Source organism: Arvicola amphibius, chromosome 4 (assembly GCF_903992535.2).
Source record: "Arvicola amphibius chromosome 4, mArvAmp1.2, whole genome shotgun sequence".
In the NCBI taxonomy this organism is placed as follows: domain Eukaryota; kingdom Metazoa; phylum Chordata; class Mammalia; order Rodentia; family Cricetidae; genus Arvicola; species Arvicola amphibius.
Genome location: NC_052050.1, coordinates 12,630,138 through 12,700,346, shown reverse-complemented (window position 1 = coordinate 12,700,346; position 70,209 = coordinate 12,630,138). Strand labels below are relative to the sequence as shown.

General features: G+C 50.4%; 1 protein-coding gene across 4 annotated transcripts; it reads left to right on the top strand.

Annotated features, from left to right (window-relative positions):
* The first annotated feature begins 12,329 nt into the window (after nt 1-12,329).
* Nucleotides 12,330-41,131, top strand: Axin2 (axin 2). 4 transcript variants are annotated; one of them, XM_038328067.1, is made up of 11 exons: nt 12,330-12,474; nt 15,063-16,008; nt 23,307-23,447; nt 30,995-31,097; nt 33,514-33,654; nt 33,796-34,295; nt 34,528-34,722; nt 34,993-35,223; nt 35,937-36,032; nt 37,267-37,434; nt 40,620-41,131. In XM_038328067.1, exons 2-11 carry the CDS (start codon nt 15,194-15,196, stop codon nt 40,744-40,746), a joined length of 2,517 nt encoding a protein of 838 aa, XP_038183995.1. In that variant the 5' UTR covers nt 12,330-12,474; nt 15,063-15,193; the 3' UTR covers nt 40,747-41,131. The 4 variants fall into 4 exon arrangements, with proteins under 4 accessions (XP_038183995.1, XP_038183996.1, XP_038183998.1 ...); XM_038328068.1 differs by lacking the exon at nt 12,330-12,474 and adding an exon at nt 12,767-13,116; XM_038328070.1 differs by lacking the exon at nt 12,330-12,474 and adding an exon at nt 13,374-13,466.
* Nucleotides 41,132-70,209: the final 29,078 nt, after the last annotated feature.

The window sequence follows — 70,209 nt, the reverse complement described above, 5'->3', positions numbered from 1 at the left end:
TGGAAAAAGTAATAAAACACCTCCTTACTTTTTTGGCCCTGGTCCTTAAATATAGCAGCACCGGGGCTAGGGTTGTAACTCATTTGGTAGAATGCTTGCCTAGCATGCCCAAAGCCCTGGGTCCCAGCCCTAGAATGACATCAACCGTGTGTTGTAGGATATTGTTTTAAGCTGTGTTGCTTTTGTTTATGCTGCATTTGTTTAACTCTGTGAAGCTGTGATTCTTTGCCTGTCTAAAAACACCTGATGGGCCTAATAAAGAGCTGAACAGCCAATAGCGAGGCAGGAGGAAGGACAGGCAGGGCTGGCAGGCAGAGAGGATAAATAGAGGGAGACCCAAGGAGCAATGAGAGAACAAGGGGAGGAGGATGTGAGGGCCCAGCCACCCACCCAGCCAGCTACACACCCAGACGCAGAGTAAGAAGGAAAGAAAAGGTATACAGGAACAGAGAAAGATAAAAACCCCTAAGACCAAACATAGATGGAATAATATAAGAAAAGCTGACAAGAAACAAGCCAAGCTAAGGCTGAGTATTCATAACTAAGAATAAGCCTCCGTGTGTGATTTATTTGGTAGGTAGGTCGTGGGCCCCTCAAAAAGCCAAAAGAGTAAAACATTGCACTACAACCTGTGAAGGCAGGAAGCTCAAGAAGTTCTAGGTCATCATTGTCCTAGGCTTATACATGAATTTGAGGTCAACCTGGGATATACTACCAGCTTCGTAGATTTGCGTCTATTACTCAGAGTAGAACCCTAAGGCTGCAGCAGGGTCTATGAAAGGGGACCTAAGACGGGCAGCGCTGAGCCCTAGACTTCGAGGCAGATGAGCTCTGGGTGGCAGAACTCATCCGTCCATCCACCCATCCAGGAAAGGACATTTGTGTGGTAGCTCTTCCAGTCCTGAATGCTTGCCCCGCCCAAGACGACATCAGTTCATTTTTCATTCCCTGACTTAGGGGAGGCAGTTGGGGAACCTTGAACTGCTCATGTCCCCTCTCCTAATCCTTCAGCTTTGGTCAGTGGCTGTTGTCAAACTTGTACAAGTACGGAGAGTAGCTGAGCAACCTACACAGGGTTCTTCGCTTTTCCCTCACATCTGGCCCACTCTCTTCCAGTACCTCAGCTTTGCCAAATGGGGCCTCTGCCTGGCACAAGGTGTGAGCAATCACTCCAGCTCCCTGTCACCAACCCATTCAGAGGGCACTCTGCTGGGTTTAGTATGCCACAGCCACCATCTTGACATTCCTAACGCTGAGCCAGGCAGCCCACGCTGTACAATCGGCACTGCATAGTGGACCATACCAGGCAGACTGCAGCTAGGCAGTATAGCCTGGGCTACAGCTCTGAAATGTTACTTGACAGTAATAGTGTCTACCTCGGGGAGTGGCTGAGTGGGCAAGAGAATGAGGTGACGGGGTGTGGCCAGCCCACAGGAAGCGCCTCCTCACTGGAGCTGTCCCAATTGGACTATTATCTGGAACCTCCGGAAGCCTGTCTCTGCCCTTGATCAGTGCACCTCTGTTCTTTCTTCCACCCCACCCCTCCCCCACTCCTCTTCCTTGATCCTCCTCCCTGGTGAGCTCTGAAGCAAGGATTCAAATATCTTGGTTGGGGGGGGGGGGGGATAGGGACCAGGCTGTCTGCTGGAAGCCCTTGAAGCTCTTATCAGAGACGAACTGTTAATGACTCTGTCTCCGGTTTATGGCAGCTCTTCCCACTCCTTTATGGCCTCTTTTACTGCTCCCTTGGTCCTGCAGGTTCAGACAGGGCCGCCGTTTGTGAGGGAAGATGGCGCCAAGGACAGAGCAAAGATGGCATCAAGGACAGAGGGTCTGTGCTGGTGGATGTGGGTTAGGAGCCTCAGACTCACTTCCCGCTGAGAACCAGATCTGGGGTTGCCTGTGGCTTCAGACAGGTCAGCCTAGAAGACGCTGGCTATACCGGCTCTACCCAATACCACACTTACGGGGCTGCATTTGATCACTGTGCCCAGGGCTCCAGGTAGCTTCCTAGGGTCTACTCTGATACGATGCATGTCTCTTATGACTGTTTTCAGTGCCAGCAACTGGGTGGGCACTATTCCTACTGTATAATCTCCATACCCTGGTCAGCTTGGAGGTGAGCCAGGTGTGCACGCAGGAAACGTAAGAAGGTTAAGGGTCATTTCATATAGGCAACCCTTTTTACAAAACAGTTATTGGTCCTTACTGGTATTTTATGGACTGAGAAATGAATGTTTAAGAGGCCATACAACTAGGCTTGGGTTTAACTCGGTTGGTGTGGTGATTGCTTAATTTGAACAAAGCCCTGAACTCCACCCTCTAGCACCAGTTAAACCATTTGTGATTGGAATCTCGGTGTAGTCTCAACCCCCAGGAGGTGGAAACAGGGGGGAGTCAGAAGTTCAAGGTCATTATTCCTGAGCAACTATTCCTAAATCAAGGCCGCCCTAGGGTACGTGGAGACCCTGTCTCGAATTATTATTATTAATAATAAAGCGGACATGCCACTTAATACAATGCAAACGGCATTGCCATGATTACCATTCTGTGGGGCTTGGGAGAGGGGGTGTGGGGAATGAGTACAAGAAAAAGATCTTCATCTTTAACACAGACACAACCTTGGTTCCGCCCTGGAATATTTTCCACCTGAGACTGGCTGCATCCAGAGTCCAGAATTTAGGCACACTGAGGACTAAAATGTCTAACCTGAGGGACCCTAATGAAGTGGCCGGTGGCCATAACACCTTTGCTCGCGGAAGACTGGCTGCGAACCACAGAAAGATAAAATGAAAGCCAAGATCTTCCCTGTTCTGCCTTAGGAAGACATTTGTTACCAGGAAGCTGAGAATTTACTGCTTTCAAAAATGAAAATCCTTCCAGGCAGTGGTAATGCCCGCTTTTAGTCCCAGCACTCTGGAAGCAGAGGCAAACGGATCTCTATGAGTTCGAGGCCAGCCTGGTCTACAGAGTGAGTTCCAGGACAACCAGGACTGTAGAGAAACCCTGTTTCTAAACACACACAGTTCCGGGGAGCATTGGTATCCATTTGGACACCAGTTTCATCACCTTAGGCTACCTATTTTTATCCCCACTTGAAGGAAAGGAGGCGATAAAATAAGCAGCCCTGCCCCCCCACACCCTGAGGGGGGAAACATGCAAGGAAGACCCCTAGTGGGAAATGGGACCTTGCCAGGATGACTCCCTTAGTTTGGGGTTTTTGTTTTGTTTTGTTTTCTAAAACAGCTAACCCTACCCTAGTGTTTCCAGGGCCCCAGCTGCGTCCTAGGCCTTTCAGAGCAGCACCCAATCTAATCCCAACAGCTATGTGCCCAAGCATTTTACGCCCGGGGAAACCAAGGCACAAAGGAAGGAAGGAATGATGGCTCTGCAGGGGGTGGGGGGATGGGGGCCTCGGCTCCCCCCCCCCCCGAGCATCCAAGTTTAACCTTTAAGCCCCTCTCCTGGGCATAGTGTTAAACTTTCAGATTAAGAAAGTACCTCCTGCCAAGTGTGGCGCTGCAATGTGCTGGCTGAGGCAAGAGGATCGGAGCCCCCTAACCTCTACAAGGAAAAGAAGGAAAGGAGGGAGGGGAGGGGAAGACCACCTTCTGGGTTCACATTCTCTAAACCTTCCTGAGCCAGTGTGGCGCCCTCTCTCTCTCTCTCTCTCTCTCTCTCTCTCTCTCTCTAATTCTGGAAAGGGCAGCACTTCTTCTGACCTGGGCTCTATGGTCTCTCCTTAGCGTCTCAAGACCATATTGGTGCCCTCCTTGATCACCTACACCCACACCGCCCCCCCCTACACCTCAAATTTGATCGCCTGGCTATTGGTACCCTCTTCCCCACTTTGACCCTCCCCCACGTGGCAGGCTGCAGAGGGTAGGGCTCTACCCTTCTACCACGTGCACGCCTGGCACCCATAACATCAGACTGCATCCGCTTTGCTCCCAGCCCCACAGGATCCTTGGGAAATGACCAGGCCTCTGCTTGGTAGAGCTACCATCTCAGGAATGTGCAGATCCTCCACCTGGGGTTTAAGGCCGACTTCTTCACACCTGCACGTCCAGAGGAGGGGATCCCCTAGGCATGGTTGGGGGAAGGGAGTAAGCAGGAAGCCTGTTTTTGTTAGGAAAGAAAAAAGCAAGACTCGAGGGGTAGGGAGGGTCAAGTCAGTGAAAGATGAGGCCAATTTGGGTGAAGCAGGTGCACGACCTACACCAAGTGGGTGGCCTCCAGCGCAAGCGGAAATGGACAAAAGACCTCCAACATCCCACCCAGTTCACACACACACACACCCCACCGGGTGGTGGGGCTTTACTGACGAGCGTCTTCCTCGGTCTTGACCTCTCGAAGCGATTCAGCAGCTGGGGGTGTCCCCAGGGTGCCCTCCTAGTATCCACCACCTGGACACGGGTCCGCCCCTCCCCCACCTCCTGGGCAGGCTGCCGTCTGACACTTGGGCCTCTCACCTCTCGGTTTCAGGAAAGGCCTTGCCAACTCTGATCCCACCCTGGACCAGACACGCCCATAGGGAGGAAACTTTCTCGCCACACCCCCGGACCCCCTGTGACTGTGTTTTCTGACTCACAGACCCTGATCTTCTGAGCTGTGAACTAAACGGAGGATTCTGGGTTTTACCAAGCTAGGCAGAGGTAGCGCACTGGGAAGTCAATTTCGAGGTGTGCAGCAAGAGTCTTCCCCGGGGACAGGAGGACCCCAGCTAAGCTTCGTTCCTACCTCACCTTCCTCCGAGGTCAGATTCCAGAACTCCTTTCCTGAAAAGCTGGGCACACTTGTTTATGCTACTTAATTTACCGCCCCCCCCCCCCGTCTCTTTAGTGCTGGGACGACTCGTTGAGCAGGGTTTTACAGTTTCAATAATTAGTCTATCTTTTTTTTAATGCCCTAAAGTTATCTGTGAAAGTATTTTTCCAAGGAAGTCCAGGAGGATGCTCAGTGCATACCTTTGTAAAGCTAATGTTTTTGCTGAGAAAACCAGTATCTCAACCCCAATGATCTTGGGACTGTTTCTCCGTTCAGAGGACACAATCTCAGGGAACTTTCTCCTCTAAAAAAAAAAAAAAAAATCATCAAGACTTCCGCGGGCCGCTCCCCGGTATTTGACTGGCATTCGGAAGCGCCTTCCCTAAGACCGTCATTCCAGGCGCTAGCCGCCCCCACCCTCCAGCCCTGGTTTTAACACTGCATTTAAATCAGAGCTACTCTCCTCGGCATCTTTTGTTCGGGTCTACCACCCCTCCAGTGAAATCGGTTTCCCTCCTTGTAATCTGTCAAGAGTAGCTGGCCAATATTATCCACCTTCTGAAACAGTAAATCCCTACCTCTTCATTTAGTGCGGCTGGGGAAGCAACGTGGGCAAAGGTGGCATTTGAGTGTGATCCCGCCCGCTCTGTAATCAGTGCAATCTCATAATGACTCGGTTTTCTTCTCATAATCTCTTTGGAGAGTTTTGATATATTTTTATAAAGGTCCAGAAGCCTTTGAAGAGCTTCAAACGTGCTCTAATTGTGGCCAGGTCACGCTGCCGCCACCCCCCCCCCTCGCTTCCCACCCCCAGTGTGCTCTTATCTAATGAAATACAAGGAGGGTTCACGCCCCCAGTGTGCCTTGCAACCTGGTTCTTAGCTTTTGCAAGAGGAGCTGACAGGGCAAAAGTGTTATCTGAGGGATCTGAGTTTGCTGCTCCCCTCCCTGAGGGATGGGTCTTAATCTGTGGCTTCAGAATCTGGGTTTGGCCTGCGCGCTCAGGGTTTCCTGTGACTTCGCAGGTAAACTAGGCCCTGGGCCCTCGGGGCCTTTGCAAGATTTAGCTGGGGACTGGCTTCCAGATCTCTCACCTGGTTGGTGTGAGGGCTGTTTCATAATCCCAGTGAAAACATTGCAGACAGAAGTTAGTTTTGAGCAAGACACAGTCGGGGGGGGGGGGGGGTGCGCATGCGCGTGCACGCCTGCGGGCTGCTGCTACTTTTAATCCCAGCATTCAGGAGGCAGCATTGGGTGAATTTCTGTGAGTTTTATACCAGGTCTGGTCTACACAGAGTTCTAAGCTAGTCAAGTCTACACAGTGAGACTGTCAAAAAAAAAAAAAAAAAAAAAAAAAAGAGCCAGACCAGGCAGTGATGGTACAAGCCTTTAGTCCCAGCCCTTGGGAAGCAGAGGCAGGTGGATCTCAGTGAGTTTGAGGCCAGCCTGGTCTACAAAGCAAATTCCAGGACAGTCAGGGCTGCAGAGAAACCCTGTCTTGGGAAGAAAAAAAAAAAAAAGCCATCACAACCTTTTAAAACCTAATCCCAGATGGGACACCCCAACACCTCTTCTCCATTCTTCTCATCAGAAGGCTGCGGATCAGTTCCACCTGGACGGGACCTGCACAGGGCTTGGATGCTAACTAAGTAGGGCTCCTAGAAACAACCTAGGGTGGATCCTAAGGAACAGCCACTAAAGGCTTGGCTTTGGCGGGCAAACACACACACACACACACACACACACACACCCAAGACTATTCCAGCACATAGGCCAACGTCAGTTCATCACCAGCTGCTAAGTATTTCCCATAATACTCTTGCCCACAATCTACCTCTGCCATTCCCTGAACCAATGCCAGGCACCGAACTAAGAATCCAAGTTCATAAAGCACGGTCGGTTCCTAACTTGAGAGGGGCCCCGACTCAAAAGGACAGAAAAATACAGGGCCCAAGTGCTGCAGGAGTTTAGAGGGCAGGAGCCTCTCCACGCCCATGGGAGCCAGCCCAGGACATGAGCAGAGAAGCTGGAGAGTAGAGAGTAGCGGGCACCCAGGGGATCCTGCAAAGGAGGGGAGGGGAGATATGAGCCGCCATGTGGGGTTGTTTGGGGTGAGGATGGGTAAAGAACAGAACGAAGCTGGAGATTGCGCAGAAAGGCCATCTGATGGGTCATGCTCAGGTCTAGCCCTCATGGAAAGTCTGTGGACGGTCAGGGGAGGATTGAAAACCAAAAACTGACCAGGGCGGCTTTGGGTTGTGGATGTGCTCTAGGATGACAGTGTGGAAGGGGGAGCCGGACCGTAGGCGTGGAGAGCGGGACCACAGGTGTGGAGAGCCGGACCGCAGGGCTGCCCACGCTGGAAATGTTGAGAGCTGTGGAGCGGCTGTGGGTTTGGGAAGAAGGGTGACGCCAGAGTTCTTAGGATGTAGGGTCAACAGCATTGGGAGAATGAACGGAGTGTTCCAAGGAGAAAGACGGGCCAAGACTTGGTCCAGGTTTGTAAAGTAGATAGCAGGAGGATGGTGAAGCCATTGCCTTCCAGAAAGATGCCTGTCCCCCACCCCCACCTCCGTGAGGGACACCTTGGTACAGTGGCTTTGGGTTTGGTGTTCTTTGTTGTGCTGCCAGATGGGTTATACAGTGTGAAGTACTGAACCCAGGTCTCCTGAGGGCTAGGCGAGCACTCCGCTAGCTAAGCTACACACAGATCCTAGCATGTTTTAAGCATGTTTAAATGGGAGGGACCTATGGCTGGCTTAGCGAAATGTGACTGCAAAAGAGGCTGGAGTTACAACTTTAGGAGACCCTGGGCTTCATACAGTTCAAGGAATTCCCTGGAGAAGAAGCCAGAGGACAGAGCATCCCCCACCCATGAAAGGAAGGTGAGGGATTCTCAGCTAAGGGAGGAGGAACCAAGGACAGAGCTGCTATCCTGTAGGCTCCATGGCTTCACAAGTAGGGTTTTTTCTTTTCTGTTTTTAAAAGACAGTCTCACTAGCTGGGACTGCTGTGTACACCGGGCTGGCCTTGAACTCACAGAGATGCCCCTGTCTCTGCTTCCTGAGGCCTGCGCCACCATACTCCAGCCAGATTTTTTTTTTTTTAAACCAGCTTGGAAATGGTATGCTTGTGAGAGAGACTGTAATGGGTCCCTGAAAGTTAGTCAGACTAGGGGTGGGGGCACAGCTGCAGCTCTGGCAGGTTATGTAACAAGGCAGAACACTTGGGGATCTGATGTAGAGAACTTTCTGCAACATGGAACAACATCTAGAAGGTTCTAGGGGAGGCTGGAATTCTGTAGAGCAGTCAACACTTCCATGATGACAAATCCTCCAGCACCCCAGCATGCCGCAACGCTCCCAGAGAATCAAGAAACAAGGAAGAAAGAAAGGAAATGGTTTCAAGCTCAGCTTCTTTTTCCATTCTCCAGGAAGTCAGTTTTTTGTTTTGTTTTTCACTTAGCAAATGGGGCCAGGTGTGGTGGCACATACCTTTAGCCCCAGTACTTGGGAGGCAGAGGCGGGCAGATCTAAGTTCAAGACCTGCCTAGTCTACAAAGAGTTTCAGGACAGCCAGGACTACACAGAGAAACCCTGTCTACGGGTCAGGGAAAGCAAACAAAGGCTAGAGGAGGGGCTCAGGTCACCTAGAGTTGGAGCTGCAGGCAGTTGCAATTCACCTTACATGGGCGGTAGGAACTGAACTTGCCTCTTCTGCAAGAGCACATGGGCTCTTAAGTGCCAAGCCATCTCTCCAGCCCTTTTCCTGCTTGGTTTTTGATACCGTTGACCTCTCCTGCTTACAAGTTCAGGCCAACTGAAAAAAAAAGCCAGACTCTAAAGCCATGATCAAAAAGCTGCTGAGAACACCCAGCAGTTTGTAGCTGATAGTGTACTGTGAAGGCCTTTCCTAATCAATTCGATTAGAATTGGGGAGTTTTAAAGTATCATCTTCCATGGTTTTCAACCTAACTAACGTACCAATGACAAACTTCTCCAGCTTTCTCAGAGCAACCTCTCACCTTCCCGTGTGGCTTCAAAGGCCTCGGTATCTGTATTTTATCTTCTGCATGAAGAGGTACTTACTTAGGAAGAGTGACAGGAAGTTGAGTCCAAGTACCGAGATGCCCATGGACATGACTGCTTCCATGAAAGACTGGGAGTTATCCGGGAGAGGCTGAAAGAGCTGAGCTCCCAGGGTCAAGGAGCTGAATGAACTGTGCTTTGGAGGGATTTCAGACTGTCTTTTGGGAAAATATCTCATTTTAGGGTTTCTATTGCTATGAAGAGACACCATGACTACGGCAGGCAACTCTTACCAAGGGAAACCTTTCTCCGGGCTGGCTTGCAGTTCCAGAGGTTTAGTCCATGATCTCCATGGCAGGAAGCATGGCAGTGTGCAGGCAGACATGGTGTCTAGATGAACAATAAATGACACCCAACAGTGGTCAGGTGACCTTCAGTCTCAGCAATAGTTAGCCACATCTCCCTCTTCTCCCTCTCAACAAAGGAACATTGCTTAGGGTGGCATTTTCCCCCAAGAAGGAAAAGCCAGAATTCCTTAATCTTAGAGAAATATCCTGGATCTCAGCAACTCTGGAGTCCCAGCTGGCGTGACTTCCCCTCCACAGTGTTTTTTATGGAAGTTGCCTGGGTCTGAGATCTGGCCCAATGCCTCCCATGGAGCCTTTAGCCTTGTGTTCTGGTATTCTAGGATGTCAGCCCATGACTGAATTCCAGAAAAGGACCCCTCTCTGCTTTATTAAACTTGTCTCCCCTTGGCAGAGGGTACTGTCTATCCTCCGTAGGGCTGCACTTTAAAGGCCGGAGGGCGAGTGAGCATGTGCAGAAACCCATCACCTTGCTTTCCAGTTTCCAGGCAACCATGCAGGATTACAACAAGTCACATGATAATGCTGCTCCCAGGGAGAAGAGGAAAATGGCAAACTGCTATCTTGAGAAAGGTTGGGAATAAACGAAGGCTTTCGCCTGCTCCTCCAGTTACATCAACAAGTAGTCGAAGACCCAATGCTAGAGAGGGCTTTGGCTTCTCAGCAATCCTCCAGCCTCCTGCTGGATGTAAAGTGTTCCCCTGAACATGAAGTTGGGGGAGGAAGGGGACTGGGCAGGGGTGAGCCGGCAGAGATGGGGGAGCGGTTGGCCTGAGGTGACCCTGACACCTGCTGTGGAAGCCCAGCTCCCACAGGGGTTGTTAAGAAGAAGATCCAAGCCACAAGGGACTCCCCAGGCTGCACTGGGTTAATGAAGGAGCAGGAGCACTCTCTGGTTTAAAGGCAGCGTGTGCTGATTGTGAAGAACTGAGGGGCAGTGAGGGGTCAATGGGGACAACCAGGAGGGGAAAGGAAAACCACCCAGGAAGGCCTAGTTTCCACTTCCTTTCTGAAAGTCTCCTCTTTTCTGAACCTTGTTTAGTTTGATTTGGGATGGCTTGACTTTTCTTATGTCCCCTCCCCCACCCCCAGAGATGTGTATGTGTGTGTGTGTGTGTGTGTGTGTGTGTGTGTGTGTGTGTGATATACATGAATACCCCTGGCTGTTTGCACTGTAGCTGCATCTATGGTAGTCAGGGCTTCTCTCTACCTTGCTGCTTCAGGAACAACACCTCTGTGGTTCAGGGCCCCCAGGAGGCACAGGTTTGCTGGGGTTGATTAAGGAGGTGTGTGTTCCTAGAGTTGGGTCTAGGGTTCCATAATACCATTTCAGGGCCAGCGGCCGAGGGCAGTCAGGAGCAATGGACCCTGCAGGATTCTGGAAGGCAGACAGACTTTCCAGCTACCCAGTTTCCCCATACCTAGAACTTAAGTTATCTCAGTGCCCAGATGCATCATGAGAACATGCTTTCTCTGGTCTTTCTGGGAAGGACCACATTTCACAGCCTACACTGTTGGCTCTCTACAGGTGAGCTCCTGGTTGCAGGGCAAGCTGGTGTATTGACCATGGACACAGAGGAGGGTCTCTCTCATTTCTAGGCTATTGACTTTGGAGGCTTGAGCCGTGGAGTTTCTCTTGTCCCTTGTCACAGCCCCAGTTTCTTCTCCAGTAGAACCTGGGTGGCACTTACTCGTTCCCTTTGGACAGTCATGTTTCTCACCTATTTCTAAGTTCCCAAAGCCGAGTGATTATCCTTCATTCATTTTTAAGTTAACAGGACAGACAAAATGAGTGGTTTGCGAGCAAAACCCCCGCACAGCAGGGTAGTGCCAGGGCCCTGGCTTTCACTTCTTTCCTCTTTTTGGATTACTTTTCTGTGGGTTTTGTTGTTGTTATTTTGTTAGCGCTGTTGTTTTGAGAGAGTCTTAAATAGCCCAGGCTGGCTTCAAATTTACTACGTTGGTCTTGGAATTCTCATTCTGTTGGTTCTATCTTTGAGGTGACAGCCAGTTGTCATCAACTCTGGTTTACTTGGTGTGGGGTGGGAGGGGCAGGGGTGGAACCCAGGGCTTCCAGAGTTGTGTGCATTCAAGGTAATAACTATACCAGGCTACATCCTCACCTCTTATTTCCCCCCATAGGATGAAAAGATCATTAGCTCACCCATGAGGAAATGTTTCCATGAGGAAACATTCTACAATAGATATGTAAATAAATGCTCTGGGCTTATGACACATTTTTAAGGGCTCTGCCTTATAAACATTTTGGGGAGAAGATGGGACGGAATCCAAAGGTGACAATGGGGTGAATTTTTATACTTTAACATTGCATGCGTGTGTGTGAGGCATTCCACGGCCGTTTAATATGTAACATATGGGATGGTGGCAACCTTTTTGGAAGAGCGTGGTGGGCACGAATTTGTTGAGAAGTCAATGTGTGTACAAGGAAGGCTCTGACTGCCATGCAAGGTTGCAAACTGGGGAACTGAGGGGTGTTCCCTGACTACAAAGCAGGTCTCCCCACTTTCACACAAACACGACTGCAAATCGTCCACAAACTGTTCCTATATTAACTTAGATACTAGAACACAAGAGGGCACGCGCGCGCGTGACACACACACACACACACACACACAAACGCACGCACACACGTGCCATGCCTTATGGGTCCCAGCCAGAGTATGCCCTAAGACACTTGGCCAGCGGATCCTAGGGCTACAGTTCCTTCCAGAAGGCCCTCCCAATCCAAATTTCCAGGGAAACTTGAATAAAGGTAGGAAAGTATTTGATGATGGGGGGTGGGCACGCTCTGCTTGCTTGCAGTTCTTGCGATGACCAGAGAGCTACAAGGAACTGGCATTCCGTAGCTGAGAGCTCCAGGGCAGGCAGGGGGAGGAGGCTTGAGCAAAGAGGCCGGAGAACTTGAAAGATGAAATCAGAACTCTGGCCGAGAGAGCCCCGGGGCCGCCGGGAGCCGGCGGGGGGCGGACAAGGACTGCGGAAGGGTTAACGCGGGAGCGGAGTGTGAGACGGGGGCCGGGGCGGGGCGGGGCAGAGCGGGCGCGCGCTGTCCCTTTAAGGCGGGCGGCGCGGGCCGGCCGAGCGCCGCTGTGATTGGCGCGGCGGGATCACTGGCTCCCTGAGCCCGGCCCGGGGGAGTCGGCTGGAGCCGGCTGTGCTTTGATAAGGTCCTGGCAACTGAATAACGGCCCAAGAACGGGGAAATTAAAAATAAGCCCCCGATCGCGATGGATTCCGGGGCCACCCGGAGGCCGAGGCGCCCGCCTCCCCAACGGAGAGCTCAGCTGTAAAAGGTGGGGTCGGAGGTTCTGTCCCGGAGCAGCTGCTTGCAAGAAAGCCTGGGGCGACTGGGGGCGGCTGGCAGCGGGGTACGGGGCCACGGAAGGGGGCAGGAGGGTGCAAGTCGTGGGTAGCAGAGAGGTGTGCGGACTGCATGGCCCCCAGAGGGGCGCAGGAGCGTGCTGGGCTGGCCCGGGTGCGGCTCGCGTACCTCCCTTCCAGGACCGTGCGCTCGGCTCGCGCCTTTGAAGTGCACAGTTAAATCCACAGCGCAGTTTTTGTTGGAAGCGCCCGGAGGACATTTGGTGCGCCTAGTGACTGCTGGAAACAGGACCTGGGTTGAAAGCCGGCCGGGCGGGGGCCGGAGGGGCCGAGGGGCGGCCGCGGCGGGGGCGGAGGCCCACTCGGATCTTTTGCATAAAAGGGGCAGCGGGGCGCACGCTCCCCTCCCCGGTGCGGAGCTAGCTCTCGCCTCGGGATCGTTGTTTTCTGCGCACCCCCTCCTCCGCCTCCGCGAGATTCCCCATGTTCCCCTTGCCCGGGCGGGTCCGGGGGGGGCCCGGGGCTGCCTCTGCGAGTCCAGCGGGGGACCCGGGCCGGGGCCCTGCCCGCGGCGCCTGCGAGGTCTCGACGAGGAGTGCGCCAGCGGATCAATGGTGAGTGCGGAGGCCGCGGCGGTCTGGCGGCCCGCGCGCTTTGATGTGCGGGGCGGCGCTTTGAAGTTGGCAGGCCGGCTATTTCGGGGCGCGCTCCGGGCCGGCGCGGAGGGGAAGCTGCGGGCTCGGCGCCCAGCGCTCCGGGGGGTTTGGCCGGGCGGCCCAGCGAACGATGCGTCGGAGTCCCCCTCCCCAACGCGGGGCCCGGGGTGTCGGGGGGGCCGGTCAGGGAGACTTCTCCAAGTGGCGTCGGGGTCTGAGGCGGAGACGGGCAGCTCGCCCTCGGGGGTCGAGTCGCCGTGGGTGTGGATGAGTCGGGGTGTGCGTACGCACGCGAGTGCCTTTGGAAGGTGGGATGAAAGGGTAGCGGCGCCCCCTCTTGCCCTCCCGCCCCCTCCCCGCCTCCTCCCACTTCTTTCCTCTCTCGTCTCCCCCCCTCCCAGCCGCGGGTCCGCGCTTAGGTGCCCCGAGCGCTGGTAGAGGCTCAGTCTGAGCGCTGGACCGGCCGGAGTCCGGGGCGCTCGCGCCCCCCGCGTTCCTCCTCGCCGCCCCTTTTGCGGAGAGGCCGAGACTCCGCGCGTCGCCATTTCTGGACTAGGCGGCTGCTTTCCGTGCCTTTTCTCCGGGAGCCTCTAAGAGGCTTGACGCCTGGGAGCGACCCCCTACCCGGGCTCTCTAGTCTCCGGCCTCGCTCCTGGTGACTGCGCATCGGGACACTGGAGGCGTTCGTTTGCAGTTGGGCCGGGGAGGGACGGGACCGGAGGGACTCAGAGGAGATGAGAGCCCGGCCTTGGCGGCCTTCATCTTCCAGGTAACGGCGTCTCAACACCTCCTCTGCGCCCGGGTGCCCGGCGCTACCCGCGGCCCCGCCACTTCGCGGGTTTGTGCTCAGCCTGGCTGCCGGACATCCAGGACTGGGGCGGGGTGCTTCCACCCAGGCCCGGGGTCTAGAGCAGCTGGCCCGGCGTTCCTCCGGGTTCCCCAGCCCGCCCCTGCCCTTCTTAGTTTGATCCTTCCCTGGCTAGAGAGAGCAGCTTGTTTATTGGTTAGATAAGACTTCTTTTCTTTTGGAGAAAGAATGGCTTGGGATCAGTGGAGTTTGGGATTCTTGGCACTGGCTGTAGTAGCGTGAGACGCCTTCTGATCCGGTTTTGTTGGGTTCGCGGCTCCAGGAGGTGGATTGGGGGAGCCGGGGGCGGCGGGTCTCGAGGTTTCTCTTTTCTCTTTCAAAGTTTGAAGATCAAAGCCTATTACATAGTGAACTGGTTTCTGCTTTGGGGAAGCGTAGAAGACAAGGGATGTAGACTGAGCCAGGTTCTTGGTGGAGAGTCTTGAGTTCAGGCAATATTTTCATCAGGAATATGGGGGTGCGTGTTGAATTCAGGAGTCCCTGAGCCCCTTTCCGCCGATGTTGGGCGGGCTTTTTTTTTCAGGCGAGGATCTTCTCTAAGAAGTGGGACGAGGGAGTGCAGAGGGAGGAGGTGGTGGGGGGAATGGGAACCAGATGCCGGGGAAGGGCACTTTGAGAGCTTGAGTTATCTATGCAGAGCAGAGTGGGGAAGTTTACAGAAATTGGTTTCACCTGCACTCAGCCGGGTTGTGGGAGTGGGTCCAGCTGGGCTACCCTGAGTGTCCCTGGGACCCGCGGTTGTGAGGAAGGTTGTGTTTTACACCTCCCGCGTCCCTCTGCTTTTTCCTCACCTTCCCCCTCTCATTCTTCACCCCTCCCCGGAAAAAAGTGTGTGGGGAGCTCAGATTTCGCCTTTGAAAAAGCTGCGTCGGATACTTGAGATGAGCACTTCGCGGATAGCTGGGTTGCTTGATTTGAATTTGAGGAGTTGAAAAGCCTGTTTACTTTCTTGCTTTGATGTTGGGTAGATCTGGTTTTGATTAGATCAATACCCTTTTCTCTCTCCCACCTCCCCCTCCCTTCCTTTTCTTTCCAGAGAGGAGGCTCAGATGAGCCCCTGCTGACTTGAGAGAGACCAAGCCGATTGCTGAGAGGAACTGGAAGAAGAAAGAGGAGGAGAAAAAAAACAAAACAAAACCTAAACTCAGTGAGACGCTTTCCCTCACCATGAGTAGTGCTGTGTTAGTGACTCTCCTTCCAGATCCCAGCAGCAGCTTCCGTGAGGATGCTCCGCGGCCCCCGGTTCCGGGAGAAGAAGGGGAGACCCCACCGTGCCAGCCCAGTGTGGGCAAGGGCCAGTCCACCAAACCTATGCCTGTCTCCTCTAATGCTAGGCGGAATGAGGATGGGCTGGGGGAGCCCGAGGGGCGGGCCTCCCCTGATTCCCCTCTGACCAGGTGGACCAAGTCCTTGCACTCCTTGTTGGGCGACCAGGATGGTGCTTACCTCTTCCGGACTTTCCTGGAGAGGGAGAAATGTGTGGATACCCTGGACTTCTGGTTTGCCTGCAATGGATTCAGGCAGATGAACTTGAAGGATACCAAAACTCTGCGAGTAGCCAAAGCAATCTATAAGAGGTACATTGAAAACAACAGCATCGTCTCCAAGCAGCTGAAACCTGCCACCAAGACCTACATCCGGGATGGCATCAAGAAGCAACAGATCGACTCCATCATGTTTGACCAGGCGCAGACTGAGGTCCAGGCTGTGATGGAGGAAAATGCCTACCAGATGTTTTTGACTTCGGACATATACCTCGAATATGTGAGGAGTGGGGGAGAGAACACAGCTTACATGAGCAATGCGGGACTGGGGAGCCTTAAGGTCCTGTGCGGCTACCTCCCCACCTTGAACGAAGAAGAGGAGTGGACTTGTGCCGACTTGAAGTGCAAACTTTCGCCCACCGTGGTTGGCTTGTCCAGCAAAACTCTGCGGGCCACAGCGAGCGTGAGGTCCACGGAAACCGTTGAGAATGCATTCAGGTAAGGCTTTTGGTTGGGGAGTGGGGTGGGGCGGGGCGGTGGGGCCCCGGTTTGGAGGATTGAGTTAGCTTTGCAAATATTTTCAGTTAAGGTAGGTGGGCGGGTGGCTAGGCTTTGGAAGCTGGTAAAGGTTGGTTGAGAGCTGGGACTTCTAGCTAGTAGAAACCCTTTGATCTCGTGTTTTGTGTGGGGGGGGGGGCAATGTACGCACAGCTGAGTACCTGTAGCCCTTCCAGTGCTAACTTCAAACAGTGGAAAGCAGTATTTATTAAGGTGGTTACTTATTATCCTGGACTACTGGGAGGGAAAGAGAAGAGAAGAGAAAGAAAATAAGAATATAGTAGCTTTTGATGCCCGTGAGTTGTGAGTCACTAGACCCACCGAGCGCCAGTTTGGGAAGGGGTCATTTGACCGCTGGTCATCAAAGTAGAATCACTGGCTGGGGGCGGGGCAGCGGGGTTGTGGAGACACGGGAAATAAACGTGTGCACCTGCGAAGGGGTAGGTGGGATCTTTTGAACTTTCTGTTAAGATAAGAGCTAGCGATTGGCTTAGCCACCTAGTTGGTGGTTCCCTTTGTAGAATTAGGTATTTCCCAGCAAGGAAGACTTCTAACTAACTTGGGGAAAGTCCTGTGACTTCCTCACGCGAAGGAGCCTTTGCTTTAGAGTCTGCTGGGCTATTCATCCAGCTTTGAAATGTTTTGGAGCCCCAGGGTCAGACCTCAGTTGATGGCTTGTTGTTTAGTGCTGATACAGAAGTGTGAGAGGACCGGCCCCTCCTGAGCACTTTCTCTTTTTCAATACTTCAAAGACAAACAGACCATTATAGATTGGCCAAGTCTCAAGATTCTTGGCCTTTGCAGGCAACTTCAGACCTCCTGTTGGAATGAGTTTTTCTGTCCCTTCGCCTCTCCAGAGAGCCCAAAAGAGAACACACCTTTTAATTCTAGGCTTGTGCTTATGATGTGCAGGGAGAGTGGTGGGCTGACACTGGATTGCTATCTGCAGGCAGGCTTTATTCTGCCTCTGTGTCAGGGACTGTGGACGCAGTCTACGTCTGTTTTCTTGCTATCTTTGTGGGGCGTGGTCTCCATTGTCCCCCAGCAGGAGGGGGTATGCCCCTGATTGCTGCCACGGAGCACTTGGGATCCCATAGTTAGTCCTGCTTGTTGTAGGTAGGCACGCTCTTGGGTTTTGACTGCTTGTAAGAAGGGGGAGGGCCTGCTCTTCAGCCACCAGAGGGCGCTCTTGCAGCTTTGGGAGTGAATTTAACACTTCAGACTATCTGGTCTACACCTAAAGGGAACTGGCTTGGCTTTTGCAGGCAAGTGTAGGCTCTCAGGAGGGGGTTGTTGCAGTGGCTCTGAGCTTGTAGCGAGCTAGGCTGTTGGCATGAAGCTGTTGGGGCCCGCTGTAGCTGGTTGCACCCAGGCACCTGCATCTGTTGCCCTGCTCCATTGCAAGGACATGTAGGTAAACTTTGCTCTTGGCCTCCTTACCCTCCAGCTTTGGCAGGCAGCGATGAGACTCCTTAAGGCCTGTGGTAAGGCTGCCTCTCCAGCAGCCTTTTGACAGTGGGTCTTCTGTGTCAGCCCAGAGTGTCACCTTTGTAAATAGCACAGTGTGGTTTCGGAGGCTGGCAGTAAGAAAGCGCTCTCCAGGCAAGACTCTCTGCTTTGGCTTCTCCTTGTGGGTGGGCAGCCTAGGCGAAACCTTGGCTTGCCTCTTCCCAGAGGCTTCATATTTAGGATATAATCAGTGTTAAGTTTGCAAAGCACTTGAGATTCGGGAGCCCTGTCTTCCTGGCTGGGGACTGTGGATGTCATTGATAGCAGCACAGAGCAAGTGGATTTTCTCCCACTGCTAAGTTGGAATGAAATGTTTTACCAGCATTCCACAAAGCCCATATGTCTTTTTTTTTGGGGGGGGGGGGGGGCTTCCGAGACAGGTTTGTCTGTAGCTTTGGAGCCTGTCCTGGAACTTGCTCTGTAGACCAGGCTGGCCTCGAACTCACAGAGATCCACCTGTCTCTGCCTCCCCAGTGCTAGGGTTAAAGGCGTGCGCCACCGCCGCCCAGCCAAAGGGCAAACGTCTTAACAAGGGCATCCTAAAAGATAATCTAAGACACACCCAGATGGTCTTTTTAAGACGCAAGGTTTCCTAGTCTGTGTGCAGTGTCTCTGAAAGAACGAGTTTCAGCCCTGGCCAATGGCCTTACTTGGTTTGAAACTTTCTAAACTTCATGGTCCCATCTGTGGGCACTGTCTCTCCTGTCTATGTTCTAAAGTTCTTCTTAGGATCAAAATAATAAACTTGAAAGCCTTTTGTGAAGGGAAGCATTTTGAAAAAGATGTTAAGTGTTATAATTAGTATAATTAACCGTAATGAGTGGCTCTCTGGAAAGGGCAGCAGAGTCAACACATAGCCTTTTAAATAGCAAGTCTGGGGCTTCAGCCCGTTTGTCACTGTACTATTTTAGAGGAGCCCCTCTTCCCGTGCCTCAACATCCTCTCCCCTTTGAACCTTTTCAAGTCTGCCTCTCAGCCTGTTCATGGAACACAGAGACCAACCGGCCTTACTGTCAGAGTTGAGCCTTCCTCATCAGCTAGCTCCCCCATCCTGCCTGGCTTAGGGGATGGGCTGAGGAAGTGACCCAGTAAAGGAGCTGAAGCAGCTGGTACCTGCAGAGGGCCTGTCTGCCTCCGCTGCTGGGAGTCCTCCCGGCCGCTGGGTGCCCAAGGCACCGGCTGGTCTTCCAAGCCCTGTGTTTATGTGGGCACTCAGAGGAGCCTGGTTCCTAAGGACTCGTTTGTAGTCTTACCGATTTGGTGTCGGGTTTAATATAAATAGTTGAGACGGAAGAGCAGAAATTATCCTCGGAGGGAAGGGCTCTGGTTTGTGCGTGGTTGGTCGAGTGGGATGCTTGGACTTTTGATGGTCTCTATAAATAACCAAGGGCATAAGTGACCTGGTGGTGGGAGCGTGTGTCCTAACCCCTCACACAAACAACACTCCCCTTCCCCCTCCCAGTGTGGAGGTGTGTGGAGCCAGGGGCTGTGATCTCAGGCGCTAGGCCCACACTTATTTTAAGAGGGAGGATACAGTGTTGGGCGTACAGAAAGATCCTTTTCTGCCCTGACTCTGGGCAGGGGTTCATCTGCCTCCCCTTGGGCCCTCTGCTCTGGCCTGGCTTAAAATCCTAGGGGCCCGGCAGATGGCCCTGTGCTGGCTGCAAAGGCTTCCTGTTCTCTGCAAGAACTCGCTGATGAGGCCCATTTTTGTGAGAAGCCATTGGAATCAAGTTTGGCTTCAATTATCAAAGAAAGTGATGCCATAGGAAAGATATGCCGGGAGCATTGGTCAGTAATTGGAGGACAGAACGCTAGTGACCGCAGCTGGCTAAGATAACACTTGTCAAACTTCGCCTGGTTACAGAAGACGCTGACCCCTTACTGGCCAGCCATCCCTTGATCTCGCCTTCCAAAATGCTAGTTGAAGGGAGGGTGTTGACCTTACGGTAAAATGTCAAAGGCTCATGCAGAGTCCCAAGCTCAGCTTCAAAATCGGTTCCTTTTGTTGTACTGTTGGGAGAGGGCCCCCAGAATGAGGTCCTTGGATAGGATTCTCTTGAGGAACAGAGGTGGCCCCAACATCTAGAGATAAGAGGTAGACACTTCATTCCCTCAAGGACCCAGAGGGCTGTGTTACTTGTTAGCGGAAAGCCCCATGCCTGCTCAATGGCAGAGTGGCCCATGGGTGCACCCCTCACACAGAACGTACCCCAAGCCTGCACACTCCCCAGGAATGCAAAGTTCCTGCCCAGTTGGGAGTACAGCCCTCCCGAAGGAAGAAGTCCTCATCTGGGTGCAATTAAGGTGGCACGCTCCAGTCCCCCTCCCCCCCTTTTAAGCAATCACAAGAAGACAGCTCTGATCTATTTTCCTAAAATTACGTGGCACTTTGGAGAAAGTTCCGAGCACTTAAAAGGTGAGTTTCTGTGTCTCCCCACCACCCTGCTGCCGCCGTGTTGTGATTGGAGGAAAACCCGGGTGCTCGATTGCAGTCAGTTGAGTTTAAGAGCAGCGGATTCCGGTTTTAATTGTTGATCACACAGTAGCCCTCTATTTTGGAACTGGAGGGAGATTAAGTTTATTTTGGGAGCCATGTGCAAAAGGAGCATGTGCAGGCACACACGTGCGCACACCCTTTTGACTTAGGTATCCTCTTTGGTTGCCGTGGTGAGGAAGGAATTTCTATTGAGTCATTTTCTCCCTGTGGAGGCTGAAGTATAAGTCTTAGATCTAAAACATAGCTGATGTGTTAATACCACCAAGATAGCAAGACCGAGGGGAGGGAAGGTGTTGGAACGCTGTTTCAGGCCGCCTTGGCTGTTGTGATCCTGTGCCATGCCTCTTCAGAACCTTTTCAGCAACCCATTTGATGGATGTAGGTCTTTGAAGGAGCCTCAGCCAAGTTTGGAGCTCCTGCCCAGCCCCCACCTACCCCCCACTTTTGGTGTTGGGGATACACATGTGCAGATGGATTATGCCCCCACAGACCACACAGTTTGGGGCTCAGAATAGGTTTCAGCTGTGAATCCATGCTAAAGACTACAGGAGAAAATAGAAGAGGTTTCAGGAACACAGGTCTCTCCACTTTTGCTGGCAGTTGGGTCCTGGGAATGTTTTTGGGGTTAATCCCCCCAAATTTCAGTGCCCTTGCCCAGGCCTTTAGAGGCTTTGGCCATGTTTTTCATGGGGAGCCCCACACCTAGGGGGGATGTGTGTTGGTCCAGCAAAGCCAAGCCAACTCCAGGAGCCTTCTGCTCCTATCTTGAGTGTACAGGCTGTACAGACCGCTGGATTCCCAAGGACAGGAGGGAACAGGAGTGGTTACCTTGCCAGTCTTCTCTGAGGCGGCTGGCCCATCACAGTAGGGGACTACTAGTCTGTTTTAAAGTTTTGGTCTATCTCTGTCCCTTCCCACCTGGTGATCTCTATTGGCCTCATCTTCATTCTGATTTGTGTGTCCTGTTGCCTCTGGTTCGGCCTCTAGAGGCGCTGGTGAGCAGAGAGCCTTTCTTTTCTAATCAGACCCCATTGGCCAGGATGCTAGAACAACTGGTCACCCCGCAGTCTTCTCTGCCTCCCTTTGGTCTCAGTCCCTGCCACTTTGGGTGCCTGGGAACCCCAGATTGAGCACATACAGATGAGGCACAGGCAAGGATGGTTTAGCAGTCAAAGTTCTCATTAAAAAGCATTGAGAGGCAATGATCTCCTGCCCTCAGCGATTTAGGGCAGGGCCAGTGGCCAAGGGCCGGTTTGGAGTCACTTGTCAAAAGCGTACGGCTGGTTTGCACACGGCACCCCTGGCGTGCACTTGTAGGCATTTCTGTTTCTAAGGGACACATCCAGACTGGCGCAGTGGCACAGAACCCTGTCCCAGCTCGTGTCCGTCGGTCGGTTCTCACTGACGCTCCAGTCTCGATGCTTAGCTCTCTCACCCCCTCATAGGATGAACTCTTAACAGTGGGGCTTCCTCCCACACTCTATTCCAGCTCCACTGTCACCAAAGTGGACAACAGGTCCATCCCTACTGGGCCCCGTGTCTGCGCCTGCCCCTCCTCTCAGTCCTCTTAGGTCTGTGCTGCTAGTAACTACTGTCCATAGTGCTATCCCCCAGACTCCTGTCGCTCTCTGCCCTGTTAGGATAGACCCTGGCCTTACAGGACAGTTGGTGGCCCTTGTGCCAGTCTCAGTAGTGTAGCTCGTTAGAGTCCACTCTCTTAGTCAGAAGAAGGCTTTCTGCAGTCTCTCCTGCCCACTGTACTCTCTCTGGAGTCTTCTCATATTCCGGCTCGTGTGCCGTGATATACCCGGTTCCCTCCGTCTTAGGGGGTCCTTCCCAGCTAGCCTTGCTAGAAACCTCTCCATCATATCCTGCCTCCAATTCTAGAACTTTCTAAAGTGTCTTGTGATAGGAGGCAGAAAGAGACTGATAGCAAGGTGCACCCTTGCCATGCCCACCGGGTTCAGCTCTACAGCGTGATGACCGTGCTGGGGACCACTAATGGACTTCTCCAGAAAATGGACACAGCACCCCAGGCCTTCTGCCTAAGATAATGCTTGTGGTTTGGTAGGCTTTCAGTAGCTCCCACATACCTCCCTGATGACAACTCCTTACGTTATGGTGATGTGTCCTGACCAGAACCTGGGTACCAGAAGACCAGAGCCCAGCATAGTGCAAGGACAGGAACTCAGCAAGCAAGAGCAGATGGCTGGTCATGACCTTTCCTCGGGCCCTGTCCGCTGCCAGCCTCACGGCTATCTTTACAGAGCAGCTGCTGTGGGCTGGTGGAGTGGGGCTCCTCTCGGAGCCTCTTCCCTCTGCTCCTGTCTCTTGCCAGCTGAGCCCCAGGAGGACTATGCCAGGGGCTTGGTAAATGAAGCCTCCTGCAACTTCAGGCGGACTGACCCCTGGAAGGGATCCTTCCTGCAGCCCGCTGACCTGTGTCCCCTCCCCCTCACAGAAGTCCTTGGCTGATGACCCAAGTGGAATGCAGCCCAGCAGGAGACAGGCACACTGGTTGTTCTGGAGGGACCTACAGGCCACTAAGACAAAGGGGCTGGAGACCCTTGGAGGAGGGGTCCAGGCCTGCCTCTGACACAGCTGCTCATTTCAGTCCTGGTGCCTCAGCCAGCCCTAAGGGAAGCCATGGTGGGGGGAAGGGTGCCGCAGGCACTGTGCGGGCCACCTAGACATTATCTGTCCCATCTGCCTGGCTAATGCAGGCCTCGGTCAAAGTGGGAATGTTACCCTGACTCCTAGATGTTAGTCTTTCTGGAGTAGGCTGGCAGACCTCGGACACCGGAGTTAGGACCTCACAAGTTGTTGGTCTGGGAATTGGCTTATTCCATCAGGCTTGGATGTAGAGACCAGGAGAAAAAAAGACACCTGTCTAGAGGCTGCTTTTAGTTAGCTCTTACCCTGTCTCAGTCCTAGAATCCAGTCCTAGGAGTCGGTAACATTCATTCCCTGGCAGTCGCTGCAGCAATGCTGTGGTGGACCCCTCATCTTCTAAGGTTCGGGGAACCCAGCCCGCCTTCCCTCCAAGGGGAGTCAGTGACGACCAGTCTTCTCTTTGTGGCCATCTGCTCAGGCTTGCAGCTAGACCTGAGCAACCAAGTGACATGAACCAGATGTGGAATTGTGCACTGTATCATTCTGGGGTCCCCTGATGAGACCTGGGTTTCTGGTGGGCAATAGTGACCACGCTCCTCTTGTACTTTCCCCATAGGTCCTTCAAGAGAAACGACCCCGTTAACCCTTACCACGTAGGTTCCGGCTATGTCTTTGCACCAGCCACCAGCGCCAACGACAGTGAGATCTCCAGCGACGCTTTGACCGACGATTCCATGTCCATGACGGACAGTAGCGTGTAAGTACCCTGTCTCCCTTCTCCACGTGGGACTGGGGGTGTGGTACCCGAGGGATGGGGGCCTGCCTCTCGCGCTCCCCCAGCTTCGCGGGAGCCCCGAGTGGACATTGGTCTTCTGGGGTGGGAATATGACGGGCATGTGGCTGGTGGGGGAGAGTGGTATCATGGTCTGGGTGGGGTTCAGTGAGGGCCTGGAAAGGGAAGCTGGGGTGGTGTCGTCACAGAAAGAAGCTAGAGTGTACGGTGAGAGGGTAAGGCGAGTGTCTGTGGACTTCCTAAGTTTAAAAACCATCTCCTGGCTGTGCTTATGGGAGAATCACTTGACTGGTCCCAAAACCAAGTTCACCTGCTGCGGAACCAGCAGGTGAAAGGTTTTCCTTTCACTCTTGCTCTTTGAGAAAAAGGCCTTTAAAGGCAAGGAACAGAAAACCAGGCCTCTCTGAAGGACCATTACATGCTATTTGCCGACATGCATACGATTCAGTGGCCATCACTCAGGCCTTAATGTTGGTGGAGTCCCGAGTCTGTGCCAGATGCCGGGGACCCTAGGTAGGGGCCTTCCATGGTCCTATCTGGTCTCAGATCTTTGGCCAACAGATGACTTTGACAGATATTTTTTTAAAGCAATCCAAGTCATTGAAGTAGTCGATAAGGTCAGTCGACTGTCAGGTAAGGTCATGCTTTGAGTGTTTGGTCATTTGAAGTGAAGTCAGGGATCTCTGGATGGCCAGAGTCAACTCTCCATGAGTCTCATAGTGGGGTGTGGATGTAGTTGGGGCCTCGAGTCCCAGTTTTCTGCCATTCTTTGGGGTTTGATAGAAGTCAGGTATGGGTGAAAACCACCCAAGACTTTTCTCACCCAGCACCCAGTTGAGAATCAGCATTTCAGGAAGGCCTTTCGAGGCTTTCTTCCAGCAAGCATTTTTAGAGTTAGGGTTTCTCCTGCTGAGGGAATGATCTTGAAAGACAACCCATTAAGCTAGCAGTGTTAGGTTCTGGGATGCTCTCTTAGACTTTATTTCTTTTAGCCTCTTAAAACCCAACCGTCTATTCTTCCCATGTTTGAAACTGTCTGGCTTCTGTTGGCCGCTGTCCTGTAGCCTGGCAGGCTGAGCAGAACTATTTGGAAAGACAGTGGCAGAGGTTAGTTTGGGACTCTGCTGCCTGCTTTTTTTTTTAAACTCCTCCTGGAAGTTTTTATTATGTTGCCTCAGTTTCCCCAAAGTGACAGATATTTTTTAGGAAAAAAGTCAGAGTTTAAGGAAAAACCCATCATATCCAGGCATTGGTGGCACATGCCTTTAATCGCAGCAGAGGCAGACAGATCACTGTGAGTTCGAGGTCAGCCTAGTCTACAAAGTGACTTCCAGGACAGGCTCCAAAGCTACACAGAGGAACCCTGTTTTGGAAAAAACAAAAAACCCAGAATATCATTTTGGCATTAGTGAGGGTAGGGTACACATCCTTTATCCACCAGGAATGAAAGGTTTCAGAGAACTGGTTCCATTTTCATAATTGGCTGAGGTCTTTAACTGCCCACACAGGGTAGGGGAGCAGGAATCTTTCTTACTTATGTATTTGAGTGTTTTACCTGAACATATATATGCATGCTACATGTGTGCCCAGTGCCACCCTCAAAGAACCCTCCCAAAAACTCACATTATTCCTTAATAGACCTAGTTTTTTGTTTGGTTTTGGTTTTAGGTTTTGTTGAGACTGAATCTCAACTATGTAGACCAGGCTGGCCCCAAATTCACAGCACTCTGCCTCCCAAGTACTGAGATTAGAGGCATATATGACCCTAGTTTGTTTCTTGATAGTCCAGAATATTAATAATCAAGGTGAATTTTCATAGTGTGTTGTAGGCTGCGGGATGTGAGCTTGTGTGGAACTTCTGTCCTCCTGTCTCCTGCCCCATCATATGGCTGGTTGGTTTCCTCTCTGGTTGTCCCAGCTGTCCTGTTTGGGTCTCACGCCTGGGCTTGGTATCTTGGAAGCTTTACTCCTTCAGAGCACAGTAATTACGGATTGTGTAGGAGCCTCATTGCTATGTGTAAAATAAGAGCAAGCTACTTCTGAATGGAGGCATTGAGTGAATCTCTGAAGCCCGGTGCCCTTTTCGGAAGACTTCTGTGAGGCTTCTGTTTAGGTTTCTTAGAGGCTATGTTTGGCCCTTGTCCTGGCGCTTGGCTGAGTTTCAGTCCCGTCATGGAGGCGTTATTCTAGGTTCAGGATGAGATAACTCGGGTGTGGCCCCATGCGTGTGTTTCTATTTGTCCTCACAGGACCCAATCAGCAAGGTAGGCAGTGACTGGTGACTGTAATACAAGAAGGAAGTAGCCTCACGTGTCCCTAAGCCATGGCAGAGGCAGAACTCAGACCCAGGCCAGACATGACACCTGCCCCGCCACATGCATCTTTTGTGTTCACCGTGAGATGTTATCGGGACCAGTTGCCTTTGAGCTTCTTTGAGTTTTTCTTTTTGTTTACTACTGCTCATAACTCTCCTGAATCCTCATTTATTTTCCCCCTTTAATCTTTTCTTAGAATGAAAAGGTCTTGCATAGCCCAGGCTGGTCCTCACATAGCCCAGGCTGGTCTTGCATTCATTCTGTAGCCAGAGATGCTTATGGATATCTGGTCCATCAGCCTCTGTCTCCCGAGTGCTGGCACCAAAGTTAGGTGCCACCATACTTGAGTTGCCAGGCACAGACTCTAGGAAGCAGTCTAGGGGCCAATAAGGGCTACTTTAAGGGCCAGCAACTCATCCCTTGGCAGTTTTCCTTCAGGTTCCTGGCGGCATAGTCTGTGGGCCATGTAACGGAGTCTTGTTGTGGCTAGATATTGAGGAACCAAAACACCAAGAAATGGTACCTGCGAGACTTAGAGTTTGGGGGTTCAGAGCCTCCCGGCCAAGTGGTCATTCTACTGGGCTCCTCATCACAGATGTGCCCACAAGCATGGTTAGACAGACTTAAAGGGCAGCTGGCATTGACTTCCCCCAAGGGCTCCTGGGAATTATCTTGGTGGGGGTTGGAAGGGTGTCCAGGAACAAGAGCCCACTTATGGGACTTGCTCATACTTAGAGGCTCCTGTGGGTGTCCGGCTACCATGCACTGCCAAGCATAGGATGCCCCCCCAACCTGGAGTGGGGTGATCCCCAGTCTCCTGCTTGGACAGACTTGGCTTGAACTAAAAGCTCGGGCAGTGTGAAGCACTTTCTGGCCAGCCAGCCATGGGTGTGTGCATCTACCCTGTGTTGGGCGGTCACCCGGGGATTCCCAGGGCTGGGATTAGACCCCCTCTCCAGAGCTCTGCCAGTTGTGGGCCTCGTGCAGATGAGAGCACCATGTGAGAAATAAAGTGTGTGTGTGTGTGTGTGTGTGTGTGTGTGTGTGTGTGTGTGTGTGTGTGTGTGTGTGTTGGGGAGCGGGGATGAAAAGCAAGGCTGAATCGCTTTCAGCTCATTGTTCATCTAGGGGAGCTTAGGGGGGGATAAGAGGGTAGCAGGCCCCTTTGAAATGTGCTTGAACAAGTGAATAGGAGCGCCCCATAAAGCATGAAAAGAACCCTGGCTGCTTCTCCTCTTCACAATAGCCTGCCTGGGCTGCTGGAGGCTGGGGGGCTGAGGGGCTGGGGAACAGGGCTGGCTGCCCTGCTGGGAGTTGGGAGGGGACAGGGATGAGGGGGGAGGGGGGCCAGAGGCAGCTTTCAATAGACTCTAGAAGGTTGGAGTTCATTAGACACAAGTGCAGGGAAGCAATCATCTCATTTGCGACAGAACCAATTAAGTCCCCTGGGCCTTTGCAAGAGGCTTGAGTAGAAGGTGGGCAGGGCTGGGCCAGGCCTTGGTTCTTCTTCCTAGGACCTGCACGCAGTGGCCTAGGTGTGTGTGGGGGGCAGGCAAGTCACATAGGCCACCTCCCAGAGCCCAGTACTGACTTCTAAAAAAAATCACTCCTAAAGATGTTGAGGTATTTGAGTCTCCATCTTAGGCCCCTGAGAAGGCTGTTTTATGAGCTTGTTACTCCAAAACCTCCATTCTCGGGAGAAGTGGCTCTAATTTTTTCTCCCTTTTTTGAAAGTTAACTGCTAGACTTCCAGCAAAATCCTAAACTCCAATCCTGGGAGGGTTAGGAACGAGAGGGGCATGGGGCTGGGCCCGAACAAAAGTGATGCAGAGCCCCAGGCTCAGGAAGGCTGAGCGTGGTGGGAGCAGCTGGTGCTTCAGGACCGTCAGGTGAGGGTACCAGAGTTCTCTGCCTTTACTTTTTGTGAGGAGTTGTTCCTGTCATCAAGATTGGCCACATTTGACGGTAGCTTGCTTTTGCTCTCTGTGTCCCCCTACATCCACACAAGATGACCTTTCTCTGTTCCACAGAGTGGGTGGCGGGAGTCATCTTACTTAATTATTTTTATTTCTTCATATCTTACATATGGTGGGGGGGGGGGTTGGTCTGGACACTGGGGAGTGCCTCTGAGGGAACTTCAAATATTACCTTATCTTACAAACCAGGCTTTTGATGTTGGCTGTGATCGGTGGCTGCTTCAGAGTGGCTGCCAAATGTGGGCACGCGTATGCTCGCGCCTGCTATTTCAAAGCCACCGGAAAAAGTGACATTCAGGTTAGGTCAGGCCCAGTGGAGTCAAAGGGCTAAGCTAATTGGCTCGGCTTAAATGGCAGCTAAGTGGAGTCTACACTTCAAAATCCGTGCGCCCCAGAAACAGCTGGGCCCGGCAGCAGGCTCGTTAGCTAAAATGTTTATAATTAAAGGAGACCGTAGAAGGACCAGACTCCGGTTATGAGCAGCCAGGATGCTGGTCATAAACTTCTGGAGCCCGAATAGAAGAAAGAAAGGAGAGGCCCCCGTTAGGAATGAGGGGCTGTTTTGGAAGAAGATTCCTGGCTAGGGGGAATTAAAGCCATATTTCCAGAAAGGCGCCTCTGAGCCTCTTTGACTTCTCCAAGCTAAAATTCCGCCTTTTGGCACTGGCTGAGCCCAAGTTGCCTTTCCTATGGTTGTGTCCTTCACCTGCCCTGGATGTTGTGGAAAGTACTGAGGAAATCATCTATTCCCTTGCCCAGTGCTCTGGCTGTCACCTGCCGCGCCCCCCACCCCCACTTCCTACTCTCCTCTTTCCTACCTTATATGGAGAAAGCATACAAGGTATGAAAGTCTCGCCTGCCATTGATTTCTGCCCCAGAGGAAAGTATAGGTAAGGTCTGCTGGTGGAGAAAGAAGGGCAGAGTCTGGAAAGGGGTGTCTGGGGTACTCTCCTAGGGCTCCAGTTCTGTGTGCTACAGCATACCTGTAGTGGTCAGGGGTGCAGCCTCTGCTATCTTTATATGAGCTCTGGGGACCAGACTCAGCTCTCCAGCTTTCTTACCTACCGCGCCTTCTCACTGGCCCTCCCTAGGACTCTTATTGCTCCAAGGTGTGTAGCCACCTCTCACTATTAGGACCCCAGAGGAAGAGTTGGTCAGGAGACGAGTGTCGTCTTTTACGCAGACCAGGGGCACTAACCCAATGTGAGCCCCACTCCACCTGGCACTTCCATAGCCACCGAGTACCAGTGGTAGAAGATGACTTCACATTTCCTGGTTGTCCTTATCACGTGACCTCTTGGAGCTTCGGGGATGGGCCCCCAGGTTTAAATCATCAGGGTACTTGGGAGCTTGAAGGCAGGCTTCTGAGTCGAGGACATCTGTTCTGCAGTTCATCAGTGACTGAGGTTGGGAGTCTGAGGTACCATTTCTGGCCACCTATAAAATGCAGTTCCTTGAACAAAAGGTGTCTGAAGTAGCACCTGAACTTGCTTTGTGTGGGAGCCAGTGGCCTCGGGCTGCAGTTGCTGGCTGTCTAGACAGCAGTTCCAGGGTGAGAGCAATGGCACCTTCTTATTAATTTGCTGGACGTAAAACCTGTATACTCTTCACCATCAAGAGAAGCCCTTGGTGAGTTAGATATTTAACCTTGTGCCTGCTGCTTCTGACCTCCCCTCTCCCACCTCCCAGCGCCCCTCAGTGTAGTTAGACCTCCTATGCTCTTCAGTCAAAGTGGGAGTTAGTCATACTGTTGTCCTGGATGTCTTCATCATCCCCTCAGGGACCCTGTTCTATGACCTAGGTCAGCCGCCTTCCAGCAGACAGTTAAGATCCTGGAGCACACGGTAATGGTCAGCCGTCACTCCTGGCCATTCTTTAGACACAGATGGACAGTTCTGATGAGATGAAGGGAAGGGAACAGAGAGCTTATCTCGGCGACACTGAGACTCATCAGGGAAGCATGTGACCCAGTGGTCCCTGGAAGGGACATCCGCAGGGAGAAGTCTTACCTTGGCCATTGTGCTCCTAAGACTGAAATTCATTTTTGGTTTTGTTTTTAAGTGACCTCGGCCCCTTATTCTTCCTTCCAGTTGCTAGTTTGGGTTTGTTCAGATTTTTGAGGCAGGGTCTCACTGAAGAGTAGGCCTGGAACTCAGTGATCAGCCTTGGGTTAAAGCCTTGGGCCCCCATACCTGGCCCATGTTTTCTTTTTTACATAGCTTGAAAGATATGAACATGGGAAAAACTCACCCAGATCCGGTTGGCCACACACCAATTTTAAATTTCAGCCTCTTCCTCCTCAGTGACCCTCTTCCCTGCTCTTATTTGTGCTTTGTCAGATGCTTGCTACTTTTTTGTTGTTTTGTTTTTTGTTTTTGAGACAAAGTTTCTCTGTGTAACAGCCCTGGCTGTCCTGGAACTCCCTGGACCAGGCTGGCCTTGAACTCATAGAGATCTGCTTGCCTCTGCCTCCCAGGTGCTGGGATTAAAGGCCTACAGCACTGCCACCTCTTGGTGCTTACCACTTATGAACATTGGTTTTTGTTTGTTTTGCCTTATTTTTGTGTAGGTCCCTGAGACTCTTAGGGTGTCCGCTTCCTAAGAGGAGCGGAACCTTTTGTCCCGTCTCTCCACTGACCTCTTACAGAGGGAAGGTATCTAGGTACGGTCTGGTGTGGTGTAGATACTTGGATGTATTGATGAGTTCATAGCGTGCCTAGGAGGGACTTTACTCTTAATGTCCCTTCTGTGTCTTTGAGTCTCTGATGACTAGGGAAGAGCGCCACAAGGCGCTTTATAAAAGCACCTTCAAAGACAGTTGGTCATGATTGGCTGTTAGAACTTACAGGCATCTTTATGCAAAGGGGGGGGGGGCGAGCCCTTAGGTTTGGTTCTTAACATGACCTGACAGCCTTTTGTCTTGGCACCGTTCTCCCAACTTAGATACCAGGCTGCCAGAGGACCAAAGGAGTTCAAGGCTACTTGGGGACACAAGCTCCTCCTAAGCTGATGTCCCTGTGGCTGACAGAAAGCCAAGTTGCCATAGATGACAAATGGGCAGGATTTGATATTTGGTCTTGAGATGGGCCCTTCCCCGTGGGGATACTAATTGCGCTGAAGATGTGTGGCCCCTTCCCACGGAGGCGTGTGGCTGTTCCTGTTGGCCGACTCTCCAGAGGCATGTGTGAGTGATGTCTGTGTATTTTGTCTTTTCTCTTAGAGATGGAATCCCTCCGTATCGCATGGGGAGTAAGAAGCAGCTCCAGAGAGAGATGCACCGCAGTGTGAAGGCCAATGGCCAAGTGTCTCTACCTCATTTTCCGGTGAGTCTAGATGGCATGGGTAGTGCTGTTTCCTCAGGTCCTGACTCATGAAAAGAGCTGGGAGGTGGAGAACAGCATGCCTGAGATTGGTGGGGTAAAGGGAGAGAAAAGAATTACTTATGTGATCTGGGGAGCGTGGTATTAACAGAAGGACACTTGATAGTTCCTGAATTGAAGAATGGAAAGTTCTCTGAAAAAGAAACCACGTGTCCCTAGGTGATGAGGTGATGGGCTCCCTGCATTCCTGCTGAACTGGAAGTCCCCTCAAGGCAGGGAGCCTCAAAAGAATTGTGGGGGGGGGCGCATTTGTATGCTTGTCCATGTACCTTGTGAATGCAGTACTCACAGAGGCCAGAAGAGGGCAGTAGAGCCTCTGAAACCGGAGTTATAGATGGTTGTGAGCTGTCATGTGGATGCTGGGAATTAAGCCTGGGTCCTCTAAAAAAGCAACGAGGGCTCTTAACCTCTGACCCCTCTCTGCAGCTCCAGTTTTATCTGTTAGCGTCTGTGTGCGGATCTGGCACCGTTCCTGTCACACAGATAGTTCATCAAACCTGAAGTGGATGAGGCTGATAGAAGCTCTGTGTGTTGTGTCCCCTGCTCTGCCCACCACGGAAGGAAAGTCACCTCCCTAGGACTCCGCTCCTTCTGTACAGCTCAGTCACTGTCTGTCTGTCTGTCTGTCTGTCTGTCTGTCTGTCTACAGGACTGTTTTACTAATCTCGTGTCCCCAGAGGGCAGCTATACAGTCCTAACCTTTCTCGTGATTCCAGAGCTGGGCTCTCATGAGTCTGTGTCCGAGGAGTGCTGATGGGTGGGGTCTGAAAGTGAGGCTTCCTGGGGGAAGCATCCTCCCTCAAGGATGAAGGAGGGTAACAGGTTGCTCTGGGACCCTCATACACTTCCTTGAAGGCAGTGATCACAGGGTTCACTAGGCTCAAGCACCCATAAGCCAGTTCCCAGGCTGTGGTCTTTCTCCGGTAGCCTGCTATCCGGGGGACAGGGAGAAAGCAGGGGCATCCAATGTAGAGCAGGTCTTCTGATCTGTCGTTCTTCCTGGCAGCTTCCGAGAGTCCGGCTGATCCATTTGGTTATAGGCTATTCAGAAAACTAACACATGGGACTGCAACTTCCGGGTCACCTGAATAAGGTTGCTCTCCTCAGAAACTTCTGGCACAGATGACAGTCATCTTGTCTTAAAATGAGCATATTAAGATTGCTTTAGGGAGTGACTTCTCTGATCCTCCCCCCCTATATAATATAGATGACAAAGATATTTGAATGGGAGTGGGGGTGGGAATATTAACTAGAATTCTTTTCTCCAAGCTTATAAATCAACTGATTTTTGTCCTGGGGTATGCAAGTCAATTTTGGGGTGCAGGTTCATGGAGCCAGCCTTCCTAAGAACCGCCATCCACAAGGGCCCTTCCTTCCCCTGCTCACGTTTCTGCAGCTAAGTGGTTGCCCTGGTGAGGCTGGCTGGCTCTTCAGCTAGGGAGAGCAAGTTGGCTTTCTGCTCTCCCTACCCCAAAAGAAAAAAGGCAAAGCAAGAGAGAGAGGAGGAGGAAGAGGAAGGAGGAGGAACAAGTGGAGCCGTGGGGGATGGGGGGAGATGACAGGGCAAGGACAGAAAGCCGGGCGGTGGGGGTTCTCCCCGTTTGCTGCTCTTGGCAGGCTTTCTCGACTCCTCTTTTTATATTCCACACTTGGTTTGGAGATGTTCCGTTTTCCCTTGATAGAGCGGCTTCAGGCAGCCAAGCTCAGCAGTGTTCTGCTACTAGCCCGCAGCAGCTTTCTTCATTTTCTGTACAAAGAGAGCAGGAGGAGGGGAGGAGGAGAACGAGGGAGGTGGAGGACGGTGTTGAGACAACACTACCTCAAAGGTGCGCAGTGTGCGGCCAGGAAATAAATTACCACTTCTTCTCTGATCTGGGGCCGGTGACTTCCCTCCCCTTCCCTCCCCCCTGCCTCTTTTCCAATCTTATTTTTTTTAATTTCCAACTCCTTTTCTGTTTAGACTCTACTTTTTATTCCTTGAGTTGGTTTCTCTCCCCTCCCCATCTCAGAGGGCTGCCTTTTTTTTTTTGATGTTTGACAACAGTCTTTGAAGATTTTCTACTTCAGAGTAGCTACTGATGGGCTGGTTGTACTACAGAGAGAACAAGCAGGGCCTCTCGGAGTGCGACCAACTGCTCCTGCCCAAGGCAAATGCTGGTGGGGACCATGGCTCTCCATGAGGCCACGGAGCCCGCGCATAAAAGTCCTGAGCCGTGCAGCCCGTTTCGCCATCTACTTTCCACCCAAACACTGGGACTCGAGAGCGCACACTGATGGGCCTCACAAGCTCCATCCATGCTGCTGTGGCCAGCGCCTGCCTGGCCTGCTAATGGTGCCTCCTTCCTTCCCACACCCTCAGAGAACCCACCGGCTGCCCAAGGAGATGGCGCCTGTGGAGCCCGCCGCCTTCGCTGCAGAGCTCATCTCCAGGCTGGAGAAGCTAAAGCTGGAGCTGGAGAGCCGCCACAGCTTAGAGGAGCGGCTGCAGCAGATCCGGGAGGTAGGGCCGGCCGCAGCATCCTCCCGACCCCTGTGCATGAGCGTGCATGTGTACATGCGTGTGCCAACCTGTGCGTGCATGAACTCAGGGTGTGGAAGGGTTGCTTCCTTGTTCACTTCCCCTTGGGGCCTCTCTTGCCAGGATGAAGAAAAGGAGGGGTCTGAACAAGCACTGAGCTCACGGGATGGAGCCCCGGCACAGCACCCTTTGGCCCTCCTACCCTCTGGCAGCTATGAAGAGGACCCACAGACCATCCTGGATGACCACCTGTCCAGGGTCCTCAAGACCCCTGGCTGCCAGTCACCTGGCGTGGGCCGCTATAGCCCCCGTTCCCGCTCCCCGGACCACCACCACCATCACCGTCAGCCGTACCACTCCCCGCTACCGATTGGGGGTAAGCTGCCCCCGGTGGCTGCTTGTCCACTCCTCGGAGGCAAGAGCTTCCTGACCAAGCAGACAACGAAGCATGTTCACCACCACTATATCCATCACCACGCTGTTCCCAAGACCAAGGAGGAGATAGAGGCAGAAGCCACGCAGAGAGTACGCTGCCTTTGTCCTGGGGGTACCGAGTATTACTGTTATTCCAAATGCAAGAGTCATCCCAAGGCTGCAGAGCCCCTGCCTGGCGAGCAGTTTTGGTAAGTGGCTAGCACCCCTGTCCCCCAGGATAGGGCTTTTCTCCCTGCCTGAGTCCTGAACAGGTGTGAAGTGGGGCCAGGGTCACAGTTTAGCTTCCTGGAGGGGCCTGGGCATGTGTTTAAGTATGGGAGGTGACATCCTGCCCTCCCTGTACCCTTGCGGGATGGCCATACTCCAGGAGTCTTGGAGTTCTGATGAGATGTCTGGATCTGTGTTCTTGGTTCCCTACAGTAGCAGCAGAGGCAGTACCTTACCGAAACGAAATCCGAAAGGCACAGAACCGGGTCTGGCCCTGCCGGCCAGGGAAGGAGGGCTGTCCAGTGGGCCTGGGGCCCCTCAGCTCCCTGGGGAGGAAGGAGACCGTTCACAGGATGTCTGGCAGTGGATGCTGGAGAGCGAAAGGCAGAGCAAGTCCAAGCCCCATAGGTAAATACCACGCCCTGGGGCTTCGACACAGAGGATGTGTGGGGATGGCTATTTCTGCAGTTTGTGGAAAGCCAATGTGACTGCCATCTTAGTATTAGACACTGGGCTGAGGAGACCGCAGAAATGTCATGTTTTGGCATTGACCCCTGCTCATGTTATGGTAGAGTTATTTTCTTTTCTCTCTCTCTCAGAATAGACAAGTTTCTACTGAAGTCACATTTTCCAGTTTTTCTAACCCAGTTTCTCTCCTGCTCTTCATGTCCCGTTCAGTGCCCAAAGCCTAAGAAAGAGCTACCCATTGGAGTCTGCCCGCACATCCCCAGGCGAACGAGTCAGCCGGCACCATCTGTTGGGGGCCAACGGACACCCTCGCTCAGTGACCCGGACTCACCCGTTTACCCAGGACCCTGCAATGCCTCCCCTAACCCCACCCAACACTTTGGCGCAGCTGGAGGAAGCCTGCCGCAGGCTGGCAGAGGTGTCAAAGCCCCAGAAGCAGCGGTGAGTGGCAGTGTGGAAGGCACTCAGCAGGGGGGTGGGGTGGAGAGACTCCCCTTGTCTCTGGCTGAATAAGTCTCCTTTTCAGCCTCTGGAAGTCATTCTCTTTGGTTCGGTTCATTTGTCAGAGTTCAAGCAGGGTAGGGTCTTTGAGGCAACTTATTCCTCCTACAAGTGGGATGGTTCCATGTAAATCCTTACGAGTGTCTGTACTTCATGTGAGGCAGGTTAGATGAGCATATGAGTAGCCATGACCAGGGGAGAATCAAGAGCCTTGAGCCCTTTGCCGGCGTTGAGATGGCCCTGTTGTGGGCTTTTCCAGAATGTCCGTGAACACGAGGCCTTGGGTTTCTGCAGGAATGGAGGTTAGGTTGGGTCTCCATCTCTTTAGGAGGCCAGAGTGGTTTTCTCTGCTTCCCCAATGCCATGGGGGATGTGAGCTTATTCTAACGTCTAAGCCAGTGGTCCTCAACCTGCAGATCATGACCCCATTGGAGGGTCAAACAACCCTTTCACGGGGGTCGCCTAAGACCATTGGAAAAGACAGATATTCACATTGTGATTCATAACAGTAACAAAATTACCGTTATGAAGTAGCAGCAAAGAGAATTTCATGGTGGGGGGGTCACCACAACATGAGGAACTGTGTTTAAGTGCGCGGTGTTAGGAAGGTTGAGAACCGCTACTCTAAGTCCGTGACTCTGTTTTGTCCCCAGGTGCTGTGTGGCCAGTCAGCAGAGGGACAGGAACCACTCAACCACTGGTCAGGCAGGAGCCACACCCTTCTCCAACCCAAGCCTGGCTCCAGCAGAGTGAGTGTCCCCTCTCAGGCATGGCGGGGATACTTGGAATGGCTTACACTTCAGGGCACATCATTGTCTGGAGTGACGTGTATGTGGAACTCCATGTTGGAAGTGGTCTTGGTAGAAGCAGATGTTGCCATTAGCAAGGATCATGGGAAATCTGCCTAGTGAAAATGCTGCACCCCAACCCAGGGTTTCCGGGGCTCACAGGAATCAAAAGCTGGTGCAGAAGCCATTGTCAGAAGGGTAGGAGGGTTGACTCCAGATGCCCAAGTTGTAGGACTTGGAAGCTCGCAGGCCTGGACAAGTCTTTGTGTCTGTCACCCCGAGCAGGCTCTACTCAGAGAAGATAAAACCTTGTCCCAAACTGGGCCAAACTTGTTGAAAATGTGTACTTGGGAGACTGGACTTTGAACCCTAGACAGAATTCCAAATGTGCCAGTTCTAGAATGCCCTAGGTAACATTTTCTTAGCATTTTCATCCTGAGCGGTGACTAACGTCTGAGGTCCCGAATAAGCCGCCTTCTTGAACCTTTTCCTTGTTTTAACTGGCTAACCTCAAGTTTGCTATCCTGGTGACTCGTATAGCCACTCTCCAGACAGAATGCATGGAACAGTTAAAATGATGGTGGGACTGGGGGTGTAACTCACTGGTAGGGTGCTTGCCTAGCAAGCAGAAAGCCCTGGACTAGCTCCTCCTCAGCACCACATAAACTGAGGCAGGGTGAGTAAACACCAGCTATTTCCCCTCTCTGGAGCTACAGAAAGGAAGATTGGAAGTTCAAGGTCAGCTTTGGCTGCCCAGCAAGCTTGGGGCCAGCCTGGCATATATGAAACAGTGGGCTATTATCCCCCTGTGGATGTGGTTCTGTGGGCATGATGGGGAGGCCTCTCAGGTATTCGAGCTCCCTCTGGCCGTGGAGGAGCCCTGGCTGGCAATTAGCCTGCACTGGGCCTCGTGCAGGCAGTTCCTTAATACTGTCTCTTCTCTGGTCTTCACTGTCAAGTGCTCTGTTGTGTTAGCTTCTGAGAGAACCCCAGTTTGAAGGCATTTGAGGGATACGGTATCAATTTCCAGTCAGGACAACCACCCCTTTCCTCATGCTCTGCCCATTTCTTTAGAGGTTGCTACCTCTGTCATATGAGGGTTTCCCCCCACATCCTTTGTAGACCCCATCTATATGGTTATGAGTGTGTATCTGCTTTGAGATGCTGAATTTGTGGTGTCCTGTCTTCTTTTCAGTCACAAAGAGCCAAAGAAACTGGCAAGTGTCCACACGCTCCAGGCCAGCGAGCTGGTTGTCACCTACTTTTTCTGTGGAGAAGAAATCCCATACAGGAGGGTGCTGAAGGCCCAAACCTTGACACTGGGCTACTTCAAGGAGCAGCTCAGCAAAAAGGGAAATTATAGGTAAGGATCCCACCGCCTTTCCTGCTCTGGAGTTTGCCCAGAGCGCCTCAGTTTTTGTAGGCCTCGGGTGGATTTTGGGAGTGCTGTGGGAACAGCACTGAGTGGGCTGCTGGACGTCTGGGGTCCTTCTGTTGACTCTCTCCCCTCAACTCTAACAAGAGCAGCCATGGGGGAGCTGCCGAGAGGGGCTGGTTCTCTGGAGGACAAGGAGTTCCAGTTTGTTTAACCAGGAAGCAGGGATCTGCTCTGTGATAGAGGCTCTGCCTGAAATTGGAGGCACCCTTGTCTATTGTCGTGGAGACTGATTAGGGAGAGCCCAGCGCCACTCAGGGGCCACCATGTTGGAGGCTCAGAAAAGTAGACACCAGGCTTTCGGGAGCCACCAGCCTCTTCCTTGCTCTGCCTGGTGAGCATGCCTCCCTGGGTTTGATAGGCTACCTGTAGTAGCCGTGTTTGACTAAGAGAGAGCTGGGCCTGTAGGCAGTCAAGAGGGTGAATAGGCTGGCCAGTCTCCTGCTTGGCCCTAGGCTTCTCTGTCCCCTCCCTGCCGCCTGGCCTCTTTGCCTCCCTGGCAGAGTGGAGGAACCCTTAACAAGGCCCACGCTGACCTTGACACGTCCTTGAGAGGAACCCAGGAGCTAAGGATGATGAAGGCCAGCTCAGAAACCTTTCTTGGCCTTCTGAAAGGCAGGAGATGGATATGTCCGTTCATTTAGCGCTAGACCTGCTGGGTCTCCCCCTGGAGGGAATGCAGTGTTGTGTCCCAGGGGCAGAGCACCAAGCCTGGGCAAAGTGAGGCAGAGAAGGCACTCAGGGAGGTCCCCCTTCTTCACTCCCCAGTTGAATGTAGAGGCTCAGCCCATGCGGACCTCCAGAGCCCAGGTGTGAGTTGGGAGCCTGAAGGATGCTCAGCTTCCGGGATGAGCAAGCCTGTGGCAGGATGCTGAGTTGCCCCACCTTCCCTGCTGGATCCTATCCTGTGTGGCTGCACCAGCCATTCTGTTAGGGAGTTCTTTTGGTGGTCCCAACAGTGACCTTTAGCCGGGAGAAGGACCAAGACCCTGCAGGTGACAGCTTACTGGGGTTGGCAGGCGTGTGGTTGAGCCTAGGCTATTCCCTGTCCTACCTGAGGAAGGAACCATTCTCAGTGTTATCCAAGGGTCTGGGGAGCAGGCCTGGCTGCCGCCTTTAATCTTGACGGAGACACAGGTGAAGCTAATTACACCAGTGTGCCCCTCCAGGGATTCATTCTGATCTTGGCTTTGACTCTGCTGGACTTGGAGGGGAACCGCAGGTGACCTTCAGAGGGCGAAAGTGTCACAGCACATCGCGTAAGGGGCCCACAGGGAAGGGCCTCACTCAACCACTCCGGCCACATCTGGCTCTGATTTTTTTCCCCCTAAGGCACATTTAATAAGCCTGGCTTTGAAGCTCTGGCCTCCCCTTTAATGCACAAAGACGTGCACAAATGGTCCCCTCTCAAATTCTTTCCTGATTGGATCAGGCTGTGGCAAGGCCCTCCCACCCTCCTTATCTCCACTGTTGGGCTTGGTGTGTCCTCCTGGAGGTGGGGGTTGGGCAAGAGAGTTCTGAGCCTCCCTCCCCAAACCAGGGCCTTGCAGTTTGCACCCCTAACCCCCACCCTGATGAAAGAGAGCCCAGTGAGGCTGGGGTTGGGGAGCTGGGACCTGGGCCGTGTTGAGTAATCTCACCATGGCAGGAGATCAGAAAGCAAACAGCTCTCCAGACATGCCAGGCGCCATTGGTGCCAGATGTCGGGAGAAGGCAGAGTTTGCCACATGAAGCCTGGTGCTGTGGAAAACCCGGTTCTTGGAGAAAACGAGGGTGAGGCAGTGTGTTTGAAGTCCTGGTGGTGGTGGTGGTGGTGGTGGTTGGGGGGGGGGGGCTCGGGAATGTTGCCTCTCTCCCTGCTGGAAGAGGTTGTAATTATGGAAAAGGTCAGCGCGTGTTTGCCCAGAGGTGCCATGAAAGGCCCAGCGTGGTAAATGCTAGAGAGGGTTCAGAGCTGGAGGCTGGGAGGTATTGGTGGTCCAGGCCCTCTTGTTTGGGAAAAGGACTCCCCCTTGCTGTCTCGACTCCCTTCCCCCTTTTCTTTCCCCTAAGGCTTCACTTAGCATTTTGATTCCTGTGCAGTATTGCACCCCTTAAATGGCCGTGGCCCTAGACAGCCAGCTCAGCCACAAACGCCCTGGCTAGACCTGGCTTCCTTGAGCTTAGCCTGCCCCTTAATTCAGTTCACCTGCTCTAACAAGGGAACGCCACAGTTAACTGAGGAGGGGTCATTTTTATTCATTTATTTTCAAGAGAAGGTACCTCAGCCCTAAACATGAGGCAGAATTTTATGTTTTAGTGGCTCCCCCTTGCCTGAGATTGGCCTTTAGCAAGGACCAATTCATAGGAAAAGCTTAATCCCCTTGAGGGGGTTCTCTGTTGCTGGGGACAAGGAAGAGGCTTTGTTAAGGGTCCTCTTCAAGGCTAGGGGCAGGTCTGACCCAGGATGGTTGGTTGTACAGAGTATGAGGGCCTGAGAGAGGCTGTCATTTGTGTCTGTCCAGTTAGACAGTCTGAGAAGAGGGAATGTTGGCGAGGGAGAAGATGAGCCTTTAATTAAAGGCAGCAGGAGGGAAGGCTTTAGTGTTGGGTCCTAGCGAGGTGGGGAAAGTGGAGGGAAGGATCCAGGGACAAAAAGGGTTCCATGTCCAGCTTGGAACAGGTGAGTCGTCTTAGGGTTGACTTGCCTTTTATGCTTGGCCAAAGACTTGGGTGAATGGCTGCTGACTGATGCTAACAGCCAGTCAACCTTCTTCTCCAGGCTGAGCTGAGTCCTGGGTCCCTGAAGGCTCTCCCTGCCCTGCCATCACAAATGAAGCCCCAGTGCTTGCGCTTCCCCTTCTCCTCCCTCAGAAAGAGGTGGGGGGAAGGAGAGTGTCCATGTTGGGCGGGCAGATGGCAGCAGTTCTGGCTAGAGGCTGAAGGCAGAAAGAGCCTGGCCTTCCCACCCGCACAGTGCGTCTGCCTGGCCCATCCGGCAAAGTGGGCTGCCCTCATTCAGCTGGTACGAACCGCGATTTTTGGGCGTACTTACCAGTCAGCACAGATGCCCAGCCTGGTTCTCTGCTGGCAAGACCACGCCGTCTCACCAAGCCTTCCCGTCTTCTCTTAAGGTATTACTTCAAAAAAGCCAGTGATGAGTTTGCCTGTGGAGCAGTCTTCGAGGAGATCTGGGACGACGAGACGGTGCTCCCCATGTACGAAGGCAGGATCCTGGGTAAAGTGGAGAGGATCGATTGAGCCCCGTGGACCCGAAGCTCAGAGACCTGGCTCAGCCCTGCGCCACAGCCACAGAGTATTTTGAAGGAAAATGAAACCAACGAAGAAGACGAAGTCGAGGGAAGAACTGGCCCCTGGGCCTCCAGGAGGGGTGGGGCGGTGGCTCCTTTTCAGTGTCCAGGAGCTGGGGACTGAGATCAGAAAAACCCGAACTATTTATTCCAAACATGACCACTCTGGGCTATTGAAGAGGCTGACCGTGTTTGAGAGACTGCCATACATAATATATGACTTCCTAGGGATCTGAAATTCATAGGCTAAGAGAAAACTGTGTATAGCTTGCCCAAACAGGAGTCCTTATTGATATTTATTGAACAGTCGATACCCCCTCCTCCCCCCCCCCCCCCCCCCCCCCCCCCCCCCCCCCCCGTTTATGCTGCTTTAAACATGGAAGTGGAAGAGAGAAGTTTGGAATGCTGTCTACACTTAGGAGCCGTGCACTAACCGTTCTTCATGAACAGACTCTGCTCTGCATGGCATTTCTCCAAGTGAAGACGGGCTTCTTAAAAAATAAAAATGGTGCCCACATGCAGAAATCAGTCCTACCCCCACCCCCGCCGTGCTGCTCTGCTCGTCACAGAGGTCTTGAGGGTGGGTTGTGACAGATTCCTCACCGCTTTGGAAATGTCATGTTGGGTAGGGGCCATCCAGAGTGGAAAGAGCGGGGAGCCTTACCCCCGGGGACCAGAGATTAGACCATCTGTGTACCTTCCCCTCTGAGTCCTGGAAGCCCTGTGGCTGAGGCTGCTGACCTTCATGGCCTTGTGGTTCAGGCTGGCTTTTTTTAAGGAAGCAAGAGTCGCTTTTCCCTTTGGCTAGTCTCTGGACCACGGCCATCAGGACCCCACCCTTGTCTATCCGACCGTGCGAGGACATGGGCACCTAGCAGCACCTCTCCTCCGTTACCTTCCCCTCGGCGCTCGGGTTTGTGTTCAGTTAACCTGTACATCCTGTTCGCCGTCCTTACTGTACTATAGGCCTGTGTATAGTGTAGGGCAGAGTGTTAACCCACTGGCTCGTGTTTGACTTGGGAATCGGTACAGTACCTGTACAGACACGGGGACCCGCTCCGTGCACCGCCCTATATTCAGGGCTCAAGCTCTCCCTTGGTTTTTGAAAGGGGTTTATGTATAAATATATTTTATGCCTTTTTATTACAAGTCTTGTTACTCAGTGACTTTTGTCATGGCATTTTGTTCTACTTAGACTGTAAATTATGCATTATAAAGAGTGCATTTAAAGAAAATTACTTGGTACAATAATTATTGTAATTAAGAGATGTAGCCTATATTAAAATTTTATATTTTTCAAAACGTCAGCCTCATCATTGGATTCCCCCAGGGTGGGAGTGGGATCAGGGACCATTTTGCACAGGAATGTCTGGATGTGGCTTCCCCTTGCTTAAGCCATGTTCTACCTGCAGTTACATGACCTGACTGAGTGGTTTTCTTAGTCTCGGGTGAAAAGCTTCTGGAAGTGGGTTTGTAGCTAAGGGATAGCCAGTCGAGGCCAGTGGGCTTTGAGGCTAATGCCATCCACTCTTTCTGTCCTGGGATCTGGCTTTAGATCATCTACAGCCATCATCCACGCTCCAGGCAGGTCAAGTGTCAGGAACAAACCTTGGATCCTCAGATGGTGTGTGTGACATGACCTTAGACATCAGCTAGCAGTTGCTCACTCTGTCATGTGTGCCTCACATGTCAACTCAGGAAGCCAGACTGAGGTATGGACAGAGCGTCCACTTGAAGTCCTATGAGGGAAACTTTGTAGAAGTCTGGTGATGGGTGAGGTTTATGGGTGGTCGTTTCTTTTCATCTTAAAGCCTTTTGATTCAGAGGCAAGGAGGGCTTACCACCCAGGTTTGAAGCCAGACAGTGGTGGCGTACGCCTTTAAACCCAGCACTTGTGAGGCAGAAACAGGCAGATCTCTGTGAGTTCGAGGCCAGCCTGGTCTACAAAGTGAGTTCCAGGACAACCAGGGCTGTCACACAGAGAAATACCATTTCGGGGGGGAAAAAAAAAAGTCCCAGGTTTGAGTCCCAGCACTACCACGTTCTGTGTGAGTACCTGGCCTGGCCCTTGTGGTATGGAGGGATATAGCTGGAATAAAGAATCACTTAGGTGTATTTATTGTGGTAAGAATATTAATACAGCCTCCATTTTTTAAGAATACAAGATTAACTACATTAGTGACACTAATATTGTACAATTAGAACTCTGTGTGTGTGTGTGTGTGTTACATTGTACTTGAATGTGCCAAGGTGTACCTGCCTGTGAAGGCCAGAAGTCAGGTGTTTTGCTTCTCTTGCGACAGTATCTTACTGAACTTGGAGCTCGACCGGAAGCCAGCAAGTCCCAGTGATCCTCCCATCTCTGTCTCTCATAGCATTAGGGTTACACGCAAATGTGCAGCCATGCTTGTCTTTTTCCCTGGGATCTGGGATCTGAATTCAAGTCTTCATGCTGTACAGCAAGAGCGTTTACCCACCGAGCCATCTCCCCAGCTCTGGAATTCCTCACCCTGCAGAATGATTTACATTGACTGGATGATAAATCATTTTGTCCCCCTCTCTGACTATCAACTACCATGTTGCACTCTATGACTATTTTTGGGGAGTATTTTATGTGTGTGTATTGCCTGCATGTGTGTATATGCACTACATACATGTCTGGTGCCAAGAGGTCAGAAGAAGACATCAAATCTCTGGGTACCAAACCTGGGCCCTTTGTAGGAGCAACAAATGCTCTTAAACACCGAGCTGTGACCTCTCCAGCTCTATGACTATTTTAAATACGTAAAAACATTTTTTTAATTTAACTTATTATTTTATGTGCATTGATGTTTTGCTGTGGGTGTCATATCCCCTGGAACTGGAGTCACAGACAGTTGTCAGCTGCCATGTGGGTGCTGGGAACTGAACCCAGGTCCTCTGGAAGAACAGTCAGTGCTCTTAACCACGGCACCATCTCTCCAGTTCCTACTTTAAATTCTTCTGAGTGGAGTCATGCAATTGTATTTATCCTTCTGTGACTAAAACTGCTTAGCATGTAGGTGCGGGGTTTATTTATGTCACAACACAGGTTGCGGTTTTCAAGGCTGAGCCGTAGCCCATTGTATATACATACCACATTTGCTTTAGCTCTTCATCCAGCAGCCGGCATTTAGGTGAATTCCGCATCCTGGCTCCTGTGAACAGTGCAGCAGTAAACACGGGAAAGCAGATAATTCACTGAGATCTCGATTTTAGTACTTGATAAATCTCCAGAGTTGAAATTGCTTTTTTAAAAATATGTCTTTGGAGAACTTTCTTTGTCTTTAGTACAGTTTTATTTTTAGTTTTTTTTTCTATTATTTTTTATATGTATGGGTGTTTTGCCTGCACATACGTATGGGCACCACGTGTGTGCCTTTGCCTGTAGAAGAGGCACTGGATGCCCTGGCGCTGGAGTTACAGACAGTTGTGAGTCACCATGTATTATGGGAGCTTCAGGGTGGAGGCTTTCGGGTCAGTTCCAGCTGGAATCCTCCAAATCCTGTATTCAGAGTGTGTGGTGTCTTCAGCAATATAGTTTTACCTTCAAGTCATGGGAGGCTGCCAAGGGCAGTGACAATAGCCTGTATGGTTCTGGGGCTCCCCTGAACCTCTCCACCATGACCAACACCTCAAAGGGAGGCGCTCTGTGCCTGTCACTGGCGGGTTTGTGAGGCTGTGGCTTTTGTGGGAGTTTTTACACTCTGTGGTGTAGCTCTTCACACTGGGTTTATACACACATATATTTTTAAGGGCAAGCTTATAAAAGGATGTTTCTCTGCAGCTTTCTTCAACATCCATAATGTCACCTTGTAGAAGGAGCAGCGGGGTTCGCGTCCCGCCACCCGGCTAGCTTTACCCAAAATAATTACACGGAAACTGTATTCTTTTAAAACACTGCCTGGTCCATAGTTTCAGCCTCTTATTGGCTAATTCTCACATCTTCCTTTAACCCATATTAGTGATCTGCATAGCACCACGAGGGGTGGCTTACCAGGAGAGATCTTAACCTGCGTCCATCTCGGAGAGGAGAAGCATGGCAACTGCATATGGTGACTGCCTGAAGCGTCTCCCCACTCCTGCTACCCAGCATTCTGTTCTGTCTACTCCGCCTACCTAATTTTCTGTTCTCTTAAAGGGCCAAGGCAGTATCTTTATTAATAAGGAAAGTAACACATAGACACTCCTCCATCATCACCTCTCCCAAAAAATTCTGTCAGAAAACTTCTAGAAATTATCACACTTCCAGCAAAGTTGCAAGAGGCAAAACTTTAAAAAGAAATGACTGTTCTATAAAAGCAGTTTACAGACTTAAGGAAGGTAATTCCAATGGAAATCCTTAAGATATTCTCCAGAGAAATAGAAAAAGCCATCCTAAAGTTCATATTGGAAGCACAGAAGACCCCACAGGCAGTCAATATTCTGAGCAAAAAGAACAATCCTAGAGGAATTACCACACCAGATTTCAGGCTATATTACTGAGCTATGGTAACAAAAACAGCATGGTATTGGCACAAAAACAGATACATAGATCAGTGTGACAAAGCAGGTCAAACATGATTGCAGGAAATTACAGACAATAGATATTTGACAAAGACACCAGAACTTCAAAATAGAGGACAGACAGCATCTTCAACAAATGATGCTGGGGAAACTGGGTGTAAAGATGTAGAAAAATGAAATTAGATTCTTATCTATCACATTTCATGAAAACGAACTCCAGCCTGGCAGTGGTGGTGCAGACCTTTAATTCCAGCACTCTGGAGGCAGAGGTAGGCGGATCACTGAGGACTATCTGGTCTATGAGAATGAGTTCCAGGACAAGCTAGAGGTAAACCCTGTCTCAAAAAACAAAGCAAAGCAAACAAACAAAATTTAACTCCAAATGGGCCAAAGACCTTGAAAGACCTGGATAAATCCAGACCCCTCTAGCAGGAAAAATAGAGCCAAAAATCTAGCAGGAAGAGAAGAGCCAAAATCTGTTTCAGGAACTAGCTAAAGATAAAGTTAGATTATCTTGAGAATAATCTTGAGAAACAGGGAGTTACCCCTTGTGATTATCACTGGTATTTTTGGAATTTTCCAATGACACCCTCCCTACCCCCTTTGGATTATTGGGTTATGGTTTCTTCCCTTAAATACCCCTTCTCCCAGCTACGTGGGGTCGAACTCTCTACCCCTCATTCTGAAGCCGGAAATGACGAAACTGTTAGAAGAAAGCACAGGGAGCAGCGACATGACACAGGCGTGGATGAGCCCCTTCTGAACGTGGCACAGGCGTGGACGAGCCCCTTCTGAACGTGGCACAGGCGTGGAAGGTCACTTTCTGAACATGGCGCCAACAGTTGACAGATGGGCCGCACAAAACTGAAATGCTTCTGTGCAGCGAAGGAAGCAGAAATGAAGTGGAAACCCACAGAATGGGGAAGAATTTTTTTCCAGCCATGTATCTGGTGGAGATCAATGCCTAGAATATACAAATAACTAAAATAAATAAATAAAAAACCAAGGGGGATGGGAAGGACTGAATTTGAAAAACGAGCTATAGATCTGAATAGAGTTCTCCAAAGAAGCAGCAAAACTGACTACAAAAATAAAAAATAAAAATAAAAAATAAAAAAATAAAAGTGCCCAAATTGTTAGCAATTAGGGAACTAAAACCCAAACAACTGAGTTTTTATCTTACCCTAGTCAAAATGGCAAAGATCAACAAAACAACAGAAACCAAAAGCTGGAGGGTGGTGAGGGATTAGGGGAAGCTTCCTTCGCTGTTGGTGGGATTGCAAACCTGTGCAATCACTTTGGGTATCAATTTGGAGAACGCTCACAAAATTAAAGGAGACCTACTCCATCACCCAGCTATACCATTACCTGGCACACGCCCAAAGGACTGGACATCCTACTCCATAAATGCTTGCTTAGCCATGTCTATTGCTGCTCCAGTCACAGTAGCTAGGAGAGGGAAAAGCAACCCGAATGTCCTTTAACCAAGGGCAAACATGGCACACATACATTACAGAATACAGAAATAGAATGTAGAAAAATTTGCAGATAAATGGAAACAACTAGAAAGTATTATACTGAGTGAGCTGACCCAGACCCAGAAAGACAAATGCCACATGTCCTCTCATTTGTGGATCCTAATTCTGAACCATTATATATAATTATATGACCTGGAGGAACAGCAAAAGCTAGGAAATTAGGAAGGGACCATAGCGGCGGAGAGACAGGGCTGTGGAGGGAGAGGTGGTAGGACGTGGATTCCATGAAGTAAGAGGGAGGAGGAAGGGGGCAGCTTTCTTAATTTCCGCCCTGCATATTTTAGTGTGTAACTCAATTGTAATTACTTAGTTTCTTATTAATGCATCTACTTAGCCTGAAATAAATGTCTTGTTCGCTATTGTACATAGAATACTTAACATGACACCCACCACCTCAGAGGCACTCCTTCAGTTAATACTGAGGAAACAGAAACAAAACAAATTGTCTATAGCGCTAGCACCTTGGCATCTCCCTTTTGAGGTAAACATATACCATATGTTTGAATTATCTTGTAGCGTGGCATTTTCATTCAATAAAGTCATTGGGCACATTCCCATAGCAAGAGGAATTTTTCTGGATCCTTCACAGGAAAAATTAAATGTATTTATTTAATCATTTCTAACTTGACATTCGCATAGTTTCTAGTTTTTTTTTCTATGAGTATAACTTAATTGCCAAGGCTAGATCTTCATAAATGTCACCATGGCTCCTGGCATACTCATGCTAAGTAGTCTCTAACCGCTGGCATGAAGGTTTGCCACAGAGCATTGTCAAATCAGAGGTCTTTTGAGAACTTTGGCTGCATCCTGCCAGGCTGAGGTGGTGACTCTGAATCTCCAGTGCCTTATGCATGGGTGACCCTTAATCTAGTCTCTCCCATGAGTTAGAGTGTCCAGCCTGATAGTCCAGGCTCTGCCGTCTGGGCCAAGCTCCTCTCTGGGACATAGTCTGACAGTGGATTTCTATTCCCTCTCATCCCCTTAAGTTGTTTCAGTCAAGAATGTGTTTAACGGACCTCACCAGCTGACCAGGCGCTCTGCAGGGGTCCGGTGCTCCCTCTGTGCTTGTGTGACTCCCAGTTGGGAATTCTAAGTTCATCTCACCAGCCCCCAAAAACACAAGTCAGAATTATGAAGTAGTTTTACTGAATGTGGACCACGTCTGTAGCCTGCTAAAGTGAATCAACAAGCTTAAAACAAGCCTGGGCTGTATGGCAAGACATGTCAGAAAAAGAAGAAGAAGAAGGAAAAAAAAGAGGGAGGAGGAGGGGAGGAGCAAAAGGAAGAGGATGAGGAGGAAGAAGAGGAGGAGGAAGAGGAGGAGGAAGAGGAAGAGGATGAGGAGGAGGAAGAGGAGAAGGAGGAAGAGGAGGAGGAGGAAGAGGATGAGGAGGAGGAAGAGGAGAAGGAGGAAGAGGAGGAGGAGGAAGAGGAGGAGGAGGAAGAGGAGGAGGAGGAAGAGGAGGAAGAGGATGAGGAGGAGGAAGAGGAGAAGGAGGAGGAGGAGGAGGAGGAAGAAGAAGAGGAGGAGGAAGAAGAGGAGAAGGAAGAAGAAGAGGAAGAAGAAGAAGAAGAAGAAGAAGAAGAAGAAGAAGAAGAAGAAGAAGAAGAACAACAACAACAACAACAACAACAACAACAACAACAAAAGCAACAACAACAACAACCAAGGTCAAAGTGTAAACAGGATTGTGTTCCCAAAAAGGTTCAGAGGAAGGACCATCTGGAAGGACCCTCTTTGCTTTGTCCAGCTTCTCCCAGCACCTTGATCTGTGGCGATGCAACTCACCCTCGTGTTTCTTCACATTTTCTCATCTTCCTTCTGTGCAGGAGCCCTCTGAAGTCAGAGGAGGGAGTCAGATCCGCCTAAAAATGGAGTTCCAGAGGTCTGTGAGCCTCCATGAAGAATCTGGGAACTGAACCCAGGTCCTCCGCAAGAGCAGCCAGTGCGCTTAGCTGCTGAGCCATTTCTGCAGCCCAGCAGTTCTTGTAGAGGAAGACAAGTCATTAAACCACAGCCCATCCTGATGCCCCATCTCAACTTGAGTTCATAAATAGTTGACTTCCAAATGAGGTCACATTCTGAGAGAGAGGGAGTTAGACCTCACTGTATCCTTCCAATAGACAGTTTCCACTGTGACAAGTAGCCACAGTGTTGTTTGTCCCCTTGCTGTTTTATCCTCAGAGGGGGGAAAACATTACAAAAAGTCCACTGTGATCCCACATAACTGTCATTCTGTAATCGTATTCACAAGGCTGAGGCAGAAGGATTGCTGTGAGTTCAGGGTCAGTATGAGATACACAGTCAATTCTGGGATTTCTCCCGGGACCTTTCCCTGTTAATGGAGTCTCAATTCTCAGCTTCCTCCAGCCAGGCAATGGGCGTGTGGCATTGTTTCCACCCGTGCCAAGTCCTTTTGTGGGAGTCCATGGTGGAAGTGTTCTGTGAATCCTTCCTGAGCACTTGGTCGACTGCAGACAGTGAGAAGCAATTAGTCTTTCCCTCGACCTAGTTTGTCAGCATGAAAGGTTGGGGGGCAGGGGGCTGGCACAGCTTCCAGATGACACCCATTTCTTGGCATGGCTGAGATGGCCACAAGGCCTTTGTTGCCCAGCCTGGAATGCCCGGGAGGTGAGGGAAGGGGAGGGGTCTGGGCTGGGAGAAGGCCACAGCTGTCAGGCACCTGAGCCCTGGGCCAACCCAGTGGGATACAAAACTGGAGCCACTGCCTTGCCCATGCTGTCTGTAGCTGCAGGGCTGCAGCAGCCACCTGCTTCCAACTGGTCCAGGGGCCGATTGTCCCGACTGAGGGACAGCCAGGTCCTTCCTACCCCCACCCAGAGAATTGGTAAGACAGCAAAGTAAATGGAAACCAGTTACATTAGAAAATTTGTCTCAAGTGTGTTCTACACAGGGCATTTGGAGATTTTGATTCTGTAGTTTTTATTTTTCCTTGACTACCCCCAACTACATGACTGTGGTAGAGACTTAGAAAAAGCACACAGAATTAGGGTTTTTTTTTTATTTATTTATTTTGTTTTGTTTTTTAGGTCAAAGAACTCTACCTGTGACCAAATGGTAATGATGTTCGCATTTCCTCCCAGTGTGTGGCTTACTTGATTGCTCAGAAAAGTCTATTAAGATATCCACAGAGCTGGGCGGTGGTGGCGCACGCCTTTAATCCCAGCACTCCGGAGGCAGAGGCAGGCGGATCTCTGAGTTCAAGGCCACCCTTGACTACAAGAGCTAGTTCCAGGACAGGCTCTAGAAACTACAGGGAAACCCTGTCTCGAAAAACCAAAAAAAAAAAAAAAAAAAGATTTTCAAATTTCCAGGACGACTCTGTCCCATGGGAAAAGATTCTGCTTAAGGTAAGTGGGCATTGTGGCCTTTGCACTGTGGCCTTGTGTTGTTGCTGTTGGTCTTTTGTGATTTCCCCCACCACCATTCCAGAGCTGGGACTAAACATAGAGCCTGTGCACACGAGGTGAGTGCTTTACCACTGAGCTAAGTTCCCATCCCTCCTTGTGGCCATTCCTGGGCACAGTCTTTATCATGGTCCAGACCTGCCTAGATCCCTCCCTCCTTTTCAAGTAAGAGGCAGAACAAAGCCCCTCCTACTCAGAGGCAGAAAGCAGGTTAGACCACAGTGCACTCCAGGTTCTGTAGAGGCTATGGACCAAACCTCTGGGCGGAGAAGGAATCAGCTTGGGAATTCTGCCTGCCTTGCCTGATCCTTCTGGCTAGGATGTCCTGCTGCTTGGTCCCCTTTTGGTTTGTTTGCTACCTTCCTTGTGTTCTAGTTTCCTTTCTGTTGCTGTGACAAGCACCATGCCTAAAAAGCAGCCTTGGGAGGGAAGGGTCCGCCCACCATTGGGGGAAGTCAAGGCAGGAACCTGGAGTAGAATTTGTGGAGGAATGGTATGTGCTGGCTCAGTCCCAGGCTTATGCTTCCCTAGCTTCTTTGTGTATCCCAGGATGGTGTCCCCACCCCCACCCCCACCCCCGGGCCCTCCTATGTCAATCAGCCAGCAATCAAGACAATCTCCTCAGACATGACCACTGGCCAATCCAATCTGGGCAATCCCTCAGTCGAGACTCCCTTCTCAGGTGAGTCTAGGCTCTGTCAAGTGGACAGTTAGCATTAGCTAGCACAGCTGGCTCTGCTGAGACATGACCTCCCAGCTGTGTACAAGACTGGCCAAGGTCTTGTTTCCGATCCCTTGTTTATCTCCAGCAGGCAATCTTCCCAGCCACTTTCTCCTGAGAGACGTCATAAGAGACACCATCGTTACCCAGTGTTTCAGGACTCCAACATGCAGTTCTCAGTGTGTGATAATGGCACCTCTGTTTTCCTTTGGAGAACACTTCTCAGCTCCAAAAATGGACATGTGGCCAGTTAGTACAGAGCATTAATTTGGCTACTGCTATTGGCTCATAGATGGACGTGTGACTTAAGCTAGTCCAATGAGAGTCAGCCCTGAGACTTTTGTAGGAATTCCAAGGATGAAGTCGTAAATTTTTTATTAGATTTATTTGTTTGTGCATGTGGGGCTCTCTCTCTCTCTCTCTCTCTCTCTCTCTTTCTGTGTGTGTGTGCGTGTGTGTGCGTGTGTGTGTGTGCATGCATGCCTGTGGACGGGTGTGCTCTGTGGAGACCAGAGGAAAACTTATAGAACTCTTTTTCTCTCATTCCACTGTATGAGTCACAAGGATCAAACTCAAGCCATCAGGTTTGGCCGCAAATGCTTTACCCAATGAGCCAGTCCCCCTCCCCTTTTTCTTTAAATTTTTGAGACAGAGTCTTACTCTATAGTCCAGGCTGGACTCAAATTCATTATATAACCTAGGTCAACCTCAACCTCATGGCAATCCTCCTGCCTCAGCCTCCAAAATGCTGGTCTACAGTGGTGTGCCACAGCATCTGGCTCCTGAAGTGACCTTTCTCCTGGGGTTCCTAAAGTGTAGAATAGAGTCTGGAGTTCCTGGGGCAGCCCCTTGAGGTTGACATGAACAGAGGCCCACAAAGAAGGTAGATGGGGCAGAGGACATGAACAACCCCTTCCCCATGGCATTTGAATCCTTGGTTTCAACTGTTCTGAGAGCCCAGTCTTGGGAGCCAATGAATCTTACCTTCTTCTAAGTCAACTTGGTGTGGGTTTGTTGTTGTATGTCTTAGCCACTATTCTCTTGCTGTGAAGAGACACCATGACCACAGCAACTCTTATAAAAGAAAGCATTTAATTGGGGCTCGCTTATGGTTTCAGAGGCTTAGTCCAATATCATCATGGCAGGGAGCATGGTGGAACAAAGGCAGACATGGTGCTGGAGAAGTGGCTGAAAGTTCTGCATACAGATCCACAGGCAGCAGGAAGAGAGAGACACACTGGGCCTGCCACTTTGAAACTTCAAAGCTCACCCCCAGTGACACACTTCCTCCAATGAGGTCACACTCCCTAATCCTTCTCAAGTAGTGCCTCTCCCTGATGACCAAGCATTCAAATATGCAAGCCTATGGAGCCACTCTCATCCAAACTACCACATTGTTTGATCATGCCCAACCAAAAAGAATTACAACATTATGACTCTACTCCCTAAGGTGGGCTCTGTTTTCACGGCTACACTGAATGTCACAGAACCCTGCCCCTGGGGGTTCAGGGTTGCTTATTGAGTGCTCCAAAAGTGGAGAGGAAGAGGGGACACTAGCCACTTTGGAAGACAAGATGGGAATGATAAAGGGTTAGACACCTCAAGTTTGAGTAGAGGGGGCCATGTTTACTCAGAGGTAGACAACCAAAGCCTAGGATGCATCATAGACTATATTTTTTAAATATTCATTTATTATGTATACAATATTCTGTCTGTGTGTATTTCTGCAGGCCAGAAGAGGGCACCAGACCCCATTACAGATGGTTGTGAGCCACCATGTGGTTGCTGGGAGTTGAACTCAGGACCTTTGGAAGAGCAGGCAATGCTCTTAACCTCTGAGCCATCTCTCCAGCCCATCATAGGCTATATTTAAAGAGTCTTGGGAGCTGGGCTGGAGAGATGACTCAGTGGTTAAGAGTACTGGTTGCTCTTCTTAGGAACCTGGGTTCAATTCCCAGCACCCACGTGGCGGCTCACAACTGTAACTCAAGTTCCAGTGGATCCAACACTGTCATTCGACATACACGCAGGCCAAACACCAGAGCGTTTAATTTAAATAAAGAAAAAATAAATAAAAAGGAGTCTTGGGACGGGCGGTGGTGGCGCACGCCTTTAATCCCAGCACTCGGGAGGCAGAGGCAGGCGGATCTCTGAGTTCAAGGCCAGCCTGGTCTACAAGAGCTAGTTTCAGGACAGGCTCTAGAAACTACAGGGAAACCCTGTCTCGAAAAACCAAAAAAAAAAAAAAAAAAAAAAAAAAAAAAAAAGGAGTCTTGGGAGCCAAGCCTGTGCATGATTCTCTGGGTACCATACTAACAGCCAGCATCAACCTCTCCTTCTAAGAGCTACTGTGTACCTGGAGGGTGGAGATACAATCCCGGACTAGCAGGGAACCAGTGAGAGATCCTGATCGCGCGTGGGCAAAGCTACATGATGGAGAGTCCAAGGCCTGTGCCTCTGCCTGGGCTCCCCAGGAGAAGGGACTTTTAAGTCTTGAGCATTCTGGAAGTGGTCAAGCTAGCCTGGACAGAGCCAAGAGAGTGGGAAACACCAGTGGTCGCCAAGGTTCTGACTCCTAGGCTCTACCAGGCTAGGATCCCCACCCCAACAGAAGGAGCCCTCAGCTTTGTTCTGGAGGTGCTCAGTCCTGGAGAAGGCTTGGCAGACAGAGAGAGGAGAAACCAGTGGCTGCCAACTCCACATTTCACCCTTTGCCCTCCCTCTTCCCTTCTTCCTCCTCCCTCCTTGCTTCTTCCTTCTCCTTTTCCTGTTTGCCTTCCTCTCCATCTTTTCCCCCACTTCCTCTCAATTTCCCTATCTCTACTTCCTTCTCTCCATTTCTTCTTCTCCCCAATCCCCCACCTCTCCTTCACCCATGCTCCCCACCCTTCCCCCCATTTCCTCCTCTTTCTCCCTTCTCTCTCCTTTTTATCCCCATTCTCCCCGCAACTTTTCTTTCTGCCCTTCCCTTTTGCCTTGCTCAGGGTGGATGCCCAGGGAGAGGGCATAGCTCTGGCGAGGTGCCCAAGCCACACAACCTCATTCACTTCACAGCCCCAGAAGGACCCTCATGGCAGAGAGGCCTCCCCTGTAGCCCAAGGTGGGGACCCTGAGACCCGAGAGTCCAGAAGGAAGGGAAGCGGCACATCAGAACTGGAGTGTGGGACCAGCTGACTTTCCTGCTATTATTTTTCTCCCTTGGGGGCCACAAGCAAAGACTTCTGGGCTTGGAGCCTTATAGATTCTCGCTCCCCTGGCAACCCAGTGCTCCCGTCCAACCTGGAGTGATTAATTACCAAGGAAAAGAATGATTTTTTTTTTTCTCTGAGAATCCATTTAATTATTTGATTGCACAGTAACCAGAGAGTGTGAGAGGCCTGTAGCCAGAAGGGACTTCAAAGCAATACCTTGATGTTGCTGAGAGGGGCATTAATGGGTTCTGAAGGCAGGAGGCTGCTAAACAGCCGGGAAGTATTCAAAGCCCACGATCCTGCCAGCAATCTCGAAAAATGCATAAACACAGGAATGCCGAGCCGGAGAGGGAAGGAGAGTTCAAAGGGACTGCGAGAGTTTTCATGTAAAGTTTAGAGTTTAAGGCGTGACTGTTGGCTACGGAGACTCAGCGTTTGAACTCTTGTTTATTAAAAACAGTTTCCCAGCCATTCAGTGGCTTCCCAGAGACGGCGGAGCGAGGCAGAGCCTTTCAGTGGGGAAGGTTTAAAGGCAGCATTGATTTCTACCTGGGGTTTGCCCCTCCTGTTCTTTTGTGTCTTCTTTCTTTCTTTTTTCTTTTTCTTTTTGGATCAAGTTTTTAGAAATCCCACTAGCAGAGGGAAACAGCAGAGGAAGGGGAGAGAGGGAGGGGGAGGAAGAGAGGGGAGGGGGGGAGAGGGAGGAAGGGAGATGACAGATGCTCCTGCTACCCTTCTTTTCTGGGGTGACCAGGCTATGCCGATGGTCATCCTCCCTCCCTCAGGTCCCACAGGAGTTCTAGGGGCTGGAGCCCGGAGTCTGGATCCCAGGCCTTGCTCCGGCTGACCCAGCAGGACTGCTGGCTGTGGGCCTTTGTAGCTGGCTGTTCTTTCGTGTTTCCTGGGGTTCATGGAGAAGGCCTATGTGGGTTCAAAATGTCCCTTCAGCTATCCAAATGTGTTCAAGGACATGGGGGCACTTTTGTGGTGATCCAACACTGTCTTTTTTCTTTTTAGACAGGTTTTTCCTATGTATCCCAGGCTAGCCTTGAACTCACTGTCTAGCCCAGGCTGGAATCCTCTTGCATTAGATACCAGTACTAGTTCCCAGGTACTAGAATTATAGGTGTACACCACTACTACACACTCAGTTCAACACTGCCCTGATGAGGTGGGAAAAGATCACATTTGAAAGATATGTTAGATCATTCTAGAAGAGCCCTTAAGTGTAGTGAGGAGCTGCGGGCTGCGTTCCTGCCGCCCTGCTCCCGGTCACCAGCTAGCTTATACCCCGAAATAACAACACACAAATTGTATTCTTTTAAATACTGCCTGGCCCATTATTTTCTGCCTCTTACTCACATCTTGATTAACCCATATCTAATAATCTGTGTAGCACCACAAAGTGGTGCCTTACCGGGAAGTTTCTAGCATACATCCATCTTGGGCTGGAGCTTCATTGCGTCTGGCATCTCTCCGAGGAGAGGCACAGCGGTCTGTCTCACTTAGGAGAGGCGTAGCATCTGACTGAGCCATCTACCTCACTTCCTTCTTCCTGTTCTGTCTACTCCGCCCACCTAAGAGCTGGCCAATCAAATGGGCCAGACAGTTTCTTTATTAGCCAATGAAATCAACTCAAACAGAAGACTCTCCCACATCACTTAAGCCCTGGAATGGGTCATGACTCCCTCCTATCTTTATCTAAAGCCTCGGTTTTGCTGGTACGGATGGAGCCACATTTGGTGTACATAGGTCTTAATCCCATGGTCAGAGTACAGTTTGCCCTTAGTGCAGGCTAAGCTGGTTGCCAGAGAACAGGAGATGCCAGGGTAGAGCCAGTACTCACAGGGAGCCCCGAGCCCTTGCCTTGGTCCCCTAAAAACAAGGCCAGAGAATATGCTGCAACAAGTCATGCTGGGGAATGGGGGTTGGAGCTTTGCTGGGGCTGCCATGGAGGTCTTTAGGCAAGGTCCTGAGACATCTCTGCATGTCCCACAGAAGCTGTGCCAGGCTGGCTTTTTACACCAGGCCTGGCCTCCTTCCTTTGAGAACACGGCTAAGATCAAACCCACTTCTTTCCTTCTACTAGGTTTTACCGAAGACAAAGAACAGATTTTTGTTTTTTTTTCCACATTTTTTTGTGACAGGGTTTCATGTAGTCCAGGCTACCCCTCACTTTCCATGTAGCTAAGGATAACCTTGAACGTCTTCCACCTCTACTTCCTGGGAACTAGGATTCTAGGTCTGGACCCCCAATCCCAGTTGACGTTGGAGATCTAACCTAGGACTGTCTGTGTGTAAGCACTCCACCCACTGAGTTACATCACCAAACGACCCATCAATCCATTGATTAAGTAGTGCCACCTCTTGTGTGTGGGCAGAGGACCACTTCTGGGAGCTGCTTCTGGCCTCTGCCTTGCTGAGACAGGGTCACTGTGGACTCCAGGCCAGCTGACCGCCAGGCTTCTGGGTGGTTGCCCAGTGTCCGCCGGTCTCACACCAGGAGTGCTGACGTCACAAACGCATATGACCACCTCCGACCTTGAGCTTTCAGGGTTCTCTCCCTTAACCACATCTGCCTTCCTCTGAGAGCAGGTTTCTAAAGTAAACATTTTTCTTTTATTTAAACTGAAGGCCCAGGATTACCAATTACTATTTTCTTTTAAACTGCTCCATGGAGTTCTGCCAGGCTACCACCATCCCCTTGCTCCCCTTCTCCCTTGGCCCGGCCCTGTTTCTTTTTTTAATAGGAAGATGGATCTTCAGGGTAGTGGCAACTGTCTTTATGACCTAAGAGGAAAACTCATAAATTCCAAACCACACTGTCTCTGTTCACACCCATGCCTGTTCTTTTTGGGGTATGAGTTTCCTTTCCCTCTGAGTCAGAGTGGCTGGATGCTGGCGACCTTGACCAAGCTGGTCTCCAAGGAACTCTCCTGTCTTGGGAGCATCTCCTGATCGCCACAGTGTAAACATTCCCACCATCATCAGTTCCAGGCTACCGGACTCAGGCGGCTTGGATGAGATGTTCACCAAGGCCTTCCCTCGGGAATGACTTGTTCCAGCGCACGATAGAACAGGATTATAAAACTCTCGTTTCCCAGTCGCGTCTTCTCTTCTCCATACCTCTGTCCCCAACTTTGCTGTGTCTTTGGAAAGGCGAAGAGTCTCTGGGCTCTGCTGGAGGACCAGTGAATGAAAGCACAAAGGCAGAGGACACGGAGGGCTGGTCAGTGGTTGTTTACACTGGCGCTTTCTTGGCTCCATGTACATGGCATGAAATCGCTGTGTGCTCACACATGGACATGTGTATGTGCTATTGCTTGAGCAGGAGCATTCGCTTCTTGCTTCTAGTTCCATCCTCTCCCGATTCCAATTAGGAAACATGGATTCAATCTTATGTGACGTGCAGGCTTTCCCCACTGTAACCAAGTTCGCAGCCAAGTGAAAGACAGTTTTCCTCCTTAGAATTCAAGGGGCACAGGGAAAGTTCTCGGTTGGTAGGATGTTTGCCTTGCATGCACAAAACTCTGGGTTCAATCCCCACCACTGCATGAAACAGCTATGGCGGTGATCCCAGCATTCCCATGGTCCTAGTCCTTGAGAAGTGGAGGCAAGAAGGTCAGAAATTCAGAGTTACTACAGACGACATAACCTGGGATCCCTGGGACCCTGTCTAAAAATAGACTTCGCCTTAAGATAATTTATAATCATGGCCTTTTTGTTACCAGCTGGATGGGAGTAGCAAAGCATATATTTTAAATCAGCATCCAGAGTTATTTTTTTTCTAAACGTTGGTTTTATTGAGATAAAATTTGCATGAAATACGAAACTACCCTTAGGGGTGGAGAAATGACTCCAAGGGTAAAAGCATTAGCCATGCAGCCCCTGTAAGCCTGGCAGGCCAGGTTCTGTCCCTGGTGGTGTGTGTCTGTAATCCCAGATGGGAGGTGGCAACAGGGGAATTGCTTGGGAGCTGTAGTACTCAGGGGTAGTAGCCACTCAGGAGTAGAAGCAAGAGAGACCTTGTCTCAACACACAGGAACTGACCGAGTCCTGAGAGTTAGCCTTCAGACTCCACGCACGCTGTAGCTGTGGCACGGGGGCATCTGTGAGCACAAGCACTCACTCTCCAAATATTAAACACATTTTAAAATGGTGTGTCCTTCCACCACAATCCAGGCATAACATTCTCCTTTCACTCATGTTCCCTGGTAATCCACCCATCCCAAGCCAGAAGCGATCACCAAGTTGCCCGGTGACTAGCATCATTTATCACTGGGTTTCTAGTCTTACTGTTGACTCCTTGCTGTGGGGTCCACCATGTGTAGTGATCAGTAATAGCCTCTCTGGCCTTTATTCCCACAAGGAGTAACTGTCCCCACCTGTGTCAACCGAAAAAAGTTCCAGACTTTTCCAAATACTACCCTTGAGGAGGGACAAACCATCCGTTGATGAGAACTGTAGAATTTCCTGTACATGAATCATCCGATACATGTGTCTCCTGGCCAGCTTGTTTTGCTCAGCATGCACCAAGGGTCTCATCTAGTTCCTCACATATACATATTTTCCCTTTTGATTATCAAGTATTAGTCCATTGTAAGGATATACCGTGATTGATTTACTTGTTCCTTTCCTGATGGGTCAACTTTTGGGGAGTTGATCCCGTCTCTCCGTTAAATTCTGCCGTTGGTTCTGCAGATTGAATTCAGGTCATTAGACTAGTTTGGCAAATGCTTTGAGCCACTGAGGTGTCTCACTGACCCCCATGAAAATTTTCTTTGAATAAATTATCGACTGGGACGTGCTATAAGATGAAAGCTTAGATTTCATTGCCCATTCCCAATCTTTTTTTTTTTTTTTTTAAAGTTCCTTCCTTCGTCATAAAAGTTTGTAGCTTCAGGTAAGAAGCCGCAGGCAGCCTTTTTCTGTTTAAAGATACGCCTGACCATTTCTGGCTTCCTGAGAGGTTTTACCACGAAAGAAAATTGTACTTGTCAAGTCCTTTTTCTGTAACTATCAAGTTGACTACATGTTTTTATCTCTTTTTATTTGTAATATGATAGTATACATTTATTCATTCTTTTATAATTATTTTTATTTATTTTTCTTTTATTTCTTTTGTATTCCTGGTTGACCTAGAGCTATCTTGGTAAATCAGGATGGCCTTGAGCTCAGAGATCTGTTTGTCCCTGCTTCTGTTCCCTACGTGCTGTTATTAAAGGTGTGTACCACTTACTTGCTAGGTGGTGACAGCATGCCTTTAAACCCACTACTTGGGAGACAAGACAGGCAGATCTCTGTGAGTTCCAGGCCGGATTGGTCTACAGAGTGAGTTCCAGGACAGCCAGGGCTGTTATTTAGAGAAAAAACAAAACAAAGCAAAAATGTGTGCATCATCCTGCCTGGCCCCTGATTGATTAAGAATAAATGACCTTAGTAGTCCTTAGTATTCCTGTCTTGATCTATTTAAATTATTATGAGGCTTGTTTGCTAAGATTTTGATGTGGAAAATTTCACCCATTTTGTCCTGTGAACTAGTATTTTCTTCTGAACGAAATCATGGAAGACTGACATTATATCCCCTTAAGTGCTACATAGAACTTGCTGATGTAGTTTCCTGGCCTAGGTAAAATGTGGGTGAAAATTTGACTTTCAAATTAATTTTTCCTATTACATTTATTTAAATAGTCTGTTTGTGTGTGTATATGTATATATATGCATTTATATGTGTATGAGCATACACACCATATACCATACACACACATCATATACCACACACCCACACCATACACCACACACCCACACCACACACCACACACCCACACCATACACCACACACATATCACACACACACACACCACATACACACCACACACACACACACACACACCACATATACACACATCATACACAAACCATACACACACCACACACTGCTGTGGGAGCTCCTTCCACTCCTTCAGCCAATAGCCTTTAAGAAGCCCATTTGGGTGTGGTCTCTTATACTATAAATACAGCTGTAAAGTGTATGCTGGCGCTCTTGCTTGTGGATCTTGCTTCCAGCAGCTAGACTCTGTTGTTGTTCCCTGTCCATGCAGAGGACTGTTAACTAGGACAGTGATCTGTAAGTCTCCCCTAAATAAATAACCCTTTATTATTCATAATTCTGAACTAGTATGGGATTATTTTGTGACTTCTGCCATCAACACACACACTGTACACCACACACGTACGCACATCATACACACACTGCACAAACACACCATATGCCACACATACACATACACACATATACACATACCACATACACCACACACACACATATACACACACCACACCCATACACCCATATAAACAACATACACATTCATACCACTTAACACACACACACACACACACACACACACACCACACACACACACACTCACACACACAGGCTTTTGAAAATTCTGCTCAGAAGTCAGGATGGGACTCCCTGGTGGTGGCAGGCAGCTCCAGGTACATGTGTCCTGACATACAGGCTGCTGAGCAAAAGCTAAGTCCTCTCTCACCTTAGTTTTAGTTTTTCAACTTAAAACTTATTTTTATGGGCTGGGGAGTTTTGCCTGCTTGTAAGTCTGTGTACCGTATGCATGCAGTGCCTGCAGAGGCCAGAAGAGGGTGTCAGACCCACCCCGGGACTTCAGTTACAGACAGTTGTGAGCTGCCATGTGGGTGCTGAAAATCAAACCGTGGTCCTCTGGAAGAGTACACAGTGCTCTTCACGGCTGAGCCATCTCTTCAGCTGTGCTCCCCCTTCCAAGGAAGTGAAGGATAACCCTAACTACAGGGGAAAGTTTTGAAGACAAAATGAGGCCCCAGGTGGAAAGCCATGGTTCAGATCTGAGCGCCCACACACCCTGATGTAGGTCGTGTAAGTTTTTGTACATCCTGCCTGGTTCCTGTTACTACCTTTTCCCCCAAACCACCAACACCTCCACCCGCTACCACCCCACCCACATCGTCTAACCAATCCCATCAGTTGTACAGGTGGTTGATGGTGCTGATCTTTCCTGGCCCCTCCCTTGGGAAGCTTTGCTGTCTCACTCCAGGTGACTCCTATGAGCTGTAGTCCTGAGCCCTCCCTCTCCCACCAGAGTGTGGGCAAGTGATCAAGGCAGTGCGCTCAAGCACTGTATGGCTCTCCCCATGCGCTTGGCTCCAGAACCGACACAGTTTGCCAAGCTTCTTTAGCTTTGTTTATATAATAAAAAAGTGAATTTCCAATGCGTCAAAGACTTTTCGTTTTATTTTGCTTCTCTCACTTAATATTACAGGGTGAGCATTTCTTTGTGTTATTACATATTCTTTGAAATGATCACTTTTATTGGCTATAGAGTATTCCATCCAATGTATTCATGCCAAACTATATTAAATTTATTTCCTATTTCCAAATGTTTGGGCTGTTCTTAATTTAAAAATCACTATGAAAAACTCAGTGATGAATATCTTTACCTCCAAATAGTTATGTAGTGTTTCAATTATTTTCTTACTGATGTCCCTTACATAGGACGTTCACACTACTGTGTCAGGTCCCTACTCCCTCATTTTTTATATTTTCACACGTTTCAAGTCAGGGTTTGCTTCTTCCAAATCTTAACAACATTTAGCATTTTTTTCAATTATTTAAAATTTTGAAATATTTAAGGGGCTAAAGGGATAGCATAGAGGTTAAGAGCACTGGCTGCTCTTGCAGAGGACACAGGTTCGATTCCCAGCCCCTACATGGATGCTCACAACTGTCTGTAACTCCGGTTTCAGGGGAAGTCTATGTCCTTTTCTGATTCTGCAGGCACTGCACATGCATGGTACACAAACATCCCTGCAAGCAAAGTTTCTCATAATTAAAACTATGTATTTAGCCATTGCTTTCTTCTTTCATATGCATTTATCCAGGTGGCTAGCTACCTCTAAGACTATATGTATGTTCTCAAACTTAAATAATAGTTGGGGATCTGGCGAGATGGCTCAGTTGTTAGGAGAGCTTAGTGCTCCTGCAAAAGACTGGCATTCAAACCCAAGCATTCATGGCTCACAACTGCTTGAAACTCTATCTCCAGGGGATCTGATTCCCTTTTTATAGGCCTGTGAGGGCACTGTGCTTACATGTACATACCAACCCCACCCCACCCCACCCCCACATACACATTAAAAAATAATAAAGTCTTAGCTGGGCAGTAGTAGTGCATACCTTTAATCCTGGTACTCAGGGGTGGGGGTGGGCAGAGGCAGACAGATCTCTGTGAGTTTGAGGCCAGCCTAGCCTACAAAGTGAGTTCCAGGCCAGCCAGGTAATGAGACCCTTGGGAGTCCAGCCCCAAGACTCTCTTTCGGGCTCAGATTGGACACAACAGCAAGAGAAAAGGACTTTTTCTGAGGGTGAACTCTCCTCTCTCACGTACTTTTCTGAATCAGTCTCTTTATTGTTCTGCTTCTATTCTAAATCTCCTGTCCTCATTCTGATTCCTCCTGGCTTCTCCTAGCTTCCTCTGCCCTAGACTACAAACTCTTCTTACAGGAGTCTCAAAGCAATGAAAAAATTATAAGAGTCACTCTCATTGGTCAAAAACACATTTCTAGGGTAAGTGATAGGAGCCGAGCCTTTGCCAGGGCAACACAAGGTTCCAAGGTTACAGGAGTAAGACTGTGACCAGACTGGGGGGCTCAATGCCCAGCGACAAACTTTGAGACATAGGCCTATTGTTAGCAGACTGGCAAATGAAGAACTGGCATATTTTCCTTTGTGTAGTCACCTCGTTAGACACCTGCGACTCTGACCTTGTACATAGCTGTAAGGTTTTAAACTTATGATCTATTTACAAAAAGCCTTTAGTCTAGTTTAAATTTGCTTTGAGGTAAAAGTGAGCTAATTGTTTGCAGTCAGTCTTGGCAAAAAGGAACAAAGCAGGCTTTTAAGTGTCTACAGTCCTTGTGGGACAAATAGATCTAGTTATGAAGCATGCCCCGGTATATATCCTATCAAAACTATATAGCTAAATGAAAAGTCATTTTCCTGCCCACCCACAGAAATATGTGCCCATAAGATTGCGATGCAATCATTAGATTACATATGCATATTACACAAAAATGTGTGGTAATGGACAGATATCATAGCTGTTATTGCACAAGTGAAACTATAGATGAAAGCAACAGTTTTCAGAGTCAGTGGTCTGTACGCCTTACTGACGGGGTACCCATTGTCGGGGTTGACATTTGATTTATCAATTGCTATAAGCTGTAATTGTGTCATGGCCTATGATAGCTCATGATAAATGTTCCTGACAGCCAGGACTGTTATGTAGAGAAACCCTGTCTCGAAAAACAAATGTCTTGAAATAATAGTTGGGTACAAGTTTCTTTGCAAATTAAACCAAAACCTTTAAAAAAAAAAAAAGGAAGGAAGGGTTGTCTGCTCATTAGCACAGAGGAAGGTGGGTACCAAGGTTACTTCCATCTTGGAACTCACACATCCCCACTCCTGGTCATTTTCCATTGGAAAGAGAGAGAAGGAGAAAACTTCACCATCTCTCCCCACCTAAGAAATGACGACCCTCAAGGAGAGCAGTTTAAGCATCTCAGGGATGGCTACCTCTGCCAGACCTCAAACCAGACCCTTCGTTCCCTTCTCTTTCTCTTTCCTTCCCAGTCACTGATAAACTCTGGGAATGAGTCTCCAAGGTCTTTCCAGAGTGGCAGCAGGGAGTGGTGGGGGGGGCGGATGATGAAGAGAATTCACACATCAAACCTACACACACACACACACACACACACACACACACACACACAATTTAACCCCACTGCTTCATTGCAACCACCATAGGACAGTGGCCAGTCACATCCAAGGCTGTTAAGATGTTGGGCTAGAAGGTGGGAATCAGGAGACACCTGACAGAGCTACCTTCATAGAAAGAGTGCCTCTGAGTGACTCAGGACTTGTAAAGAAGTGAGGAGGACACGGCGTAGGGTCCAGGTCAGCAAAGCTCATGCCTGGAAGTGATTGCCAAGGACCAGGCAGGAGTGTGATGTTTCCTAAAATAGGGCTTGGAAAAGTTAACCCAACAGCCTCCTTTCCTCTTGCCCCCCTTCTTCTTCTTTTTCTTTTTCTTTCTTTTTCTTTCTCTTCTCTTCCTCCTCCTCTTCCTCCTCCTCCTCTTCCTCCTCCTCCTCCTCCTCCTCCTCTTCTTCCTCTTTTTCTTCCTCTTCTCCTTCTTCTTCTTCTTCTTCTTCTTCTTCTTCTTCTTCTTCTTCTTCTTCTTCTTCTTCTTCTTCTCCTTCTCCTTCTCCTCCTCCTCCTCCTCCTCCTCCTCCTCCTCCTCCTCCTCCTCCTTCTCCTTCTTCTTCTTTTCCTTCTCTTTCTTGTTTTTAAGATAGGGTCTAATACTGTAGCCTGGAATTCACAATTCACTATGTGGTTCGGGCTAATCTTGAACTCAGTCTCCCGAATGCTGAAATTACAGTCATGAGCCACCTCACTCAAGTTCGCCTCTCTCCTTTCCTTTCCTCTCCCCTCCCCTTCTCTCCTCTCTATCCGCTTTCTTCTCCCTTTCCTCCCATTCATCCTCTTTCTACTCCTCCCTTCCCCTCCTTTCCTCTTCTCTCCTATTCCCTCCTCTCCTGTCCCTTCCTTTCCCATCCCCATCCCTGCCCTTTCCTCCCCTCATCTCCTCCCTCCCCTCCCCTCCCCTCCCCTTCCCTCCCCTCCCCTCCCCTCCCCTCCCCTCATCCCCCCTCCCCTCCTCCCCCCTCCTCCCCCCCCCTCCCCTCTCCTCTCCTCTCCTCCCCTCTCCTCCCCTCCCCTCCCCTCTCCTCTCCTCCCCTCCCCTCCTCTTCTAGCTAGCACTAACTGTCAACTTGACACAGTTTAGAATTACCTGGGGTAGAAAGGATTCTCAGGGGAGTAAGTGTTGCTGGGTCAGCCTGTGGGCACCATCTGTGAAGGATTGTCTCAATTATCTTCATTGATATAGGTGGGCCCAGCCCACTGAGGTTAATACCATTTCCTGGGCAGTATGAGAAGGCTAGCTAAGCCAGCAAGAGGTGCTTCCTGCTCCCTCTGTCTCCTCCATCAGTGAGAGACTGTGACCGGGCTTCTGTCTCCTTGGAGGAGTACTCCCCAAGCAACCGGATTAGAGCAGGAGACCAGGCATATCTGTGAGGGTCCCAGTCACCCATCAAACTTAAGCTGGCTTTCCTGTAGCGAAAGGGGCCGCAAGCCACTACCTGAATCCCAGCACAGTGCTGGAGTTCCTGGGCAAGCCTCTGGCTTTCATTCACTTTATGAGCGTCTAGGGCCAGATCAAGGGTGGCCAGAGGGACTGCCTTTAGGATGGACTCACTGCAGCCCTGTCCACTCCAAGGCTCCGTTTGTGCTGGGTGGGGCATCTAGGCCTTCCCTGGAGATCTTAGCAGTCCAGGGCCAGAGAGCCATGCAGCCTCTTGTGAAACCTCAAAGCGTTCTTTGTTCTACAGCCGAGGACCCAACCTTTGGCTGGTTGCTTGGAGGTTGCTGGGAGATTCCCTCAGCAAGAGAAAATGAGGTTTTTAGATGAAGATCACAAAGAGAAGTGAGCTCTTTTCTGCTCTCTGTTTCTCTCCTGGAGAGAGGCTCTGGCCACTTCCAGTGGGCTACAGTTCTTGGAAGCTGGATTTTGGTGTTAGCCAGCATAGTTGCCTCAGGGAACCTTGAACTCTGTGATACCTGGGCCCGCCCAACAGAGACCGACTGACAGGGCAGGTGGACTCCAAGGGGTTTCAATGTGTCATCAAGTTTCAGGACCACTGGCTTATATGCCTGAACTTTACATGGTGACCTTTTCCCACAGTAGCAGGGCATGGAACCTTCTCCTCCCTGACAGGGAACTCAAGAATCTTCAGTTAGTGTGAGGTTATACGATTGCTGGAGTTGACTCTGAGCCTCTATTTCCTCATCTAGGGCCAATATTGGCAGGTGGACTTTTCTGTTCCACCAATCAGCTCCCAAATAACCACACTAGAGATTTATCATTAATTATAAATGCTTGGCCGATGGCTTAGGTTTGTTTCTAATGAGCTCTTTTAACTGAAATGAACCCATTTCTATTAATTTACTTGCTGCCTTCTGTCTTTATTACCTCTGTCTCATTTTGTGTGTCTGACTCTGGCTGGCTTCAACCTACCACTCTTCTGGAAACTCCACCCTTCTTCATCCCTGTGCTCACTTCCTGTCCGCAAGTCCAGCCTAACCTCTTCCTGCCTAGCTGTTGGCCATTTAGCTCTTTATTAAACAGCAAGAGCAGCACATATTCACAGTGTACAAAAAGATTATCCCATAACAAATATTCTTTCCGAAGCGCTGTTCTGTTCAGAGCTGCTGTCGAAGGGCTTTGTCTGAATTAAGCCACGGGGTCCTAAGCCCTTGGAGACAGGTACAGTTACTGCCCCCACATGCCAGCCAAGGAGTAATAACACAGAGGAATGGGCATGGGGGTGTGGGAGGCCGGGGAAGCCCAGGATCCTGAAATTGAGACTGGCAGGGGAGATCCAGCACCTGGTCTGATGCTCTCCACCTGCTGGTGGACGACATGGAACCCAGCCTCACACCCGGCGGGACTGCCTTCTCCCTGCCGCCTTCTCCCTGTCTAGCTGCTAACGTTGCTGTTAGCTCCCCACTCCGCCCTTTGACCCCAGCCTCCACCGTCTTCCTTCCATTCCCCAAACAACACTGTGTACTACAGACAAGAGTGACAGATAGGTGGGGGGGGGGGGCGCTCTGTAAATTCAAGGTCAGGTATGACTCCTTCAGTTATAGTTCCCCTTACAGGGTCATGTCTTTCTTCTAGGACTCCTGCCTATCCCAATTGAGGCCATCTTCTTTCTCATTCCTGCCCTCCTGGACAAATCCCACAGGCCTTCCTTTCTTCTTCCCACGAGGCCCACTGGCGTCCCTTTCATCTGGCAGGAATCCTCACGCTGGAGTGCAGTTAGAAATGAGGATGAGAAACCTTAGCTTTGGGGACATTGACCATCCAGAAAGGCTCACAGCCTAATGCCCGCTGTTGGCCACAACTGGGCTGCTTAGTGAAAGCAGTTTTTTTTTTTTTTTTTTTCCCACTGGTGGCCTTTATGAACCAGGAAGCTAGGGACAATATTAGAGGTAGTCACAGTTGTGGAAAGACTTTGGGAGCAGGGGAAGAGGCATCCAGGCTGAGGGAGGAGTTTGGTGACAGCTAAGGTGTGGAGGAACTAAGGTATCCAAAAGCTCAGGATGATTGTTGGAGGGTGGGGCCTGAGCAGGGAGCAGAGCTGATGGGGTGGCAGAGCCTGGGCCAGGATCTCACATGGCTTGAGGACTTGGTGTCTCCATCTCTCACAGACTGGGGTTTCAAAGTGAAGCTGGAGCTTCCTTAGTGAGTCTGGAAACGAAGAGCCAAACCTGTGACCTGAATTTAAATAGGGTAGAAAAAGGGCTGGGAGATGGCTCAGTGGGAAACGTGTTTGCATGCAAGTACAAGGACCTGAATTCAATCCTAGAATGGACACAGAGAGAGGTAGGACCCAGCTGCAGGAGCTTATAATTCCAGCACTGGGGAGGTGAAGCAGGAGGACTCTGGGACCAGGCAGTTTATCCTTACTTAGAGAGCCAGGGATAGTGAGAGACTTTGCCTTTAAAAGGTGAATGCCACCAACAAACAACACTTGCAGATTGTCCCTAAGCTTCCACACGCATGTGTACACATGTGTGTACCACCTGTACACATACACAGTAGAAAACACGAGCCCACTGCACACGATGGTGGGAAGAATGGTCTTGTGAGATTCGATCCTAATTCTCCCGTACTGATGTCTTCAGAACTACGCAGGACCCCCACAGAGGATGCCTTTCTTATATGAGGGTGGCTCTGCCAAGGGTCCCTGCACGGAGGAGGTCCTGGGCATGCTCCGGAGACCCTCCCTAGGCATCTCATGATGGTCTGTCTGGTCCGGGCACAGAGTGGGAGGGGCTGGAGCTTGCACCTGTGGGCTGCTGGCATTTCCCGGAGGCTGCCTGTCGTTTGAAGGCTTAACTGCGACCTGCTGAGGTGGCTCTTGCTGAGTTGCAAAGCGTTTGAGGGGTGGGGGTAGGCGTGAGGACTCTCTGCTTAATTAAAACAGGGAGAAGTTGACTTGAGGGACCTTTAGTGGGTTTTGATCTGGGCTCCTGCTTGCTCTGCCGGCTTTCTAACTTGACGGGGGAAGAAAGCTTTTTCCTGTTCTTTCTTCTTCAACCCTTTCCTTCGTTCATAGCCCTGGCAGGTGCTGTTGGGCGTTCTGCCCTCCCTGGGGTCCCTCCTCCTCTATCTCACAAGGGCTGGACTCAGGGTCAGTTTACACACAGGGTGCTGTTCCTTGAAAGGTGAAGATCATCTGGTCATCGACTTCAATGACCCAGACCCTTCAAGGGTTTTTCAAACCATAACAAGTGTCCCTATAGAATGAGATGGCAGGCTGTCATGGCAAGCCCAGAACGTCTCTGTGTTTCTTGGCATACAAAATGAAAGACACGCACACGTGTTGGAACCCAGAGGACCAAGGTTCAATCTGGCAGTGTTTTGTTAACATTGGCTTGTGAATAAGTTCTCCAGAACCTGGTTCCTCACCTGTAAAACAAGATATCATGGGGAAGCAGGAGAGGACTCCCACTGAGGGCTGGGCTCTCTGATGAGGGCAGTTTAGCTGACTAGAGAGACTACCTGGGTCTCTAGACGTAGTTAAGTCTCTCAAATATAATATAGCCACAGAAAGAGTCAAAACCATCTGCTGACTTATATGGGGATGCCCTGAGTGACTCACTCACATCAGTGACAAGTAGATCAAGCTATGTCTGAGCTGAGCTGCCTGGCTGGATTACAGCTGAGTTAGTTCTCCAGAAGGGAGCTTTAGGAACATCCTAAGGCTGGGTTCTTCCCTGCCCCGCAATCCACAGAACGTGGAGTGTGTTCATAGTCAGCAGTCCTAGGGCTGCAGGCTTGGGGCACAGCAGAGAGCCCTTTCTCAAGTCCTCCCATTTTTACCCTTCCGTCTTTACTCTAGTGGCAAGCAGGACAGCCTACAAAAGCTTCATTCCTAGTTTTCAGGAAGGGAAACTGAGGTTCAGAGTATTGAGGGCATCACAATGCAGGTTTGTGGAACTGATAAATGCGGTGGGTTCCATTCCCGTGCCTGCCCGTGATGATAGCTGACCTGGCAGGTATCACCACTAGGGAGATAGGAGCCATCTGTTAAACAAGGGGCGGGAGGTTATCAGTTAAACCCAGGACCTAGCTTACAGTCACGTGGGAAGGCAGCAGTCATATGCAGAACACCTCAATGAGTGCAGGCAGGGGAATGCCACAGTAAGCTGCGGACTGGTGGTATCCAATGAGAAGCAAGCATTATTGACAAAGCTCTCCATAAACCTCAGCTTGAGCTGCCACCTAAGCAAGAGTTCCCTGTGAGGCACCAATCTGGATGAAGTAAGACCAGCAAACTCACCCGACATTTGGCCACACCCCTGTCTGTGAGTCAGGGTGTTAGGATAAACTTACCCATCACTCCCCTCTATGGAGTGAGTGTCACTGGGGAATGTCTAACTCGGGCTGCCACGCTGATCCACGTGGTCCTTAGATGTTGGCCCTATAGTGGAAGGTTCTGGAAACTTTAGGAGGTGGGGCCCAATTAGAGAAAGTGGGTCACTGGAATAGTGTCTTTGGGATTCTATCTTGCCAAGTTCCCATCCACCACCCCCCATATATTTCTTGTCCACCACCAGGTAAGTACCTCTCTGTACATATACAGCTGCCATAATAGGTCACCTTATTTCAGGCCTCCAATGAATGGAGGATTATGGACTGGAACCTTTAAACTGTAAGCCAAATAAACTTCTCCTCTTTTCAAGTTCTTCTGTCAAGTATATTGCCATGGCAACCAAACATATATAACCCAGGGAGACGCAGGTCAGCTCCTCTGTAATT

Bases quoted from the DNA above. Each gene is read 5' to 3' on its own strand.
- Axin2 (XM_038328067.1), top strand. From the start codon at position 15,194: ATGAGTAGTGCTGTGTTAGTGACTCTCCTTCCAGATCCCAGCAGCAGC. The intron at 16,009-23,306 runs GTAAGGCTTTTG...CTTTCCCCATAG, and splicing joins ACCGTTGAGAATGCATTCAG to GTCCTTCAAGAGAAACGACC. The intron at 34,723-34,992 runs GTAAATACCACG...TGTCCCGTTCAG, and splicing joins AGCAAGTCCAAGCCCCATAG to TGCCCAAAGCCTAAGAAAGA.